This window comes from Labeo rohita, chromosome 18 (assembly GCF_022985175.1).
Source record: "Labeo rohita strain BAU-BD-2019 chromosome 18, IGBB_LRoh.1.0, whole genome shotgun sequence".
Taxonomy (NCBI): Eukaryota; Metazoa; Chordata; class Actinopteri; order Cypriniformes; family Cyprinidae; genus Labeo; species Labeo rohita.
This window is the reverse complement of record NC_066886.1, coordinates 33,237,860-33,309,948: the sequence shown is the minus strand read 5'-3', so window position 1 is coordinate 33,309,948 and position 72,089 is coordinate 33,237,860. Positions and strand designations below refer to the sequence as shown.

The window sequence follows — 72,089 nt, the reverse complement described above, 5'->3', positions numbered from 1 at the left end:
GAACCAGCCCTATTCACTTTCATTATATAGAACAGAGCTGCAGTAAATGATGATGTCATGAATATTATTTTTAGGTGAATTACATCAACGCACATTAAAAAAATGGAATCAATATTGACCTTATGAAGCGACTATTTCTAATTACACATGAAGTGATAATGTTGAACAGATCAGAATGTTCAAATGTCCACACCCTTAACATCCCACACCAAGAAAACACAGATCATCACTTGTTATCACCTTCATTTATGGGTGTGCAGTGCTGCTAGAACCTGGAATGGCATTACGTCATGTTTGATTGGGCGTGAAGACAGGTGTTTTCCTATCTGAGGGTTATTTCCATGATGGCCCATTGATGTTAAGAGATGAGCCAGTAGGAGAAGATGAAAATCATTGGAGGAACTTCTCTGTGACTGATGGCCGCTTCAGACAGAGATCTGATCTGTCTGATCCTCACAATACAGATGGTATGTAGGCCAACTCCGCTTCCCTTTGTACCTTTGTTCCTGTCTTTCAGTCTGTTTCTGCTCTACTCATTCTTATTTTTCTTCATCAGGATCATCGCTGTGGTATTTGTGATGCAGGCATACATGCACAATCTCTAACATCAGTTGAAGATTCTACATCATTTCATTATTTCAGATTTTTTAATGCTTCACTGACCAGCAGAAGAAACTAACCAGTTTTAAATTCCTGTCGCGCTGATGGGAAACGTTATAACACATGCATTACAATCTGCCTCGCTGTTATTAAACTATGCTATTCTATGACATTACGTCCATATTTTATTTACACCATTTACTTTTATGAGTTTTAATGAGAAACCACAAGTAATAGGTGAATAAAGACTGACAATCAATCAGCATGTTGTCACATTTCACTACCATTCTTTTGAGGAAAATAACAAAAACAAAATGAAACAGAGACATTTTTGTACTAGACAGGTGTCAAATTAATGTGGATAATGTGGATAGTCTGAACCACACAGGGATTTACACAGAGAAAGTCAAAAAGCGTCAGCTACTTTTGGAAACATATAATCAGACTAAAATATCTGAATATCATTGCTTTAGATCAGGGGTGTCAAACCTGTCCCGGAGGCACCCCTGCCCTCCTCATCTAACACACCTGATTCAAATCATCAGCCCATTAGTAGAGACTGCAAGACTTGATATGGGTGAGTCTAAAAAGGGAAACATAAAATGTGCAGGGCATGTACAGGTTTGAAAACCACTGCTTTGGATAATAAACTATCAAACTAAGCATCATCAGAACACTGACGCATTTCTCAGAACTTAAGTCACTTTTCAGAAGCATTTTTTCAGCTGGTGTTTTGGTGATGTTTAGTGAATATATTGTTTCTGCAACACAGTTTCATTGTAATTTGTTACTGTTTTACATTTTGGCTAATTGATGACATTTTTTATGATATATCTCTACAATCTCAATTGCGTTTTCATTCAGTCTGCTTAAGCCCCACTGATGGTTATATTTAGAACTAGACCTTCATGGGCACATTCTACATTTCACACTGTGTATACAAAATCACCATGTAAAAAAAAGCTACTTTTTCTCATGAGATTGGGTTTGTTTCCCTTAAATTCTCACAGGTGTTCTGGCAGAGTAACTACTGGGTTGTTCATTAAATTAACCATCAGCATGATCCACTATTAACATGATCACGTCTCCAAATACAGAATGAGAGTCCAAACAGCTAATAAGATCAACACAACAATTCACAAATAATCCACACCACTCCAGTCCAATTAACTTGAGACAAGTCTTAGTCTTGAGACAACAAAAGAAACAAATCCATCATTAAGGCTTTTTAACCATCACTTCTGGCACCCATTCACTGCTCCGATGAAGAAACAAACTCATCTATATCTTTGATGGCCTGAGGATGAGTGTAATTTTTCAGTAAATTTTCTTTTTTGGTGAACCATCACCTTAAATTTGGAACTCAATGTAACTTCTGAAGATTTACAAATGCCCTGTCTGTTTTTGCCAATATTTATTCGTTTTAAACTCGTGTTATAAGCAGTCTCCTCCGCTTTAAGGACAGATTTTAACAATGTACTGTACCTTTTACAATCTCATGGGTTCTATTAAATGGATAGCTCATGGTAACCGATTGAGTTAGATGTCTGTTACATCCTGTGTTTGCTGACATCTTCAGAATAAGCAGTTCCTATTGGCTGAAGGCAGCTGTTGTCATGCTCTGGGTTCCTCACTAGAGGGCGCAAAACCTTCATTTATAATAAGGGTATGACACTTTGATTCCAGTTGTCTTTGTTTACTGATATAATAGTTTTATAATAATTTGTTTTGTAAAAAGCCCAGACCAGTGAACTCAGGGTGTGAACGTGGTAAACGGCACAAACCCTGTGGTATTCAGACACACGCATATGACATTTAGCACATGCAGGAGCTGTGTGTGGGGGTGTGTGTGTTGCGTGGTTTGTGTGCGTGTCTCTGTCACAGCCTGTGTCTATGAATGAAAGCTGAGAGGCTCTGTTTTAGACACGTTCGACACTCATTGACTCTGCGGAAGAGCTGTTCCCATGTGTTTGGGAAAGCTGATGGACTAAACATAGCTCCTGCCCTTACATGTTAAGGAAAGTGAGATGATTTACTCGTGCCAGTAACTGATAGTGAATGACTGAGTGCATGACACATTTCTATCGGCCAGCTCATACTGATATTAATATCCACACGGGGATCAGCGCTGCGGGAGCTTTCACCTGATTAAAATCAAACTTCACAATAACCACAATGAAGTACAATAAACAAATGTTCATGTTTTCAAGATGTAAAATACAGTGCCCAACAAAATACATCTGGTCTGGTGTTAAAATAAGGTTTATTGTAGTATAAAGGCATTTTATTGCATATTGCATACTTACTGTACCAAATAATAAATGTACATGAAACACGAAGAATGTGATGAAAAAGATAGAAGGAACACATCTAGTTGCAAATGTGGAAAATCCAACAGTTTATTACAGTTTAGGGGTCATTTATGTCTGACTGCAAAATGCAGCTACTGACCAATAACTAACAGTCACTAATCACTAGTGTTGGGGAGGAACTAGTTACATGTAACAGAATTATGTAATTTAATTACAAAATAAATGTAGCTGTAATTAGTTACAGTTACTGAGAAAAAAGCTGAATTAAGTTAGTTACTTTTGAAAATTTTAATGATTACAAAGGGGGTTACACCTACATTTTCACACACACACACACACACACACGTTTGTTTTTGTGAATTGTGGGGACTTTCCATAGAATTCTATAGTTTTTATACTGACCAAACGATATTGTCTATCCCCTAACCCAACCCTAACCCTAAACCTAGCCCTCACAGAAAACATGTTTGCATCGTTACACTTTCAGATAAACATCATTTACTATTTTTAATAATTTGCGGTCCCCACAATGTCAAAAATTTCAGGTTTTTACTATCCTTGTGGGGACATTATTTGCCTATTTGAGTTTATGCATATACTTTATTTTTTAAGGTTAATTGTTTTTTTCCAAGGCATTGTTGGATGCCAGTGTTTCCTGTCATAACTATGCAAACGTTTGATTTTTAAACCAGTATCATAGCTATTAAACTATTTCTTGTTATGAATTTAAATCTGTATTTAACCTCAGAATGATCTCAAACACTTAACCTCTTAAGAGGTGTTAAGTCTGAATTTGCTTTAAATTAAATTACGACAAATTATGATGCTTTAAATTACGGATGCTTTGCATTTGGTTAGCTAATAAAATATTAAAACTCAATTCAATATTATGTGTACAATTTCTTAGTTCTGTAATCCTGGTATCGTGGACTCGCTCTGTTTTTTAATACAACTGCAGCTGCTACCATTTTGTTTTGTAAACTGTAATGGATTATAAGATAACCAACAAACAAGTACTGTAAGTACTAGTACTTAATTAATAATGTGATGAAATGTTGTGTAATAGAAGTGATCTGACTGCACTGTATCCCTTAAATGTCTGTATAATTTGAATTTGCTGCTTGCTAACAACTGATTTCTTCATGGAAAATTTGCGTACAAATATTTCAACTCAGATCAGTGTTTTGTGTCTAATTATTTACTTTTGTGGCAAGCCGCTGTGTAATAAGTGGGATAATGTACATCCAGCCAGTTGTTATCGCAAATGAAAATGTATATTATCCCTTAGTTATTATAATCTCAATTCAAGTGATGAAGGATTTTGTAATCAGTGTCGAGTGCTACTGTAAGGTTAATTCTGCCTGATTGAAATGTTTTAAAATAACTTACATTTGAAAATATTAGAAATTTAGAAAAGTAATCAAAAAGTAATCAATTGTAATAAGTTACATTACATTAAAAGTTACACTACTTATTACATTTTTGTAATCTGTAACCTATTACATTTCCAAAGTAACCTTCCTAACACTGATCACTAATAATAGTGCATGTTATATTTTAGAATCAAAAGCTAATTGATTCAAGGTGAAATGAGGAAGGAACTCATCTGAAATACGATCAGTCGAGTAGAGTTAGCATACTGAATAGAGTTGCTACGAGGTGACTTTTCACAGCAGCTGAGGTGGAAGGAATGTGAGTTTATCACCTCTCCATGAATTCATACTGACCACACACTCATACTGGGATTCTCTGGTTATGTTCAGAATAGCATGCTCCATACTAGTCTAGAATTTCTGCAATACTATTTGATATGCACAGTGCACAGTATGCAAACTGTATGAATGGAACTGTACACAAGCAGAGCAGTTGAAATGTATTATAGTATGCACGGGTATATTTATAGCAATAGCCATCAATACATTGTATCCAAGTTACTGATTTTTCTTTTATGCCAAAAATCATTAGGATATTAAGTAAAGATCATGTTCCATAAAGATATTTTGTAAATTGCCTACCGTAAATATTTTAAAATTAGTAATATGCATTGCACAGAACTTGATTTGGACAACTTTAAAGGCGATTTTCTCAATATTTATTTATTTTTTTGCACCATCAGGTTCCATATTTTTAAATAGTTGTATCTCAGACAAATATTGTGAGTTGAAAGCTTATTTATTCAGATTTTCATTTTCAAAAAAATGGACCCTTATTACTGGTTTTGTGGTCCTGGGTCACATTTGTCCACAATAAATGTTTCAAACATTCATGTTGCATCTCATAACATACACTGTAACACAGCAATTTTGTGCTTTTAACTACACAATTCTGTGTAAACATGACTTAACTTTGGTGAAGTTGAGTCAAAAAATTGACGGGTGACACTTTATTTAATAGTGACCTTGTAATTAATAAAATAAAAACCTATTCCCTATACTAGGTACTTAATTGTATAATTACACTGTAACAAGGACACTTTAAAATAAACAATCAAGATTAAGAATATGTAGCTAGACTATCTTAAGGTGTTTCTGGTATAGTGCAATTATACATTAAAGTACAAAGTGACTGGCTGCAACTTGCATGTAATTACGGATAATTTACTGTTCCTAGACAACAGTAAGCACTTGTAATGTGAACTCACACTAAAAATGAAAGGTCAAGTGGAGTTCAGTGAGCTATTGCACATTTTCGTGAATGCATGTATCATCCTGGCATTCTATGCATGTCTAACATTTGCATATTGTCCATGGTATACAAATAGTATATCTATATACTGCAGAAATAATAAGAGTGGTGTTTTAGAGTGATATTCTAACATATGAGATAATGAAGTAATATCAGCTACAGTTTTAACACTGCCTTTTGAACCCATTATTTGATTGTACTGCCAAAATCATTTTTAGACATTTCTATGTAAAAACAGACTTTAATGTAAAGCATTTGTACGTAAAAAGACATGTTTTTATGTAATAAGCTGGAGCCACGTAGGCAGTGCTGTGACAGTGGAACAGCGCCTCGGGCAAACTGAGTTCAAGTCCTGGTTCATTGCTCTTTCCTGATCCATCTCACTTCCTGTCTCTCCTCTACTGTCTACTCAAATAAAGATAATACAAGCCCAAAAAATAACTTTCAAGAAAATAACAACTTTTACTTCTGAGATTATAACTGGATGTCACTTACTCTGTCAAGCACACAGTGTGACCATTTCAGTCATTTAAGGCAGTGTTAAACGTAAAACGCTAGTGTTGCATTATGAACATAATCTCATACATTTTAGTATAGATTTACTAATGTTTAGGCCTTTTAAATACTAATACTAATACTGTGTATTAAATACTCTCATGCTAGCTGTCCATGTCAAATGGCTCTATGATATCTGCAGTTAAACTGCCTCACCAGAAGAGGGCGCCATCACTAGAGTTCTATGGAGAAACTGATGACTTTCACCTGGTGTTGAAGACAGTTTTTGATAATCTCACTAATGTCTTTGTGAAGTGTTGCTTGCACCTACTGAACTGCATCTGTGAGTGTTTCATCTTTTGTCGTCTTTACTGGGCTTGGTTATTGCCCTGCCTTTAGATTTTGTTTGCCTTCCAGGTTTACTTGTCATGTGTTTGATGTCATTTTGTACATTCACTGATTATATAACTTAAACTCAACAGTTCAGACAGATTCCTAACACTTTTATAGAGTAGCTAAACTATACAGACACATAAGTAATTGTCACATTTGAGATTTGGGTTTACATGGGTAATGTGACAAATTGACTTATTAGTGGCCTATGGAAATTATGTAAATTCTTTGATATTCTTACATTATTGTTGTTGTTGATTTTGTGTTATAATTTTTTCACTTTTTATTTTTTTATATGATTAAGATTCTCAGCACCAAAAAAGTCAGATTTTCTGAATTCTTAATAATTTTACAATAATTGCAATAATTGCTAATGGATTTGTTTGTTTGTTCAAAGAAGTCTCTTATGCTCACCAAAGCTGCATTATTTTAGTCAAAATACAATCAAAACAGTATGGAAGCCCGTTTCTGCCACTGAATAAAAAATAAAAAATGTAATTGCGACTTTTTATCACGCAGTTATAAACTCACAGAGTTATAAAGTCCAGATCTGAGGAGGAAAAAAAACACTTATATGTTCACAGATTTGCAAGTTTATGTCTCACAATTCTGACTTCATTTCTCAGAATTATGAGTTTATATCTTGGAATTCTGACTTTATGTCATCCAATTGCACCTTTATTTCTCAGAATATTAAAAATATTATTATTCACAGTTATTTAAGATAAAGATACTTTCAGTGGTAACTGGCTATTTTGGCCCCTCAAAAAATGAATAAAAAATATATATTATATTATATTATATTATATTATATTATAATGTTCACCAAACATCTAGAATAATGAGGTGATTCTAAACTGTAAAAATATTATTATTCACAGTTATTTAAATGAACTAGTTTTGTTATGATGATTTGTTATGAATATATTTTCAAACATAATTTATTCCTGTTTATAATTTACATTTCTTCTTATTATTAATGTTTTTTTAATGGAAAATGTAACACTAACATTCATTTATTTAAATTATACTTTTATTCAGCTAGGATGCATTAAATTGATTAAAAGTTCACAGCGTGATACCGCAACCAATTACTTTTGAGTCCCGGATAAACAGTGCAATCCTCAGACCACAAACTATTGTCCCACATCGTAAGTGGGTCACTACTGTGCTTTTCGGCAGAACCCCATGTGTGCCGTCAGATGGTTCTGTTTAGGAGCTCCGCACACGGCGCTTACACACGGCTGAAAGATGAACTGCTCGACTGGTGCAACTTTACTCTGTTCTGATACTGGGATCTGCTCAGTCTATCTTTGACCTTGTGCTTCTTGTCTGCAAGAGTTTTGATGCATTAAAAAACTCTCCAGTGTCTGAATAATTTGTTGCTTCCACTTTCACCAACCACAAAACATTTTAGTATGTTATACCTTTTTAAATAATCTTAAGAAATCGTCCCTCCTATGTTGCTACAACCAGGTACAAAAAAATAATTTCTAGTGATTTTGTGATGTGAATCACGTGTGTCTAAATGATCTGACTCAACACAATCATTCATTCATGAACTGGCCACTGCTACTTCTCACTTAGACACAGTCATGAGCGTTAGGGCGGATACTATTCACAGTCCAGTTACTCACAATCTGAATAAAGATATTTATCCATTTAATGTAATTATTGTAGTAGTCACATTTATTGTTCCTCATAGAGCAAGAGTGACAGACAAATGTGAGGTGTGTATGGGAGCGTCTCTGTATGCGTAAAGCTTTGGTGGATCTGATGTTCTTTGATTTCTGAGAAAGATCTGTGAGTCATCTTAGTAACTTCACAGCCAACAGGTGCTCTAAATGCTGAATTACCTGTTTAACAAGGCCTGCCATCTCTTGAGGTTACTCAGAGACTATTTCATACCCAACCGTAAAGTCTTTCCTCATTATGTTTCTACGAGCGGATGGAAACAGCAGACCTCTTGAGTCCGATCCAAGATTTTATAGAGCCTTCTGGAAAATGTGTCTATTTCGAAGAACAGGGCCACACTAAATTCACAGTACTTTAAAATACTCTTTAACAGCACAACAGAACAGAGCCACGGAGAGAGAAAGCTGTCTATTAAGCAAAAACAAAGACAAGTATAGATAAGGGCCTTATGCATATCACATTAATAGTCTTTGTTGTGGTATGAAGTACTATTAGAAAACAATGATCTTCTGATCTTGTCCTTCATTTCATGTACTTTCCATGACATTCAGTGTTTCTCTGTTTCATGTCATTGCCGAGTGCTTCATCAAGAGCAAACAAAGGATCATATTGCGTCAATAGTGCCACTCAACATGGTGCTTCAGTTTCAATGTCTGTTAACATTGAACAACAACACTTCACTGAGGTTATGCACACACGCTGGACACAGAGAATATTATGTAAAGCCTGTAGGGCAGAGCGGGGATATTTGTTTATTCGCTCACAAAATATTTTGCCTCAAACAAGCTAAAAACATGTACCTAAGCAAAAATAAAATTGAGTGACTTTTTGGTTTTTATTTTTTAAGTTTCACTCTGTTTCACCACAAGCATATTTTTGCTCCACCAACTAAACAGTTTCAAACTAAGCTAAAGCACAATGAAGCATTGCATTGCCAAGCAACACAGTAGCCATGTGTCATTAAATGAATTAATCAAATTTGTTGAACAAATTGGTTGAGTGAATGATTCAGTGACTACATCCTTTAAAGGGGTCATCGGATGCTAAGTTGACTTTTTCATGTTGTTTGAACATTAATGTGTGTTGTCAGTGTATGTACAAATCTACCCTATAATGATAAAAATCCATGCAGTGGTTTTTCTCAGATGCCTGTCGTTGTGGCGTCACACCCACAGAGGCCACTCCCACGATAGTTGATTGACATGAGCGTCTTACCTCAGACCCGCCCTAAATCAGCTGTAACAGTCCGACCTCCATTGTTTCGATCACAAAGTTAGACAAGAATATCTCAGATTGAGCGATTGAGGTGTTGTGTTGCTGGATGTAATAATGAACGTAGTGGTCGTCATTTACTCCCGACATCTGAGCCGCTGAAGATGCAGTGGATTACGTTTGTTTGTGAAGGGAATGAACCTCCCGATCTACATATATCCGTTCGTGATCCAGCTTCACTTACAGCAGAAATGAGTATAAGGGTTTTTTATGAATCTCTGCAATCACCTTTCCTAATAACGTGCTAGTTAGGAAGTTTCACAGCTAAACGCACTACATGCGGCTAAAGTAAACAATCTCTCAGAGCAGCAGAGAGAAGAGAGGGGCGGGGCTAGCAGAGCTCATTTGCATTTAAAGGAACAATCCATCAGAATGGGATGATTTTTGCAGAGCTGATTTTGACAAGGTAAAAAGGGTGTTGTTTTACACAACCACTGAGAATTTTTAACCAAAGTATATTATAGACTTTTCATTAAGACCCTAAAGAATCATATCAGCTTATGGAAAATTGACATCCGATGACCCTTTTGGCAATAGCTAAGCAAATACTGAATTGCTACAATACTAATTTCTCACTAGCTGAAATCTAAAGTCAAAAACACATTTTGGCACAAACTGGCATATGCAACTCCACCAACTGCAATTATCACATGCTATTTTATTTCTTATCTCAACTGTCATAAAATCAAATGCACAGGGACAATGGGATATCAAAGAAATGAAGGCACAGTTTGTATATCTATGCCAGGTGTCCAATCCTGCTCCTGGAGGGCCAATGACCTGAATTTAGGTCTGACTTGCCCCATATTACACATTGTAAATATGAGTTTCGTAATCGGAAATTGAATGTGAACAGCCTCTCCAGTCATATTTACTTCTTGGAATTTCTGAGATGGGCAGGCCATAAACTCAAAACATGGTGGTGGGGGCAACAACTGCTTCTGTTGTTGCTATTCTTTATTAAAGCAAAAAGCCCCAAGAAGCTGTGGTTTACAGTGAATTTATAACAGCTAAGGGGTGTTGTTACACTGTAAAAAATAAATAGTTGAGAAAATTGTAAAAAGTAAGACTTTTGAGTTCTCTCAACAATAGTTTTTTAGTTTTTCTCAGTAAAGATACTTTGTTTAACCAACATAAATTTGTTTGTTCATACAACGCTGACTGTATTATTTTGCTAATAAAAACGTCTTGTCACAACAACTGAAACAATTACTGTCATTGAGGTAATGTATTTTTTTATGTATCATTTTTTTTTTTTTTTTTACAAACGACAAACAGTAAATTGTTATAAAAACCTTAATGGATAACTTAGTCTAATATATAGACAACATGGTCTTTGTTTGTAAAACATCTTACAAGATGAAGATATCCAGCAAACAGACATAAGTGGCTAAACAAACTCTAGACCTCAAAACTAAACACACAAACCTCAAGAATGGTTGCAATCAACAAATGTTAAAAAGATGATGTGAATACATCACAGTGCAACAAATAACTAACAATAATGACAAAACAACAACAAAAAGTTTAAATGAAGTCTGCATAATTTATTCATGCTGCAATCCATTCTGGGAACTCACAAAGCCTTAACATTTAAACAATAAAAACCTGACTAGTTGGGTCAACATTTGAGGCTATTTTGTTGGTCTGACAAGAGTTTTATGTTGTTTAAAAAAAAAGAGCATTTTTTTAGTATTTGAGACTCAAAATGTTTCGTAAACTGGAAAATATGCATTTCCATTTTTTACGGTGTAGGCACGACCCCCTTAGCTGTTATAAATTCACTGTAAACCACAGGGCTTATTGCTTTTCTAAAACAGTTATTCCATATATGTAGTAAGGTTTCACAAAATAAAATAAATAAAGTGTAATGATATTAATAAAAACATTATTTTCCGCCAATGTAGTTCCTCAGAAACCGTTGTGGTTGCAACAAAGTGTTGCTGAGCACAAACAGAAACAAAGGTGTGTGTTTGTAGAGTAATTTACAACAGCTTAGAATGCGGCTCAACCAATCAGAATCAAGGATCGGAACTATCCGTTTTATAGACATTTTTCCTGAACGCAGAAGTCACGTCTGACTCTTAACCGGAAGGATGCTTTGCTTTTTTTCGGTCTCCAGTGTTTCTAATCAAATTAGCGTATATTCCAAGCTGATAATCTAATGTTAAACCTATTAAAATGTTTTTAAAAAGCACATGGCTCCATAGCGCCATCACTCTGCAATGTCGCAATTGCCGTCATTTGTCAGTGCCTCACTCCTCAAAGTTTAATGAGTGTGTACATGACACAAAGCTGCCGATGTTAGCTACATTAAAAACAGATGGGCACTATTTGAATGAGTTCCTAAGGAGAACAGAACAGAAGAGCATCCAATCGGAAGTTAGAATTCTTAATGGTGGCGCTCATCGTTTTCTCAGGAAAAAGGTCTACATTGCTAAAGCAGTGCATATTGATAGGATATATGTGAACAATTATTGAAGCATATTTTATGTTTTAGAAACAGTGAATTAAGTATGTATTTGACTGAAATTCCAGAAACATCAGCAAACTATCTTCTATTAACAAATGGGATGCTACATTTTATTCTTTCCGACAGCAAAGCACTTGAATGCGACGAGCTCGTAATCACGACTTCATAAGTGGAACACAGGACTTTCCGACAGCACACGAAGGCAGCACGAGTGACTGGGATTTTTCAGTGACAACATCTTTCACTTTCAGATTTCAGACGCAGCCAGTGGTGTGACCTGCAGAAATGGAACAATCTTCAGTTGATAAAAATCTTCACTGAAAACTGAAAAACTAATGCACAGACCAAGCATTTACAGTTCTACTCACTATCCTGCAGAGTTTAGCCTCAGTCTTGATTAAACACACCTGGACTCTTCAAGGTGACAGACTTTCCAGGACACACACACACGAATATATGCATGATTAGCATTTTGCATGGTCAATGGCAGACTTTCAGTGTCAGGGCAACAGTTCAACAAAAATAAGCTAATATTTGGATTTAAGTCGTAGAGAAAATATTGTCTGTTCCTGTTCTAAGCAAAACCATGTTGTACCACTCTGCACACTGTGGTGTTTTGGTCCTGAATGAATTTGCATTTTTTTAATCAATAATTTACTGACCCATTCATAAAAATGGTTTCTTACTTTGTTTTTGAATGAATCAGCTGTTTTGAACGAATCGATTGAATAAATGACTCAAGGGCTCTTAAGACAGTGGCTTGCTGCCACCTGCTGGCAATTTTAGTCTCACATTTAAAAGTGTCATTCTATTTTTTCTATCATTTCATAATTCCGTGTTCCAAATTTTATATTTAAAACATTCATTTCATAATAATTTTTATGCAATTTGTAAGTGCAGTCTAAATGCATGCATATGTGTAGGCTAAAGAGCCCTATGTGTTTAACTATACTTGTTCTTTAATAAAAAATAACCCACTTAACCTATATAACCTTTAAACATTTTATTTGAAGGACGTCTGGGCTAAGCCCCGGATATCCACTCTCCCTAGAACCGGTCACTTGCCGACGGATTTTTGTAATCAGTTGATCAAATCAGACTATAAAGCAACACAATTCAGCAAAAATGTGGGCCAGGGAATAAAAACCCAGGAACACTTTGTTATAAAGCAGCATGGATTAGAACATCTCCTCTGTACACGATGATCCAACAAGCGTTCACGTTGAAATATCAGGTTTATTAATAGCACATTTTGGGGTAGTTTGATTTCAAAACCAGCTGAGAATCTAAAAATACTTTATATGACACCCATAAACCACCGTGACGCTCTCCAGATGCTACTTTTAAGCCACGATAGCCTCGCATGCTAGAAGTTCTTGCGTTTCGTGGGTTCTGTGAGTATTTGGCGGTATGTAATGCTTCCTGCCGCACACAATGCAGTAATTGGCACGCTGTGAAAACGAATGTCTGTGACCTTGAGTAAAACAAGTGCTGCATTAAGCTTCTGTCAGCTGACTACCTTCAAAAGCAGCTTATCCTTTTGTTCCCTCGGCTCGACAGCCATTATTTTTATCCTAACGCCGTCTGACAGTTTGACTGCGATTGTCAGTGAAGGGTCACTCCGCTCGTGTGTGAATGACACAAACCTGGTTTGGATGTGACACACACAGTAAAGCATACTCTCACGCGGGCTCGGATCACCGGAGGTCACAGCCGAGAGCAGCAAAGTCCTGTTGGTTTGCTGTAATGGATCTCTTTCAGTCATGGGAAACAGAAGCAAGTGGCGCTTCAGTCACTATTCACAACCTGTTGATGACTGTAGCAAAGCATGGGAAACGCTAATGGAGAGAGAGTCTTGAAGAATGTGGTGTGGGAAATATAGTAATGTTATTGTTTCTTTAACTGGACTTAAGAATCTGAGCAAACCCTTAAATATAAATATGAAACTTTGGTATGTAACTCGTCCAGCACAGTTTGTATAATACACATGAATGATATCTGACATTATACAGTTTGACAGATAAGGCAGTGCTATTACTTTTCAAAGCGACTAGAGCTTTTGCCAATAAAATGGATTTGTAACCTAGCAACCACCCAGAAGATGTTAGCTACATGCTAAAAACCATTCAGAACCGATTAGCAACTACATATCAGCACCATCAAATCATGTAGGCAAATGCACAGCCAAGCAACACTTGCTACTGCAGCGTTTTAATGCCATGCAGTGTTGTAGTCGAGACTCTGAGGCTATTAGCATTAGTTCAAAATTCCAATTTATTGCTCAGATCCTATTTTATGTATGGCTGTTCACATAATCATTTTTAAATGTGTCAATATCAGATTCCAGTGTGAACAAATGACGGTGCTGAACTGACACGCATTGCACAAATGAATGACAAGACGGCATGAAGCACGTTTCACATATGTCATCAGGGATGCACTGGGACAAAATTTTAGGCCGGGAAATGTCACACTCATCCAGGTCATCCCAAATTTCGAAACCACATATACATATATATATATATATAGTAAAGCCATCATCATCATCACATACAAAAGCTTAAATCGGCTGAGGCCACACAAAATTATTAAAGGTTATCTCTTGAACTTCCAGTTTCCTTTTTAGTCTCTTCATTATCCCTGACACCTTTCTGTCTCTCATGTGTGTGTTTACTCTTTTCACAAATTTTCCTGTCACTTTTTTTCATCAACACATCTCCACCTCATTGAAAAACAACCACCTCATTGTAATTCGTTTGCACATAGTATAGGCCATGTATTATTGTTTTAGCTTGACTAAATTTCAAAATTAGTACAATAATACATCTTGAATATATCTTTATAGAAAATCTTAAAACTGAACATGTTTTTGCATTATCATGGGTCGTGTTTTGTCCTAAGAGTCATTAACCACTGTATTATTAGGCCTATGGTAAACGTACAGTAACCATGTTCTTTTGACAGATTGATTACCATTTGTATAACCAGAGTGTTACTACAAATACCATGGTGAAACTAGCCTATATAGTGTAGCCATTAAGTTTCATAAGTGTTGTGTTGTTGTCTGCCTTAGCTCCCTCTGAACCTGTTTTAAAACGATGTGAAAATTTCCTCTTTTAAATACTACTACTCTTTACAATTGTAACTATGTTTATTTAACCAAGTGTAATTAAATGTTATTTTTGCAGTAATTGACTGCTCCTGCTAACATCTGCCAGCAGTTTAATGCTTAACTAAGTAAACAAAGGCAAAACTACAATAATCTATTTACAGATGTGACTGACCTGCATTTAAGTTCTGAACAGGACAGCTTTGCCTCTCTGCTCCGCCTGGGCACTTCCGCTCCACTCTCGAGTCTTGCACATGGTCTAGCGGACGCGCGTAGCGTTGCTAGTCAAGACTAACCGATTCATGATTTATTATAGTTTTATTATTGAATGGCGAATTCCAAAATAATCACTTTAGTATATTCGACAGGCAACAAAAACCATAACAACAATTAAAAAATAAATAAATAAATAAAAAATCGAAGGGCAGCAGGCCAAATTGGCTGCCAGGCCACCGGGAAGTGTCCCGGTGCTCCCGAAGGCCAGTCCGCCCCTGTATGTCATATATACGGAAGTAAACATGGAGGCCACTGAAGTAAGTGTTTACGCATTTATTCATAAGCTGATGATGTGAATTCATAAGCAGGTGATAAGGAAGAGGAAGATGAGGAGAAAGAGAGCAAGTTTTTGAAAATTTTACAGTAACCCATTAAATTTAGCTTGTGTAAATCTGTCTCTGTACATTGTAAAACAACACCTCTGTTTCTGGCTACATCAGTGTTGGTGAAATTACTTTTAAAAGTAATGCATTACAATATTGCTTTACTAGTTATTTTTTGTGAAAAGTACTGCATTACGTTATTTTTACGTTACTTTTTGTCACCTTTGCTGGGCTTGCTTATTTATTTTTAATAACAGAAAACCCAAAAGTTATTTTTTGGCAACCTTAAAGGCCATTTTACACCAAAAGTGAAATTAGCTATTTGAAAAAGTATGTCAGAGTATTTTCCTGTAAATTTAAAAGTAGTGTGTTACTTTACTAGTTACTTGAAAAAAGTAATCTGATTACGTAACTTATGTTGGTTGTAACGTGTTACCCCCAACACTGGTCTACACCCGCAACTGTCTGTGACTGTCATATTCACTGAGTGATCAAAGAGCTACTGGTATGTAAAATCTTTGACTTGAACCCTGTCAGTGCAGAATTATTATCTAGAGTGAAAAGTAAAAGTGGCATGAATTCCATTTTGACTGTTCAGACTGTTTTACGTTGCCATCTGATTCAGATTCAGTCCCCCATATGAAAGTGGCCCAAATCAGAATCAAAAAGATCAGATTCCATGTGGTTTGTGCTGTTTAAACTCATGAAACTAAACAATCTGATTCACATATAAACAAAAAAATCCCTGCAGCGTGAACGCAGCCTAGAAGAGGATTGAATCAGACTCGAGACTGAGTCTACATGCTTCTGAGTATGTGACAAGATAAAAACCATGGTCTTGGACCCAGATTCATATTTGTTATAAACACAGGAGCATGTTGGACTGGGTCTTGACTGTTGACTCAACCCTCTTTTTTTTGCTCTATAGGTCTCTGGTGCTACATTAAAATAGGACTTCTTCAAGAATAAAGTGAAGATTTTTAGAATACAGTTTAAAAGATATAAACGCAATGTACATTATACATGTTACTTGAGGGAAAATAAAATACTGCATGCTGCATTTATATTCTGTTAAGCAAACTGATTGTAGATAGTGTCCATTATTAAATTTCATTATCACTGCCATGTTAAGCATTTTAGAAGAATGTCTCCGAGTACCAAGAATGTATTCTTGATACATTTTGACTTTAATCCCATAGCACTGTGACTTAGTTGTAATTTTGATTTTATTCTTCTAATACAACTACTTGATTCTTGGACTAGGACAGCCAACCCTGCTCCTGGAGGGCCGCTTTTCTAGCAGATGTCAGTTTTAACCCTTCTCCATCACTTTAAGACTTTAATCTGCTGGTTTAGGTGTGTTTGATTAGATTTGGAGCTAAACCCTCCTAGAACAAGGCTGACTAACCCTGCTCTAGACCAGTACTTCTGGCTCCAGATTTGAGGTGCACTGCTCTAGACTTATTCTCTTATTCACTTTTTTTATTGTAAAGTGGCACTAAAATGTCATTGCAACTCAAGTCTACTGTGTTAATGTAAACTGTTTTTTCCTAAACACCTGGGCTTACAGTAGTATGTTCTGAGGGCATGGAAACCCGTCTCTCCACGGACTGGAATTCAGGTCAACATCTTTAAAGGATCCAAGCTGAAGAAACCAGCTGATTAATGTGTGTCTAGAGGAACTTAACTCCCTCCAGGCAGTGTGGACATGGTAACCACACACATATTGTGGCTGATGTTCCTAAGGAACCGGGCAAAAGGATGCAAGGGGCCCTATTATCCTGAAACTCACAGCTGGGCTGCACTTTGGCTCTGGGGTCTGGTGGGAATCATCTCCATTTGGATCTTACATGCAGCTCAAATTTTGTGTGCGCATATTGATTTGATTTTAGCTTATTAGTTTGTTACATTCTCAGATGGTGTGACGGTGAACTTCTCATGCACCAAAAGTGCATAAGGCCTGATTCTACCTTGATTCTAAGGGTTCCCTAGTGGGCAAAGTCAGCAGAGCCCAGGTCTGAGTCTTTACAATATTATGTTCTTGTCTCTGCTCTGTTTTTCTCCAGAAGTTATTAATGATAAAATGTCTTTGTACTCTTTTAAATTAACCTCATAACCCTTTCACACGTGCGCTTGCTATTGTGGGCGTCTTGTTGTTGTTGCAGTCTCTGCTATTTTGTTGTTTTTCCATCTCTTTAGTTTCATTTTCTACTATCTAAAACCGGCTACAGATTGAATCAGCTCACTGGACGACTTTCACACTCAGACAACCCAGTACAAGCTGGCTGCATTTTTCTTTTCGGCTTTTTTGATCTGGCAGACATGCCAGAAACCCAACTTTAAAAAAAGCTAAAAAATTAAAAAAGGGTAAAAATTTCATCCAGTGTCTCCTTAAGACCATAACTGCTGTTATGACATTGTGCAAATTACAGGCTTCTTAGTGAGATTGTGTTTCATCCCCTGACCAAGGGTGACCCCATCAGTGAACCCAGGGTCACAAGATCTCAGCCTGGCATCACAGCAGACTCTGAAAACATCTGTTGCTATGGATGGTCAACAAACACTTCAAAAGCAATTCATAAAACTGATAACCTGTCATATAATTTGCATCAGGGCCGTTTATTGAAGGAACATTAAATGTGATCCTGTCTGTGACATAAGTGGAAATTTGTTTGCAACAATCTAATTGTCAGAAATCCATTTAGTTACAGGAAGACAAAGTTTTCAAATTTGTTTTCACTGGTTCATTTTAAAGGGTCTCTGTCTACTTTAAACAACTCAGACTTCAAAATTTGCATTTAGTATGCACTGGGCATAATAAAATGAATAACAGAGTTCAGCTTCACAGCATCATTCATAGTAGGTTAAGTCTTAATATTTATTACCTAGAATTGTTTCCATTTTGCTTCATGTCCTAATGTATAAGAGAAAACTTTTTGAGATACTAGAAAGGAATACATCTTCAAGATGTGATGGCATCATTAGAATAAGCTGATGAAACATTCCACAAACCTGCAGCAAATAACAATGAACTACCAAAGGGAAACCCCTTTTCTGAACTTCAAGATGTTTACAATTTGTGTATTTTCCAACTCAAAAAAACAGACAAGATGACTGATACATTTGCTGGCCATTTTATTGATGTTATTTTACAGTGGAACCAATAATAACAGAATGAAACCAGCATTTAAAGGCAAAAATAAAAAAAAAAAAAAAAATTCTTTTAAGTGTTCTACATGCTATATCTGAGCCTAATTCAATCATGCTCGCTTGGAAAAAATATCTTTTTAATAAAAACATACAATTAAAATAAAATTAATGACTTACATTTTACTTTTACCATTAACTTCATTTTAAATGTACCTTCCATTGGTTTTCTTCCATGCACAATTCCTAACAATATGTATGTATATATATATATATATATATATATATATATATATATAAAAAAAAAAAAGGAAAAAAAATTAAGACTTTTAGGCGCATAAAATGCCATAAAGCAGTATTATTCCACTCGTACAAAGCACCTACAAGTTTAAAAAAAAAAAAAATCCTTATGGTGAATCCTTATGAAAACAAAACAAATGGATAAACTTGGGAGAACGTCATGAATTTCTGTACAACTCAAACAGATGAGTGATCATTCACGGCTAAACAAACACAGAGCGTCAAAACAGACCAGAATGGAAGTCCAATGCCTCACATTGAAAAATTACAATGTTCTTAAAATAAATATCTCACATCTGCTAAAAATAAATAATGATCTGAACACTTCACTATGGCAAATGCAAAATGAAAAATAGAAATCACTGTGCACTACATCGTTGCGAGGGCAAGTGTTTCTTTAAAGCACTACAGTTGGGAGACAGAACCTTCTGCTGTTACCTTGAGGTAGATAACGCCTTTACGAACCTACAGTCGACGCGTCGCAAACCTACGGTTAACGCTTGCTGTGCTGGCATCACGTTTGAGGAAGTTTACAGTATGGACAAAATCACAAAAGGCCTTGCTTTTAAATGGAAATGAGGTGGAGGAAGTCAAATAAATACATTAGCCTTAATTAAAAACAACAGGAAGAGAAAGGCCAAGACGCACTGCTTGTGTCAGTCCTATCAGTTGGCTGTCAGTCAGAAGGTCACATTATGATGTCAGTGGAGGCGTCTCCCACACGGTTAGTGCATTTTCCCCACCCTCTTTTTCTCGATTCCTTTGCTTGAGTAAACCGTCTATTTCGCTACTTAACAGTCGTTCCTCTGTCTTTCCCCAATATGTATATTCTGAATCTACAGTACACTGTGTGCAAATGTCATGGCGTTAGTTTCTTTTCATATATGTATATATTTATAATATCAGAGTTGAAACTGAAAATCAGAGGGCAAAAATGTATTTCATGTGTAGGAACACAGTCCAGCACTTTGGATGAATTTACGAACTGAATTAACTTACATCTAATCCACAGATTTAAAAAAAAAAAAAAAAAAAAAATAAAAAAAAAGAACAAAGGAAAGAAAAGAAACAAGCTTCCTTAAAAGTAACCATATGTAAAAAGATAAAAAATGATTCAAGTACAGAAATACAGAACTCTATAAAAAATAAGCTGGACTCTGCTTGAACGGGGTGGATGCTTTAATTCAAATGCTTTAAAATGCTGCTGTAGGTTTTATGGGCGATTTGCGGGGAGCGTTTCACAGCAGAGGGCGTTAACGTGGCCTGGATGGACTTCAGGGGAATGTCAGCCGCTCCCTCGAATCTCGGAATGGCCAGAGACTCCAGCTGCATGTTAAAGACGATCTCGCCGCCGCAGGATATGAAGTCATCCTCCGGCGCCGACTCGTCGACGGGTTCGGGGATCTCGGACTCCGCCTCCTCGCGCTTGTTGAAGAGGCGGTCCAAGTAGCTGCTCTGGCAGCTGCTGTTTTCCTTCTGGAGCTGCTCGTCTTTGCGGACGTCCCAGCAAGCCTCGTCGATCAGGCTGCTCTCGGTAGCGTCGCTGTCCGTGAAACTCTCCCAAGGACAGGGCGCTCGGACGCCGAGCTGCGCCAGGTTGACCAGACACTTCTCTTCCTTCTCTTGACTGATGGACTTGGACATGGAGCCGCAAGGGGCGCGGGCGTCCAGCTGGGAAACGGAGGTGTTTAGCTCGTTCAGGAGGTCGACGTCGCCCGATTCTGGCTGAAGGCTCATTTTGATGGTGCTGGCGATAAACGAGTCGAAGTCGAAGCCCTGGTTGTGGTTCTGGTGTTTCTCCTGCTCGCGATCCTTCTCAGCCACGCAGTGGTTCTGAGACGCCTCCTGCAGGGCGATCTGCGCCTTGACCAGTCCGTTCTTCTCGCACTTGGTCTTGCCTTTCTTGTCGATCTTCTCTTTGCTCTGCTGCTCCTTCCAGTTGGACAGGTCAATGATGAGTTTGGGCTCATAGTAGTGGTTCACCTCACTGTCCCTCCAGATCAAATTGTCCAGGTAGGATGGGGACACAGCTTTGTAGTTGCAAGTGTAGCTGCACTCCTGGTCGCAGTACTTGTTCTCGTGGTGGTCTTCCTGCTGCCACGAGCGCTCTGGCGGGAGGTCGAATGACGGATCCTCTAGGAACTTCTCACAGTCCCCATCCATGTATTTCCTTGGATCGATCTGGACCTCCTCCTCATCTGTGACGTCCGACATGGCTCGAGGATCACGCTGCACGTCTTCCAGTTCGTGGGTGCTGTGCAGATGCCAGTCTTGATCAGAAAACTGACTTTCATGGTACCTACAGGATGAAGGAAAAAAGGAAAATGATTATGGCATTGGCAAAAGGGGCTCTTTCTGAAACTAGGCCCCTATGACGGAATCGCGGAATCCAGCCATAAAAACAGAATTTACAGTTTAACGCGGAATGTCACAGAGTTTGGATGAATGAATCAAAAGTAGGTCATGACACTTCAATCAAATCACGATATGGACTAATATTTGGAAAATTAAGCCATAAAACGACTATTTAAATATGAATTCTGCGTGTCCGTGTTAATGAATGGCACAGATGTGCTGTTTTGTTTACTAAATGAGGACATAAATACATGAACAACATCCAGAGTCACTTTGTGAGCATTTTACCGTTTCGACTGATTAAAACTATTGTCATATCATATGCACACAAATTTAAAGTTATTTACGGCAACCCGTCAAAATAAAAGTTCATCTTAACATTACTATTGTTCAGCAGAAAGTACATAATACTACTACTAAAATGATTTATACCTTATTTTTTTAAGGAACAATCATTTATTTTTTTTCAATTTTTTAAAATTGTAATAGTAAATACCCTTTATATATATATTAAAAAAAAAAAAAAAAAAAAAAACAGAATTTAAGAAAAATAAACATTTTAATAAGATATAAGGTGGGCAAAAAAAAATAAAATAAAAATAAATAAATAAAATTTATAGGTCCCCAACATTTAATTTGTTAAGCTTTTAATAAACTTATGTTTATGTTTCATGATTTTAATTAATATGATAAAATAAAAAAAAAATAATTTAACCATTAAAATGAGTCCAGAAAAAGTTAAAACTGAAAAAACTGAATTTGGGGAAAAAACGAAAAAAAACGAAACAAGAAACAATTTTGAAAAAAATACAACGGATTTCATAGGGCCCTATGAAAGTCATGACCAATGCAGGTATTTCTCCATTAGGTGTAAGCTCACCGGTCCCAGTTGTAGATGTGACTGTGACTCTCATCCATGAGCAAGATGTCATCCACCTCATCCTCAATGTGGAAGGGGTGCAGGGACACTGGTTCGTCCAAAGGGAATGAGTAATCGCTCATGTATGGGTGAGCAAGAGCCTCTTCCGCTGTAAGACGGTCCATGGGGTTAAACGTCAGGATTTTCTCCAGGAAATCCAAGGCTACAGTGAACAATAATACATGAGATTGAGATGGATTCCGATGGATTGCTCTAAGAGACTATGGTACGCATATTTCCAGGAAAGGAAGAGTCTCTGAACTGAAGTTTCTATGAATTGCATGCGTTCTGTGAATACACTTAAGCAACTAACCTTCAGGGCTGACACCAGGCAGTAACTTGGCGAGCGGCGTGTGTGGTTCTGACATGTCGTTCTTAATAAAGACAGGGATTACACTTTGGAGCTCCAGTCTGTCTTCTTCATGGACTACTGGAATGGATTCCAGAATCAGCTGCATCTGTTCCAGCTCATGAGCTCCTGCGCCCACACAAATGTTGGATTCAGAAAAACTGTGTCAAGGTAAATGCACTGCCAATATTTGGCACAAGAGATATTTGTGTATTTAATGAAACTGGTCTAGTTAGAGTGCATGTTTGAGTTTGGTTAATATCAATCTTAGGGTTTCAACACCATTTAAGTAATGAATTTCCATGACTTTTCCAGTTTGTCAGGATTACTGAATAAGCACTTGTAAAAGAGACTAAACTCACACAGAAGTTTATAGGCAATGAAATATATTGGAACAGAGCACAACTAAAAACATTTAATCTCAGTGTAGACATTACAATGACCTTTCATGATTTTATTAAATTTCAATACGTTTCTGGGCCCGGAAATCAATTAAAATTCAGATGTTTTAATGGCAGTGGCAACCCTTTAAACCAGCTGTGTCTAAACTTGCATCCACTAAAATGTATAAAACAAAAACAACACTTCTGACCTAGTTTCTAAACATCTGAGTTCACAAAAAGAGCTTTGCACTTTTACTGCTACAAAAGGGAATACAAAACCTGTCCTACTTTATTATAATACACTGAGAAAAGGAAATGACCTTCAGCTACCTGATTACTGTGTGTGCAAGATAAGATAAAATGTGGGAGAATAAAACGTAGACAAACTGCTATAACACAAGATTATAGGACCCATTTAGAGACACACACACACACCTGCAAAGAGTGTTTTTCCAGTGAGCATTTCAGCAAAGATGCACCCAGCGGCCCACATGTCAATGGCTTTGGTGTAGTTATTTGGGGAAAGGAGCAGACGAGGAGAACGATACCATTTAGTGACCAGTCCCTCAGACAGATGTCCCTATGGGAGAGAGAGAACATTTCTTATAACCAATGTCAGAGTTTCAGACAAAGATCCTTGGAAACAACACTGCAGTTACAAAACATTCTACAAAGGCTTGTAGAAATTGTAATTCACACACACATTAAATGACATAACACCCCTATTGCTTGAGCAGTTAATAATTCACGTTCCACGTCGCATCTCGTTCATTGACGAGCTCATGCACCATACGGCATGACTAGAGGTAGGGACACACCATACCCGTGGTCGTCTTGTGGGTAAATAATGAAAGAAACAGACCACCAACATATCTAGCTTAGGGTACCTTTAATTGTAGTATGGAGGTTTGTTACTGCCATAGTATCCCTGCGATGTACAACAAAAGCATGGTCTAAATGATAATCAGACAGGCAATCACTAAAGGATGACATATGGACAGACAGACAGACCAAAATGGATAAGAAGTTCCTCTGCACAAAGAAGGATGATAATCCGTCTCGTGCCTGACACAACAGCATACAGAAAAGTCAGTGACATCAACCTGCACATATGGGTCAGCGTTCATACTAAACACCCTCACACAAACTCAGTGTGCCCATCCAGGGGCCCAAAACAAACAAAGTCTAGTGAGGTTGGAATTTTCCCCACAGTTCAGTGTGAGGACTATTTTTGACTCCATGGTCGTGTTGATTTTTAGGGCATGTGTCAAGCTGGTAAAGCCAGATTACAGCAGACCATATGTTCACAATTGGCTATTAAAAATCCTTCTCTGGACCAACAAATACGAGCAGAGCCTCACAGACTAAGAAATCATTTCACACCATCACGACCTGACCTCAGTGTCCTTTCACTTCCTCTTAAAACAGCACAGATGCCTGGAAGAACAACAACTTAAAAGATTACAAAACCATCGTCATAGTCATAGTTTCTGCGTAAAAGGTCTTGCGCAGGGTTACATAATGCAATGCGAGCAGATTACCTGGAAGTAGATTACCAACATTCAGATCACATTATACTCAAGGACTCAAAGAAAAAAAAATAAATAAATAAATAAAAAATAAAATAAAGATAGATACCAGACCTAGCCCAATCAGAACAGAAAACCAAACACCTGTAAAGCCAAACCTAGTTTTTACATTGTTTAGACAATGTGGATCTGTGCTTCCCTGAAGGTGTTCCTTATTGGCTTTAAGTGATTAAAGCGTGGCACATAAGTATAAATTAATATACATTTTAATATTAATAAGCATTTATCAATATAAGGAAAAAGAGTTCTGTCTGCAGTTTTTGCCATTTCCTACAAACCAATCAGGAACAGCACGTGTTCATTCAAATACTGACGAGAGCAGTTTTTAAAGGTTAGTAAAACACAAACGGTGCGTAAGTGATTCTCGAGGAGGAGTCAAACTGAACCAGTCATGACACATTTTTTAGGCAACTCATTTGAATGTTAAATAAATCCACCCTCGCTGGTGGCGTGAGGTGTCAGATGACTCATGCAGACTGTGAGAGGGGTTTCCAATCCAACCAGCAGGAGGTTCAAATGTCAGACAGAACTGACAGATTCCAACACAGCTCATATTTATTGCCGTTTGCTAAGCCTACAGCTTATAATTAGGGGACTCAACTCATCCTGCACCATTTGAAATATGGACATGACACTTCACACACCTTGAGAAGGGGAAAAAAAAAAAAAAAAAAAAAAATTTTTTTTTTTTTTCCACAAAAAGAATTAGCGCCTCCTTTGATATTTCCTATGAGAAAGCAAAGTGTGTATTTAAATACAAACAACTGTTCAATATCAGTTCTAAGGTCAACAGAGGCCATAAAAGTGGGTCATGGTCTGGTGTAGGAGTCAAGTTTCAGAGCTTCTCTGTGAAATGAGTCAATGTGAGAAAGGCAGCTGAGAAGAGTGAGAAACACTGCAGGCCCAATTTATGCTTCTAAAAGTCCCCTGTGTACCAAAAACAGTGTCTCTTCTCACAGCGCATTTAACACGCACATGCGCACAACTAACAAAGGAGCCACTTTGCAGCTCGACAGGGGGAAAAACAGCCTCTGGTAACTTGACAAAAACTCCAAAACCTCAAACGGCTGCAGAGATGAGGCAGAACAAGCCTGAACCCAATGACACACGCCAACATCAAAAGCAAGATTTAGAAGGAAGACCGGAATCCGGGGAGCTCAGCCAAAGACAAAGAGAGAAAGAGAGAAGAGAGAAGGGGGAAGGGAAGATGGAAGGGAAGTAGGGGGTTGATCCGCTCCGCACGTGAATTCCAGACATTCCTCAGACTGGGTCGGATTTCTAGGGCAGAGCAGCTCAAGATAAAAAGACCCTCTGAAAACAAGCAGCTGCCCTTCAACACACACAATCCCTCTCACGATAAGTTATTTTTTTCCTCTTAGGTCTACTAACCAAGCATGGGGTTTTTTGCATCAAAAACAAACAGAACCTAGCTTTACATGACTTTCCGTCTTCTGTTTTGCCCTTCGAATTGAGCTGGCTACAAGACTTGTACTACATGTAAATGAGCGCTGTTCTTAAATAATCAATACGGAATACTTTATGCAATTGTGTATGAGATAATGGGTTTCATTAAATACCAAAATGCAATGAAACAATAAGTTAAATAACTACAAATGCTTAGAAACTCAAGCCACACTCTATTAAAACCAACAGTTGAGTCTCCTGTACGCTTCACGTGATGAATACTATTTGCATGACAAACAGAATTGCCGTCCATGTAAAGCGCTCCAAATTAGTGACTCAAGAAGTTCCGTTACAGCTGCCAGCTTAATATTGAAGTCTATCAAAACAGTGAGAAAATATTCGCCTTTCTTCATAAAAAGTTGGAAGAAGAAGACTAAACAAAATGACCTTTAAAATAATACAATAAAGCACCATTGTTCCATACACAAGGCACGATCTGTATATTCCAGTCACGGGTGAATAATTACCTCTCCAGGTCTGAGAAACCTCGTTCAAACATTGCCTAATTACACTTTCTCTAGCCCTGACTAGTACTGCCATGTTCCAAACAATGATTTTTCAGCCAGAGAGCCTTAGCTTATGTTTAGTGCTTAAACAGCCTGTCTAAATTATAGCTTGAAGCTAGATCATATTTAGCCCTTGAAAACTGACCCCATTTTCATGGAAACAAGCCCCGTTTTACTGGATGCAGGCCATTTTAAAGACTTGCTTTATTGGATTTCCACTCACACATTTTGATCACAGATTTTATAGGACTATCCTAGCCATACAATAGTTTTGTTGGATAAAGAGAATGCGATTCTCAGAAAAGTTTCCCCCACATTTGACATCAATGACAATTAGTCACGATACAAGCAACTTCAAACTTGATTACTGTGTCATCTTTTGCATTCAATGAAAGAAAATCATACAAGTTCGCAACAACTATTCCTTTAGAAAAATCTAATAAAAATCAAGATATTCTAGGGAACGCAATAGAAAAGCAGACACATTGGCAACCAAAAAAAATAAAAAAATAAATAATGAATGCAAACGACAGTGAAATGGCAGAGGTTTGCCTCCCACAAACCTGCATAAACCACCTCTGAAGTGCTGACTGCAGAAAAGGGTCATTTCACAGAGACGTCACACACACACACACACACGTCCTCCATCTATCAATGCACAAAACTGCTTAAACAGGTCAGCAAAAGTGAGCACACAGCAGTTTGACAATAGTCTGCAGCAAAGAGAGAGAAGGGGAAAAAGAAAAATAAAGTGAGGAAAGGACAGAAGCAAATTAACTTAAAGGTTAGTTTGCAAAATCATAATTTTTATGGTGAATTAGCTATCATGTTTACATAAACATGAACTTAAGTTACGTAAACTTGTCATTTGAATTTGGTGGTACTCTGACGGTGGTATGAGCCATGTGGGTTTAATCAGAACTCTAGGATCATAATATCCTCAGTTCCCTTATATCTGCACGTGTCTAAATATTATTTATGAGCACTATGAGAAACAGACAGACAAGTTAAGCTACCAAAGATATCTGCATTTCTAGAGTTAAAACAGCAGACAGATTAGTTACAAGATTACAACACAAGGAACATAAATCATTAGCAGATGGCTAAAATCCTAAGAGTTTCATGACCCACATCCTGAAATTCACTGTGCTTTTGTGAATGAAGATTAATGAGCTGGTTAAATTACAGTGCAAGTTTAATAAAAAACAAACTTAAATGGCAAGCCTCCACAAGAAAACAGTGGGAGAAGAACATGCATGTGTTAAACGCGTGTTCGGAATATGCGGATTGCATTTATATGGGATACTACGATTGTGATTTTTTACAGAAACAAAAATTTAAGTTTCATTCAACAACCCTGAAAATTAATTTAGCCTAATAATAAATGAATCCGATGCATTTAATAAGCAACACTCAAACCAACCATTTAAACTGTACAAATAAAAGCCTTTTAATGATATAGCCTATACATAATTATGTTTTGACTCCAAGACATTGCTGAAATACTATTTAACCATGATTGCACTAACTCGTTTCCATATCAGAATCACTCTGAATAACTTTCCACATTTTCATCTTTTTATACCCATGTAAACATGGTCAGTGAGTCTGATTTCTCAAACTTTCCATTCTCAAACTTGAGCAAGTTGTCACAAGTCAGTAAAGCAGCTGACTCCATAATTACAGGACCAGAGCCCAATATCGTCGCTCAATTTTCCTGTTCCTTGTAGAACAAACCCAGACCAGAAGTGTACGTGCGGGGGAGCGACAGCAGCTATTCATAGACCTGAAGCAGGAACAGCTCTCTCTCTCTAAAAGGCTCCGAAGGAGGCGTCGGAGTACATGTGTGTGAGAGGAGATCTGGCTGGCATACAGATCATGTGAGCCCACAGAAAAGAAACTATTACAAACGAGAGACACGTGTACGCTTGGATTCAGCCACATCCCCCGTCATCAGCCAGTGAAATCTTTCCACAACACACTTGAAAAACCACACGCAACTGAACAGTTCAAGCAAAGGAACCGAGACACCGTCTTACTGAAACGTATTCAGATTTCCCATTCAGGATATGAAGAAACACAGGGTATTCAACTCCCGATTCAAAAAGGAACAGCTGTGTCGTTCTTTCATAACGTTTCTGGAGTGTCCCTGTTGACTTCCCTTCAAAACACATGAGAAACACACAACCAGATATGCAGAAACCGTACTGTATGTTAACGTACAGGAAAGAGTGTCACAGAAACTGCGACACGTCGAATCAGTGAATGGAATGAAAGCTCATTCATAGCTCAGCCAAACAAGCCGCCATCTGGATGAAACAGACTTCAAATACTGAAAGAGATAAATGAGAGGAAAAAAAAACAAAACAAATACCTTATGGGAATAGTGGGGGTCCATGATGCGGGCGAGTCCAAAGTCCCCGATTTTCAGTACCAAGTCCTCAGTGTTGACGAAGAGGTTGGCAGGCTTCAGGTCTCGGTGAAGCACGTTTGCCGAGTGGATGTATTTGAGTCCTCGCAGCAGTTGGTACATGAACAGCCGTGCGTGATCCTCGGACAACAAGCCCTGTTCCAGTACTTTACAGAGGTCGGTTTCCATGTACTCCTGTACGATGTACACGGAGTTCACCTCGGTCAGAGAGCTCACATCTTCCGTGAGCCTCCGGCCACTGGGCCCAAGCGTTTCGAACACCTTCACGATGTTGTCGTGATCGAGCCTGCGGATGATCTTGATTTCGCGCAGCGCGTGTTTGACGCTCTGAGGGTCGGTTAAGACGATCTTTTTCACGGCGACCCTCTTGTCACAATCGGTGTCGACGGCGGAAAAGACCAGTCCGTTGCCCCCGTAGCCCAGAGGCTTTAGGTCCATGTAGCGAGGGCCCAGATCAAAGCCGTGAATGTTCATAAGGCTTTCGAACTTCTCTGCCATTTTACGGACTAGGAGAGCAGCAGATATTGTAGCAGGAAGGATTTCTGATTTAACTGATATGCAGGCGATTTTGAGCTAACTAGAGCTGATTGAGAAAGGCAAACCTAAGTTAACAACAGAAAAAAAATGAGACAAACACTCAAGACTCGAACGTTTTCCCCGAAGGACTGTTACAGCGTATTCTGAGAGAGGCTTGGATCTGATTCGGATATGTCGCCCAGATATGTTGTCATCATCCACGACGCTTTCAGCAGCTTTTTACGTAGCTTCTGGGAGATTTTTCTTTTTACTTCAATGTTTAATTGGGCGAAATGGAATGAATTTGGAGGCCAATCAAATATCTCTGAACGTAACTGAAATAATTAAAGTCACTACTTATAAAACCATCATCACAGTGCAGAAATTTTCAGTGTTTGACTGGCCCTGAGCAGCAGCATTACTAACGGTCCAAGTAAATGGTGGTAAATCTACTTTTTTTTTTTCCGTTTCCGGTTTGAAACCCAAAAGGGTTGATGATCTCAGCGAGACAATTCCTTCTCAATGATCAGGCGGCTCCAGCTCACCGCAGTCGCAATCAAAACTATCCTCCATTTTACACTGGGATACCCTGCAAAAGAGCAGAAAAACAACCGATTAGCAATGTACCGCATGTCAAAAGTTTTCAACTATGAGCACTTTTTCCTCTTTTCTATGGAGAAGACGTTGAAAATTTAATGAATTTGAGTGGCGTTCAGATCACTAAAGAAAACCTAACGCGATAATCGCTCGAACATGCTCATTTAAAAAGGCAGGACCACAAGTACACAAAAGTATACCGAGCACCCCTTATTCAGATCTGAACTTTCAGAATGAAATCGCTCGCACAGTTAGGACAGCCCTCTTAGGCAAAGCTTCCTGTTTGTGTGATCGTTCATGCACCCCATCTATGACGCGTCTACGCTATCTGATGTCATGGGTTCCCGTTTCTGCTCCTCAGACTGTAAAAGACACCACAATGATCGTAACCCACATGTAATGGATTAACAGGGGCCCCAGCCTGTGTCTATAGGCACAAAGGTTCAGGCTGATTCAGCCACGTTGCAGTGGTGTGTGAGGGAAATGATGGCCGACCGGCTGCCAACCATTTTGTTAACTGAAGGAGGGAGCCAGCAAACACTGAATCAGCCCTAAAGTGACATTAAACCAACACCTATAAGTCATATTTAAACAATGATTAAGTAAAAGTGTGTGAACTAATAAACACAAACCAACTTGATGTTTTGAATCTACCACAAACTCCATTAAACATAACAATGACGACGTTTAATGTTACATTCAACACCCAACAAGTAAATCTATTAAGATTTTGTTTAAATAACCACAGCAATTAAATAATAATTCATTATTAAAGTGAACAATGTGAGAAACTGAAAAACAAAACACAATAACGAGGCAAAGTAATAAACTATTGTGTTGTACATACGTTGATTGTTTTTACAGCAGTCTTGTAAAGTTTATAGTTAATCGGAATGTGTTTTTATGGTTTTATTGGTTATTTTCAGTCCTCCATTTTGCTGTCAGGCTACATGCTAATGCTAAAACCAAACCGGCTCGGAGTCTAAACACTATTTCAATTCAAAAACCATGAAAAAGGAATACAGTAAAAACTGTAGAAGCCAAAAACATAAAAACACTATAAAACTGACGTTAAAATGAGCCGAACAATAAACAGCGGCAGGATTCACATAAACACCAATTCACCCTAAAACCATATTTTAAGTAGATTAATAAACGGACTAGTTGTGAAATACAACTGTTAATATGTCATACTAACGTCTTACATACGAGAAAACAGTGTCTTCTGAAGATTTAAGGGTTAAATCTTGATGTTTTAAGGCGCTTCAACGCATTACCTGAACAAAGAAGGTTATTGTGCCGCGGCTGATCATCGCGCCGCCCTCAGTCGTTCAAATAAACCCTTTAACCGACTCAAATAGCCATATTTACATCCCGGATACGCTCATATATGAAGCAAAGACATAAAACATGTACTTACTCTTCTCATGGGTGTCATGTATATTTTATTCCTAACCGTTTTTGGTCAGGTCTGTGTGCGCTGCCCGAGCGCTCCCCTCGCTAACTGCCGTGTGAAGCTCTTGTGTTGAAGCGCCGTGAATAAGCGCTGCTGCGCATGCGCGTTGCGCGTTTCTATTTCTATCCTTCTGAAACCCTATGAAGCGTTACTACGCATGGGCATTGAAAGTTCTTTGCACTCCTCCCGCTTCTTTTATTGCTATGGAAACCGCGCCGTATTCAAACTTAATTCAAACACATTAAATAGAAATTCACTGAGGGCCAGAGTACTAACGAAATTAGTACAATGCGCATGAAATGCTGAAATCAATAAATCATAAGGTAATTAAACAATTACATTTACCAACAGCACATAAAAATACAACAATTTAAACACTTCCCAATATTCCTTATATATTCCTTATATACTATAGTAGTCAACATTTGAAGTGGATCAAAAAAAGTTGTCCCAAGACAAGAACGGGGGCTGTTTTGGTTTTAGGACAACTTTGATGAACTACTATAGTTTCAATGTTTTTTAATTTTTGAGCATAATATATTTGCACAATCCTTTTAAAAATATTGGAAAACAAGTCAGCTAAACAAAATCATTGTTATATTGTATAAGCTTACACACTTAAAGTTAAACCTTAAGATAACTTATTAATAATAATAATAATAATAATATGCCTTATTATTATTATTATTATTATTATTATTATTATTATTATTATTACATTTGGGGTTATTTCTGTCCACTCATGCATTAAATGGAATTACAAAAATAATGTGATCAGACAGGTTTCACTAATTCATCACACTCACTAAAACAACCAAACACATTCGGTATTTCTCAAAATGAATAAAAACAGTGAAACTGAAACTCCTGAATAGAATATGACTCAACCTGCAATAATTAAATATGTTAAATAATACAAATATCCTTTATGTATTTAATCCTGTTTTCTTTGCTGCTGACCTTCCAGGATCCATTTCAACCACACAAATAAACATAAATTATTTGTGAAGCACATTTAATTATCATCGCTGAAGATTGTTGTTCTCCAAACTGAATTTACTTTTTTTCAGCCTGAGGTAAATTCATCTCACTTTTATGTTTGCTAAATTATATATTTTTTTATATTAAACGCAACAAGCAAGCTGTCCCCAGACTTTAAAAATAGGCGTAACACAAAAGTTACGTAACGCATTACTTTCCATAAAAAGTAACGTAGTTTGTTCTTTTTTAGGGAGTAATGAGAAATTGTAACGCATCACTTTTAAAAGTAACGTTCCCCAACACTGCTGTAGCTACAGTTAGCCTGTCACAAGTGACAAGTGGCAGAGTGTCATATTATGAAATTCATTTGTTTTAGTTGTTTTTTCAGAGCTGTTAAATTCCAGAAGCTGACTTTCACGTGTCATTGACGATTAAGCAGGATCGTTCTGTTCTGTCCAGGTCGGTTTAGTTTTTTTTAACATCCTGTAATACGTCGTTGCTGCTGACACCGGATCTGCCGGTAGGGGCAGGCTGCTTCAGATCTCAGTGTTCCCATCATTCAAGATTTACTGCCATTAAAGCTACTGCCCTAACAGTTCAGGGTCTGTGGTGATGTAATTAGTTTGCGATATACGTAGAACTTTTTTAGAACAGGGTTTACCTTGTTAATTTATTTATTTGTCCTATGTTCTGTACGCATGTGCAGTTTATCCATCCTCACTTATCTTTTCACAATTTCGACAACATCATCATCTAAACTCCCACTGACCATTTTAATAGTAGCCTAACAACAACAACAACAACAACAACAACAACAACAACATCCTTCATATGCTCTTATCCGATGTACAATCAGCATGTTCTGATCCAGCTCTACTCACTGCATTTGGGTCGATAGTGTCTCCCTCCCTGTTCCGTCTCGTTTTTTTTCCAGAAAGCACGTTACGCTTATAATCCGAGAGTCTTCATATGGCTATGAGCAGAGGTCTGACCGCAGGACGCATAATGATGCTGCAACATCGCCGCAGACGAGCTGTCCAAAATCCATGATGCTCACAAGCCTCCAGGCTGATACGCAAACGAACACGGTTGAAACACTTTAAATGTAGCTAAACTGAGCTGCAGGAGGCGGAACAGAATAACCAGGACTGCGTGTCCTGCGCCAGTGCTGAATGAATGGATGGATGCGGCGCAGCATCAGCAGCAGACGCGCGCATGTGAATCCCCATGTGCTCGCGTCTGTGCCGCACTACGACTGCGCTTGAGAGGAACACCACAGCACTGCCATGTGTGAGCCCTACTCATCATTTCATATATTCCTAAATCCCAACAGAAATGCATAGCCTAATTTTAGATTACGGTCACTATCATTTAATTTAATCATATATTTTTTTATTATTTAGTATTTTTTTATGGTCGCTATTTATTTGGTAATAATCTTGTGCAGTATTTCAAGTCCTCAGCTCTTAAGGACATTATTCTCAAAAATTTGCCACCCGTCATTTATAGTTAACTAAAGTTTGTTTTTTTTTTTTTGCCTTTATTGCGACAGGACAGATCAGAATTGACAGGAAGTGAAGTGGGAGAGAGAGGGGTGGGTGGGATCGGGGAAGGTCCTCGAATCGGGATTCGAACACGGGACGCCCGGAGCGCAACTACGCTGTATGTCGGCGTGCTGCCCACAAGGCGCCTAAATCGGTGCCGAGATAAATATAATTTTTAAAGTATATTTGTTATAGATAAAAAAAATAAATAAAATAAAACAAAACAAAACATTTTAATAATAATAATATTTTAAAATATTAAAACATATTTTTGTTCAGTTTAATTTGAACTACTAAAATAACTAAATGAATAAAAATAAATAATAAAACACACACACACACACACACACACACACACATATGGAAAAAAAAAAAAAATGTGCTTTTCACAAGTTTATGATTGCAAAAAAATATATATCCGTTTCAACATTTATGGATCAACAGTTTTTGTGTGAAAATAAATCATACAAGTTGGTAAGGGGGCCCTTTTACCCCACACAAAGTCACACAGTACTGATATAAATACTTTAGCTAAAATAATATATATTTTTAAATAATGTCTAAGTTAATACTTCTTAATAATAAGTTAAAACAATCACTTTAGCAAAGTTTGCACTATTTTCTGCTTATTTTGATAAATAAAATAATTATTTTTTGTTCAATAAATATACTGCCATTAAAATATGTTAATATAAAACATATATTTTAAAATACAGAAACAAAATCATTTTAAAACATGTAAAGATTGTGAAAGCACTGAAGGAGATCCCTTAACTAAATATTGATTTACACTAGTAACAACAAATGATATTTTATTATATGATATGATTAATAGCATGTTTTTAAATATGATGGTTTCATTCTAAACATGGTGATGATCTCTAAGACGGACACTTAACATAATATATATAAACATTGCTTGAGTGCTCTATATGGTCACAGTATGGAAAAGATAAATATGGACATTTTGCAAGATGGCAATTTTCTGCAGGGTAAAATATTCCATAGTGTCATATGGTCCAAGATATATTAATTAAAAAATTGGCATTTATGTTTGGTTGATGTGGAAATTTAAACGATGGCGTGTCTGCCACACGTTGTACTCCCATTGCTGTCTGATTTTATGATATGATGTTTCCACATTATAATTATATTATGTGCCTGTACGAGTGTGCCAAATGTCTACAAACTATTCAAACGTGGAAATATTAAGAGGTTACCCATCTCGGTAGCAATGTTGTGTAACCAGTAGACGTATAGTGTTCCCCCTTATTAAAACTTAATGATGGAAGAGTTTCACATAGCCCGGTTTCACACCAAACTTCTTACAGGTCAGCCACTCTAGAAGTCCAAATCAACCCACACAACACATGCGTGACATATGCAAATCTGTGTGATTGTAGAAGAATTAATTTGAATAAAGATAAAAATAAACAACGCCTAGTGGTGTGATAATGTGGACTTTGTGTCTACCTGCAGCATGTGGAAGGAGAACAGAAGGTGTTGTGTAACAGCCGAGGTGTGTCATTCCCTCACACACGTCAAACATCAAAGTTTATGACCCTCTCTGTCACCACAACATCTTAAACAAACAAACGCTCATAACCCACTTCCACAAGCTAACATTTATAAAATGACGACATTTGGTAGAATTCATACGTGAGGTTTTCCCTTGTCATCTGTGGATACTACCATGCAAAATGTGAACTTATCCTTATATGTGACCCTGGACCACAAAACCAGTCATAAGTAGCACGGATATATTTGTAGCAATAGCCAACAATACATTGTGCGGGTCAAAGTTATAGATTTTTCTTTTATGCCAAAAATTATTAGGATAAAGATCCTGTTCCATGAAGATATTGTGTAAATTTACTACCATAAATATATCAAAACTCAATTTTTGGTTAGTAATATGCATTGCTAAGAACTTTATTTGGACAACTTTAAAGGCGATTTTCTCAATATTTAGGTTTTTTTGCACCATCAGATTTCAGATTTTCAAATAGTTGAATCTTGACCACAAACCACACATCAATGGAAAGCTTATTTATTTAACTTTCAGATTAACTTTTCAGAAAATTGACCCTTATGATTGGTTTTGTGGTCCAGGGTCACATATTAAGCTTTAATTATTTCATTTGATAAGTAATCATAGGTATTAGTTTTGGTCATATTTTGATGAGTATATATATATAAAAAAAAACATTAACAGTATTAAACTCCATTTGTGCCAGGGACATCAATCTTAAAAATCTTAATCTAAAAAAAAAAAATAAGTGTTTAACTTTTTATGATTTTTGTCTGATCCTCCACATTAAAATCCTGAAAGACCGTATTTATTACAATTATACATTTTATGAATTATACAGTTATCTCAAGTTTAGTCAAGTCAATTTATATAGTGCTTTTCATAATACGCAATGCTTCCAAGCAGCTTTAGAGAAAATCATAATGTTAATGTTTAAAACATCTTAATACCTTCACACCTTAGTTAGATTTGTAGATTAGATCTTTGCGATAATATACTTTACGCTCTGCAACGATACAAGCAATCAACCGGTTATAAAATATGCTAAGATATTACCCTATGAGAGAATATTGCATGTATGCAGTCAACGTTGGTCATCCTTATGTACTCAGTTAAGGATGAGATTTGCTGTATAGTGTATATGTGACCCTGGACCACAAAACCAGTCATAAGGGTCAATTTTTTGAAACTGAGATTTATACATCATCTCAAATTTAATAAATACATTTTTCTTTGATGTGTGGTTTGTTAGGATTTGGACGAGATACAACTATTTGAAAATCCGGAATCTGAGGGTGCAAAAAAAATCTAAATTTTAAGAAAATCGCCTTTAAAGTTGTCCGAATTAAGTTCTTAGCAATGCAAATTACTAATCAAAAAATTAAGTTGTGATATATTTACAGTAGGAAATTTACAAAATATCTTCATGGAACATGATCTTTACTTAATATCCTAATGATTTTTGGCATAAAAGAAAAAATGATCATTTTGACCCATACAATGTTTGTTGGCTATTGCTACAAATATACCTGTGCTGCTTAAGACTGTCTTTTTTGGTCTAGGGTCACAATATGGCTTACATCAGTGTATTGTATGTACAGTATGCAGGTTAGGTTATATATCTAACTTTATATATAGAGCTGTGTGATAGTGCAGTTTACATTTCGCAATGATATAGATGTCGCAGCCTAGATCTGAACACAACACCTAACTAAATGTCTGGTGTTTTGAACATTTACACATCATTTAACATGCTTTTTTATGCAAAACACCTTCCAGTACAGGAGTTCCCTTAGGGGAAATCATGTGTTGCTGATCAAGGGCACAATGGCCAGTCACTCTGTAGTTCCTGGGTCACGGCTGGTCAACCTGCAACCACAGTGCAAGCCGCCCCATCATTAACCAGCAGGCTACCACTACAACCATCAGACTTCATTACATGCATGGCAAGTGATTTATCTTAGTTGTCACAGATGTCACTAAGAAACTACTGATCAAAACAATAAAGCTGTGGAGGAATGTTCCATGATCTATAGTTTACATAATCCAGTGAGCCGGTTATTACGGTCCAATGAGCCTCCTACACCCTCTCACGACTCTCCTTGCTGGACGCCTGTGTGCCACACTCTGTCGACTGTTTGTGAGCACATGCTGTCTAGAGTTTTTTTGGGGGGGAATCAGTGTTCTTCATACTAAGCAGTTGATGTTTGAGTCCTATAATGACATTAGCATGTACTCAGGACCACAACTTTTCACTTTATGGTTTTCGGGTGAAGCTGTGCAGGTTCAGGGGTCCCTGATGCACGTCTGCTTATGAGAGTTTTGAAGTTTTGCTATGCACGAGTGAGCCATGCCAGGACCTTCCTGTCACTCCTAAATCCTGTGTGCACCGTTTCTGGGACCCTTCCCAGCCTGTCATCATAAATCCCCCTGAAACGCTCAGAGTCTGTATTACATGTTCTCAAAGAGAGAAAGGAGAGGACACTAGGAGAAAGGTCTCTTAAACTTAGTCAGCGGTCTTATAAGAGTCACCTTATTAGTACGTGTTACAAATAAAGCAGCAAAGCTCAAACAAGTGAGGTCAGGTAAGAAACAGGTAACTTACCATGGCTGAATTCATCCAACAATAGCTGGGAATGCATTTTCAAGTCAGTAATCCATGGAAAAGTGTCGATGAAGTGTGAAAAAGTATCCGAAAAGACAGTATCCAATACGGAGAGGTTAAAAGCGGGTCGACAGAGACGGCCACGGGGTGTCCAGAGCGGTAGTGGTGTGGAAGAACACTCATCTGTTTCTGGATTCGGGCTCCATAGTGGGCTGTTATAGGCTGGGAGAGAAGGGGTGGAGTTTCTTCTCTGTATGGTTCTGTTAGTCAGCGCCAACTCTAGTCCTATTACAGGTCACTCTCTCTCTCTCATGCTCAACTCCTTCAGTCTCTCCCTATTTCTCTCACTTTCTACCAATTTTTCTTTCTGTCATTTAAACTACTTGGGTGTTCTGTGCACATAAACAAACTAAGATGATTATAATTTCCTTTTTATAGACAGCAGCAGGCTAACTGCTGTTTGAGCTAGAGAAGAATGAAATATAAGGGGAAATTACATATCTTCTGTAGTACAACGTGACTGTTCACAATAAGACATTATTTCAGCTGACTGTGCTGTTCTTAAGCATAAGGGTTCAGGCTAACTACTAATTTAACAGACACACCTTTCAATAGTTTCATTTTGCATGACATGACTGATGCACATAACAATTAGTCTGACAAAGTGCACTTGTATTGTAATCAATTTGCTATTCCAATGAGGATTTTGGCTTAAGTCTTCTTATTTTTTTATCCACTTCATTCCAACCACCTGTCATAAAAACACAGATTTTTATGATTCAATCAATTCCCACGGTGTCCCAAGCTAATATTAGTTGTTAAAGCTGGATTGTGAATTTAGTTTGAGTTTATGATAAATTATATAGTGTAGTGACTTGAAGGATCTTAAGTTAATAAAATATATAAATATTTAAAATTATTATTAGGCTGTTAAAAAGTAAGTGTTATTCAACATTTAGAATTTTTAGCAATTTCTAGCAACATTTAAAACTGGTAATTGCAAAGACTGGTACCTGCCATACAAAGGGAAGGAGTGGGAACTCGTTTTAAACACTGCCAAAAAATAAATAAATAAATATATATATATATATATTTTTTTTAAGAAAAATGCAATTGATGCAATGGATTACGTTTGTTTGTGAAGGGAATGGGTCTCCCAATCTACATAAATGCGTCTGTGTTCGAACAAATCATTCGTGATCCAGCTTCACTTACAGCAGAAGTGAGTATAAGGTTTTTTTTTAATGAATCTCTGCAGTCACCTTTCCTAATAACGTGCTAGTTGGCAGGTTTCGTTAAATGCAGCTAAAGTAAACAGGCTCGTCTTTCCGCAGAGAAAAGAGAGGGGCTGGGCAAGCAGAGCTCATTTGCATTTAAAGGAACAATCCATAAGAATGCAATCATTTTGCAGAGCTCATTTTGACAAGGTAAAAAGGGTGTTGTTTTACACAACCATTGAGAATTTTTAACCAAAGTATATTACAGACTTTTCATTAAGACCCTAAAGAATCAAATCAACTTGTGGAAAATGGACATCCGATGACCCCTTTAAATTAAGATGCATTTACTAGATAAGCTAAATGACATTTTGTCTTGTTTTAAGCAAAATGCACTTAATTTAGTTTTTTTTTCCCTCTGAAAACAAGTAAAATTATCTGCCAGTGGGGTAAGTTAAAGCAATAAGCCCCAAGAAGCCGTGGTTAACAGTGAATTTTAAAACAGCTAAGTGGCGTTGTTAGGCAAAATGCGAAGCGGATTGCCTCAAACGCACTTAGCTGTTATAAATTCACTGTACACCACGGCTTAACAGGTCTTATTTGATGGTTTGACGGTTTTCAGACTGAAACAGATTGAAATTTAAAGTACTTTTAAAGCTAAAAGCTTGAAGGCTAATTTGTCAGATAGATAGATATAGATATCGTTAGATGACAGATAGAGAGATAGATAGCATATTAGTATGTTGCTAGCATGATTAACATGTTACTAGCAAATTGCTAGCATCATTAGGAAGTTATTAGCATGTTACTAGCATGATTAGCATGTTGCTAGCATGCTTCTAGCATAATTAACATATTACTAAGAAGGCGGGGCTTCGCAGCCATAATGAGCGTTGCGTTTTTCCCCACTCAAAACTATACAAATGACAAACATGGTGAAAAAACAGCATATGCTGGTAGGTATGTTTTGATGCTGGTTTAAGCGGGTCCTTAGCTGGTTTATGCTGGTCATGTTGCTGGTCAAGGACAACAGCTTCGAACATGGCTCAACCAATCAGAATCAAGGACCAGAACTTTCCGTTTTATAAAAAATATTCTTAAAATCAGAGTGTTTTACTTACCCCAGTAGCAGATAATTGTACTTATTTTAAGCCATCTGCACTTAATTTAGGTTTTTTTATTTTCCCCCCTGGAAACAAGACTAAATACCTTATGTCATTTTGCTTATCGGTTATGTCATCTAGTAAATGCGTCTTCATTTAAGAATCTTTAGATATTTTGACTAGAAACAAGACAAAAATACTAAATAAGATAGATAAGCCTTTTTTGCAGTGAAGATACTCAAGGTAGTAATTCCTTGGAGTATACAACGGTATAGTCATTCAGTGCCATATAAACGTTAATGCACTGTACAATGGTCCCACTACGATATGTTTTTGTGAGGTTTCAGCTCTGTTGCTGCTATTTTGTTAAGCATGGGGTCTGTATTTCCACAGAGGGGACTCTGAACGTCTGCCACACTCTGGATGTTTACAGGAGAGAAATACTTGGGTGTGATAAAGTTACAGGTTATATGCGGGGGGTTGTGTGTCATTGTGTGTCATGTTGCAGAAATCCATCTCTTTTCCTCTCTCTACCCATCGCTAATCATCTGTCTATTTTTCTCTCCGTTCCTGTCGTGCCGTGAGCTCTGCATGCGTGTGTTTTGTGTGTCCATGAGGTCAACATTTCCACCAACAGATGCTTGGATCAAGGGTGTGATGTTATCAAAATAAAAGGCTCTAAACAGTTGGCAGCGGGCCTGTGACATGCGTGTCTATTAGTCTTATTACCATCTGGATTTCTGTATTCTGTTTCTAGGGGCACTGAAGGTCCAGGCACTGTCAACCTGTTTACGTGCCCAGATGACGCATAAAAACAAGTCATCTTGGCTCATAAGGACATACATTTCGTATTGGGGAAGCTGCTAGTTTGCCGTGTTACAAGCTATGTGTAATTTAAAGCACAGTGATTTAACTAAACTAAACTGCTTATTTGCAGTATGTAGATAGATATGCCACAAGCTAATAATAAAAGTAGCAACACTGACGTTATATAACCAGTGATATAAAAAAATCATTACATTTGCAATTCCATTTGCTAATGCAAGGGTTTTAGAAATGAACACAACGTTAGCAGAATGCTTTCCATATGGGCCCACCAAAACATAGTAACAGCCTTACAAATATTTACCACAGAAACTATCACATCTGCCAAAGTAACACAGATACAATATTCTATGAAAAAAACTGTGGTGACTCATTATTAAAATTGAGGTATTAGTAGCTACTGTTATCAAAAAATTAGAAATTAATCAAAATGACATGGTGCATGCAGATCTTATATTAATTGTTTTTTGTTTTTTTTTAACATAAACTATACATTTTTAAAGGGGAAGGACATGAGGGTGAGTAAGCACTTTGTGTAGCTGTTATGCATTGGCATCAGAAATAGGTTGCCCTTTCGGGACCCTGATGATGACATCGGTGAATCATTCATTCGCAGAGGCTGCATCAGTTTGGTCTGTACCGGCCTGCACCAGCCCCTCGTTACAATTTTGACAGCTGTCGGTGATCTTGTCTAAATCATTAGGGATCAGAGAACACAAAGCTTTCAGCAGTGAATGAATCTTTAACTCCAAAGACGTGGAGTAAGTGCACGTATTCATGTTCCTCTCCTTCTCAGAAAGAAAGGTCATAACAACATCCCATACTCTAATATGCTGATAGCCTCAAGGTCATAAGGATTAGAGTTTTAGTCTTAAAGTGTTTGCGTCTATCTTTCAAAGCATGCCGCTGCTGCTGATAATGAATGACACATCACAGGTTTGGATGAGCACAGACTTTGACTGATTGATAGGTCCCCAAGAAACAGAGAGAACTTCTTCGAATGTAAGTGTTTTGGCGTATTTTTACTTCTCATCAGCTAGAACAAAGGTCACACACACACTGAGTTCACTTCATTTCAATATGCTCAGATTTGCATGATGCGTGTAGCAGATCAGCATTGTGCTTTCACACCAACAGAATAATTTTTTCTTTAATGAAAAAAAAAGATTAATAAGAACTTTTGGGTCACATGTCTTGGTTCAGATGTCTTGGAAGTTCTCTTCTGTGAAGGGCAAATGACAGATCAGCTGAAAGTAGAACTGTGTCGCCTGTTGTGCATTTTCAAAACAATATTAAAATTAATTTGAAACAAATCAACATCTGAATTATCCTGGAATGAATATGATTTTATTTCAGGCTGTAGATGTGATTTCACTCATAGTGTAAATAGGCCATTTATCTGCCATTCATTAAGATTTTTAGTTTAGCTTTTGGTGAAAAAGTGCAGGAGCTTTCTTAAAACAGCAAGCTCCAATCTGATTGGCTGGCTTTACTCAGTTTCTGAGACTTAAAGGAGTACACTTTAAAAAACAATTTGCTGAGTCAACTTAAAATAATTTGTAACCTGGCTGCTAAGTTCAGTTAACTCAAAAAAAATTTGTTCAACTTGAAATGTTCAATTATACTAAGTGACAACTTAGATATTTGAGTTGACTCAACTTAAAATTTTAAGGCAGCTGGGTTACTTACCCATCTGTTAAGTTTAGCAAACACAAATATCTAAGTTGTTACTTAGCACAACTTAACATTTCATTGACTAAACTTATTTTAGTTGACTGAACTTAAAATTTTAAGGCAGCAGGGTAACAAATTATTTTAAGCTGACTCAACAAATTGTTTTTTATTTTTTACGGTGTAGTTCACTTCAAAAACAAAAATTTGCAGACAATGTACTCACCCCGTTGTCATCCAAGATGTTCATGTCTTTCTTTCTTCAGTCGTAAAGAAATTATGTTTTTTTGATGAAAAATATGTAAGGAATGTTCCCCAAATGTAGTTTAAATGCAGCTTCAAAGGGCTCTAAACGATCCCAGCCGAGGAAGAAGGGTCTTATCTAGCGAAACGATTGGTCATTTGCTAAAAAAATGTACAATTTATATATTTTTTAACCTTAAACGCTCATCTTGTCTAGCTCTGCGTGAACTCTGTGTAATCCGGGTCAATACAGGTAGGGTATGTCAGAAAACTCCCATCTCATTTTCTCCTCCAACTTTAAAATCATCCTACATCGCTGCAGAAGTACCGACCCAGTGTTTACAAAGTGAATGTGTAAAGAAGGTCAAAGCCCTTTACAAAAAAGGTAAAACAGCGATGTAGGACGATCTTGAATTTGGAGGAGAAAATGAGGTGGGAGTTTTTAGACATACCCTAACCGTATTGACCCGGATTACACAGAGTTCAAGCAGAGCTAGACAAATGAGCATTTGAGGTTAAAAAGTATATAAATTGCAATTTTTTTCAGAAAATAACCGATTATTATGTAGATAAGACCCTTATTCGTCGTTTTTAAGCTGCTTTTAAACTGCATTTTGGAAGTTCGAATCAGAGAAGTCCACTTTATGGAGAGAAATCCTAAAATGTTTTCCCCAAAAAGCATAATTTCTTTACGACTGAAGAAAGACATGAATATTTTGGAAATTTTTGTTCTGGAAAGGAACTACTCCTTTAAGATGTACAAGTTTAAACCATAATTTGTAAAGTCGCGATGAAACAGACGTAGTGACAGATCTTTTGTTCTGTATTGTAGACTTGGTCCTCTGCATTGGACTTTGTGATGCAAACATTGCCAAAGTCCCTTTCAAAGATTGTCAGTTCACTCACCAGGCATATTTGCAAATGCAGCTGCAATGACACAATGACTACCAATTTTCAGAGTTTAGTTTGAGCCCTTAGTAACAAAGACATCATTTAGCATGCTTTAGATTTCACTTCATTCTCAGAGTTAGGTTTGATTTGAACATTTATGAAAAAAGCTGTTGACATTTGACATACCAGTCAGACAGTCTTTTAATCTCCAAGTGGATGGTTCTTCACCAGAATCCTAAGTGGACCAGATTCTTATGCTGACGTTCTAAAGCCTGACTTTGCAAGAATCGAGGATGATTGTGTAAGGGCAGGTTTGGGTCAGGGATTAGCTGTCTGAGCCTATAATATTGATGGTGACACTCTAGTAAGGACAGGTCTGAGGTCAGAGGTAGACGGCTCTTTCAGTTCAGATAGGAACTGGGGCCAGTGAATTGTGTGAAATACTTGTTGGCTGGATACTGGGTTACGTGATATAACACTGTTCTACTGTCTGTCTTGCCCGGGGACAGACATCACTGTCACAACATGTCCTTGTGTGCATTAGACTGCAGTCGAGTGCAGTTTGGGATACAACAGAATCTGGGTTTTCTGTGATGTAACTGGATTTGCACTCGCTAACCATGCAATTTATAAACAGGAATTAAGCAAGGGGACCAATAGAGGTAGCCAGTCCGGCTCCTTTAGCCTTTGGACAATCCCCTTTCAGAGAGAGAATGCTTGGCAGTCATGCCTGGGGAGGCTTTATCTTCTTCTGTTCCCTTTGGATGCCTGATTTGGTTGTTTGTTGTGAGTGTTCACTATTCCAGACAGCACTGCCATGTGATGCTGACACACCATAAGCTAGCAGCACATGCACTTCTGAACCAACACTGCCTATTGCTGTAATCATTTTAATTTAACCTTGGTATGCTATCAGTGTGACAGATGAGAACTGTCCAGTGTTTTAGATGTTTTTCTTTTTGTGCTTTAATAATTTGATTTGGTCTAGCTGCTGTTTCATTGTAGGGTTTGGACATTGTAAAGTCATCAGTATTCAGTTGAGCATATGTCAGTTGAGTGTTTTGCACTAGTCAGACCACGTTGTTGATGTATTTTTACATCTTCATCCTACCTGAGAATTCCAATACGCAAATATTTTTATAATGACATGGCCATCTGGAATGAAGAAGGGGAACACCAACTGCTCAACATGGTTCAAAATAGGAAGCAAGTGCTGCTTTGTTTATAGTTTGTATATCTGCAGTTCTAGTTTCTGTTTCCCTATTGAATGACAAATGTAGACTACTGCCACCAGCTGGTATAGACAGTGGTATAGACTCTCAGAACATATGTGTTGGTTGGTCATTGGCCATTGGTTATAGTGTTTGTGGTGTGTTCAGGTGCAGCATTTAGGCAACATAAAGCCAAGAACACAGTTGACTTTTATTGCCTTTATAATGTTGGTTTGGTGGGTCACAGGCTTACGACCCGCAGGCTGAAGAGGCTTCTCTTGGTATCTTAGGGCTTTGTGATGGAGGGTCTCAGTATCACTACTTTTTAGGTTGCCATAGAATTTAATGCCTTTTATTTTTTAAACTAAATACAGTGTGTGCAGTGCTAATTCTGCATTGCAGACATTATTTTGAGATTTTCATTGTACACATACGGTGCTGCTTGAAAGTTTGTGAACGCTTTAGAATTTTCTACATTTTTGCATAAATATAACACAAAACATCATCAGATTTTCACAGAAGTTATGAAAGTTGACAAACAAAAAAACTTTGTCATTTATTTATTGAGAAACATGATCCAGTGTTTTTTGCAAGTTGCAAAAGTATGTGAATCTTTGCTTTTAGGATCTGTCGTGACCCCTTTTTGAAGCAATAACCGCAGGTCACATATTTTGTAACCGCTGATCAGTCTTGCACAACAGCTTGTAGGAACTTTAGCCCATACAGAAACACTTGAGAAACCCTGTGATATTGGTGGGTTTCCTTCTATGAACTGCTTGCTTCAGGTCCTTCCACAACATTTCAATTGGATTAAGGTCTGGACTTTGATTCGGGCATTCCAAATTATTAACCTTGTTCTTCTTTAAACATTTTCTGGTATAATGACTTGTTTGCTTGCGATCATTGTCTTGCTGCATGACCCATTTTCTTCTAAGATTAAGTTCTGGGACAGATGTCCTGACATTTTCCTTTAGAATTTGCTGGTATAATTCAGAATTCATTGTTCCATCAATGACGGCAAGCCATTCTGGCAAAGCTGCAGCAAATGCAGCAAACCAGGCCCAAACCATGATACTACCACCACCAAGTTTAATGGATGGAATAAGGTTCTTATGCTGGAATAATGTGTTTTCTTTTTCAAAACATAACACTTCTCATTTAAACCAAAAAAGTTTTATTTTGGTCTCATCCATCAACAAAACATTTCTCCAGTAGCCCTCTGACTGGTACACATGATCTTTAGCAAACTGCAGGCCAACAGCAGTATTTTTTATTTTTATTTTTTTGGGAGAATTGTGGCTTTCTCCTTGCAACTCTGCCATTCATACCATGGTTGTTCATTGTTCTCCTGATGATGGACTCATGAACATTAATATTATCAATGTGAGAAAGGCCTTTATGTGCTTAAAAGTTACCCTGAGGATCTTTGCAACATTGCAGACTATTGCACGTCTTGCTTTGGAGTGATCTTTGTTGGTCAACCACTCCTAGGGAGGGTAATAGTGGTCTTGAATTTCCCTTATTTGTAAATAATCTGTCTGACTGTGGATTTGTGGAGTCCAAACTCTTTAGAGATGGTTTTGTAACCTTTTTTAGCTGGATGAGCAACAACAACTCTTTATCTGAGGTTCTCAGAGATCTATCTTGTTCATGCCATGATTCACTTCCAAAAACATGATCAGACTTTAATAGATTCCTGTTCTTTAATTTCTTTAACAGAGCATACACTGGCACCCGACAGTCATCCTATTGAATGATAACACATCTGAACTCTAATTTCACCTTAAAATTAACTGCTAATCCTAGAGATTCTCACAAATATTTAACAACTGGAGCATTTTTCTCAATGAATAAATGACAAACTATATATTTTCATCTCATTTGTTTGATTGGGTTCACTTTGTCAACTTTCAGGACTTGTGTGAAAATCTGATTAAATTTATGGTTATATTTATGCAGAAATATAAAAAATTCTAAAGGGTTCATAAAATTTTAGGCGCCACTGTACGTACATGCAGAATTCTGAATGCAGACTCTCTGCTGGGTGTTTGCCCCATTTATTGCACTCTTGGTAAGTCAGTAGACCTCAAATCCATTGAGCGTGATGTGTTCTAGAACCGATTTAATTATTTAAACCAGATTACTTATTTTAACTTGATTATTATTTTTAACAGTCTTGCCTGTGTTTCTCTTTTCCTTTGTCGCTGATGTTTATACTGAGGTAGTTTTGAGTGGGTTCCACAGACATTTGGTCTAATTTTAAGTTGGCAACTGTGTCTTTTTCAGAATATGATTATTTACTCTTTTTGGTGTTAACTGTCAGAGGGTAGTCTAGATGCTGCTGTAAACCGTCTGTTGTGGGCGACAGCGGCACCAGATCATCTTCAAACAGGAGACATTTGACTTCTGTGTCTGGTAGAGCAAGAGCAGGTGCTGCAGACTGTTCCAGAGCCCTCATTAGTTCATTGATGTGTATATTGAACAGCGTGGGACTCGAGCCATAGCCCTGTCTCACTCCATGACTCTGAGAGAGGAAATCTGTTTGTCACCAATTTAACTGCAAATTTGTTGTTTGTGTACATTGATTGGACCATGTCATATGGTTTTCCTTTAATGCCGCAGTCAACTGAAGTAAAAGTTCTTCATGCCAACAAATCATGACTAGATTCTACTTGCTTTGGTTGATTTGCTTGTCAGTTATGGTATGAAGTGAGAATAGAACATCTGATGTGCAGTAGTTTGGCATTTACTCATGACATTTTTGTGAGTGAGAAAGTGGAGGAGTCTGCTGTTTACGCAACACAGTGTTGTGAAAAAGTTTACCTTGATTATTGTTTACACAAAAGCTATACCACGGTCACTTCTGGGGTTGGATTTGTTTCCGTTGTTATGAACTGCAATGAGGCCCTGGTTCCAGATGTTGAGAAATACACTTGCAAGTTTTAGAATGGCCAATTTAAAAGTGTAGTCTGTTTGTGTGATCATTTCATTTAGGATCCTGTCAATACCACATGCTTGTTGTGATTTTACGATTAGTATTTTGTCTCTCTATTTAGTCTTTCATAGGTGATTCCAAAAGATGTAGTTTGTTGTACTCATATGGGTTAGAGTGTGATATTTCGTTTATACAACAGTTTAAATAAGTGTGTAAATAAGAAATACTTCCTTTCCCCATGAATCTCAGTTTGACAGTTGAACAGCTGAGCCCAAGCCTCTGTTTCCAAAATGTCACTTTACAACTAGTAACGAAGGAATGTTGAGTTGCTCCATTGAAAGCTTATTGTATTACTGCTTTAAAATCTCACTGTATTATGTAGAGCATTATGAGAAAGAGATGGACTGGCTGAGTGTGATTACCTGCATCTGATACAGCATTCATTCTTCAGATCAATCTCATTTTCACAACAAAACATTAGTTTGAATGCCTGCTGAGGAAAGCGATATCTTAGTCGTACTTTCCTTTCATCTGTTAAGGGTATTTTCCAATGACAGTGCTGTTCAGTGCATTTGTTGGCTGCGTCAAACTGTTGTTGAAAGTAAAAATGTTACTTGCTGTTGTTTACAACAGCATTTCAGTGTCTTTCAATATAAGAGTCTTTACTGGTGACTCACTTATAAAAACAGTCTCTTGTTGCCATCTAATGGCGGAACAGTGAAGCTAAAATCACCCTAACACACACCCCGTTTCCCAATATTATAGTATTATTAAATACTACTATTACTTATATAAAATATTATTTATTGAATAATAATATTTAACAAACAACAACAGGCATCATAGAAGTTGCTAGGCAATTTAGTCAAAAGAACATCAGACAGCGCTCTGAAATACAGCACTGAAGTTACAGATATAACGTGATGAGATTTTGTTTGCTCTGGAACAAATAATAGATTAATGAGAGGAAAGACTGTGTGTTATATTTACCCAAAACAAATGATATCTCATGTTTAACCACTACAGAGACATTAGAGCCAGTGGTAAATTCCTGAAGATCTGGCCGCTGACGCTCTGGAGCTCACATCCCTGAAAACATTGAAGCAAATTTTCAAACAGATCTTTATTACCAAACTGTATATTTTAACTATAAACAAGTACATTCTTGCCTAAATAAATTAAAATTCTAGTAGATTTGGGTGCCACCATGACACTCACTGTGAGAAATAGCACAAGTGGAGTGATACAAATAGTGAAACGTTTTTTGGAGTTCTGTTATCACTCTAATATTGCATTCTTATCAGCCAATCAGATTTGAGAGCCAGAAAGAATTGTTGTATAAACAGAGTTTATTATCAAGCTATACAGACAGAAAAAGAAGAATTATGAAAGAGTTTTAAAGGGGTCCTATTATGCTCTTTTACAAAGTCTTGATTTTGTTTTGGGGGTGTACTAGAACATGCTCTCATGCTTGGTGGTTCAAAAAATGCATTATTTTTCACATAATTTACTTTATTACAATATCTTTCTCCCCAGCCTGGCACAAAAGGCTCTATTAGTTCCGGGTTTAATGAAGGCCCGCCTTCCGAAAAACGAAATGTGTTGTGATTGGTTATCTGTCCCAATGCGTTGTGATTGGCAAACAGCTTAGACGGTGTTTCAGTACTGCCACGCCCCTTACCAAAGCAGCAAGTTCCGTGTACAACTGTTAGAGCAAGCTAGATTAAAGTGATTCTTCCGTTTTAAATACGGATATTTTTCTTACAAAAATGCATCGATTCGCTACAGGAGGCCTTTATTGACCCCTCCAGAGCCGCGTGAGGCACTTTTTATTATGGATGGAGGCACTTTATTGGACTTGTTTTGGACTGATGAGGAGAAACACCCGTCTATGCCGTTCTAAAGCTTGGGAGTGGCAGGATAAATTTTAATATAACTCAGATTGCATTCGTCTGGAAGAAGGACGTCATATACACCTAGGATGCATGGAGGGTGAGTAAATAATACACTACAGTAGTGTTGGGTCCAATCGTCAGCCTGCGAGATCACCAATACATGATATTATCATGCTAATTTATTTATTTATTTACATTCTTAGTTTCATTGCCCGAAACCAGCTCCAGCATAATACTAAAATCAGCCTAATGTTTTTAATATGACTTAATTTGTATTTAACATGACAATTGAATAAAAACATTGTAAGTTACTAATTATAATGCTTACATTTCCTTAGTTATTCAAAAAGCAGCAACAGAAAACAAGCAAAGAACATCATCACTGATTAGCCTAGCCTAGTCTAGTGCTAGTTTATGCATTTAAGAAAAAAAAAAACACTTGCGTTATAAGTAAAGCTAAATACACCGTATGATGAATCAATCTCTTACCACACACTGCACACGTTTGTGGCGCGGCTCCGACACGGTCACCAGAGATGATCGCGGTCACTGTAGCCAATGCTTGTGTTTACATCAGCTGCATCTCCGTTTGTGTTTCGACTCCCTATACTGCACACTCTGACACGACCACCTGAGCAAATCGCAGCACATCTAGTCAATGCTTGTGCTTATACAGGCCACTCTACGGCTCGTTGAAGCATCCTAGAAGTGGGTCTCTGTGCTGCATTGCTAAAGTTAGGCTAATCCCACACCTCGTCCCTACACCCCCCCCCAACCATTAGAATTTCAGTAGGCGGGATTTATATTAATGATATTATAATGGGCCGTGTTGTGACGTCATAACATCCGGAAAACAAACGCTGTAGTCCAAAGGAGCCGTTCATTGTAGTTCTTGAAAAGGAAATTTAAAAAAAACAAAATATCTTTGGAGTGGACTTTGAGATTTGTAACTTTGTAGATCTTTTTTATGCCCAAACATACAAACCACACACTGACTACAATTCAAAAAGTGAAAAACCATAATAGGACCCGTTTAAGTTACATGATTTTCGTCAAAGTGGTGTGATGACAGACACATCCTCACAGGATGAGGACTGATAAAACATGATGCTCTGAGAAGAGAGGAAGACCTCTGAACATAAGCCTCTATAGCCTTCTGTCGGCACACACATCTAGATAATCATTACCTCCTCATAAAATGGCTTTACCTGACTGCAGAGTGCTAGAAATCAGCCAAGTACATCCAAATGTTGTTTATGGTCTGAGACTGAACACATTATTAATTTTGTAAATGTATTTTGTCTGAAGCTTTGTAAAAGATAGTTTTCCAGTGTTGTTTTTATACAGAAGTAGTGTTTGAGTTTCAAGAGCAGCTTCTCTTTTTTAGCTCTAAACCTCTATGTAAGTGTGTGTCTATATGTAAATGTGATGCTTGCAGCATTGCTGTGGTTACCACACCAAAGCGCCTGTTGGTGGGCCGGTTACATAATTCTCTCTCTTTATCACTGGCAGGACAGCACTGCTCTTTTACCCAGCGTCCATGCTCTGTCCTTCATCTTTTAGAACTGTTTTACTGCCAATACAATCACACTGCAGGGAAACAAACTCTAGTAATACTGATTATATAGAGTGGTTTGCTGGCTAAGGACTTGGACTAATATTGCTCATCTGTTTCTAAAAACCAAGATTTCAGTGTTTGTGTGCCATAAAAAAATATTTAGTCTTACTTAAAATCAAACTTATCTCATGCGCTACGAAAAAGAGCAGATTATGAATAGGAAAAATGTCCTCTGGGAAGTCTCAATTGGTAATCTTATTTTAGTTTAACTTAGTCTATTCTTAACACGTCCATTAGTTATTCACAAACAAAACGTTTCACTTAGCTAATGCGTAACATTGCCTTAGGTGCTGTTAGAACAGTGCAGACTGGAATGAACCCAGTGGGCTGTGCAGTAAACACTGCCGCCACGTCTGTCTGCCATCCATTAAAGGAATGTTTTACTGCCCTGAACAATATGTGACTGGGTCATAGCCTGGTATTTAGAGCCATCTATGGAGTGCCTGGTGTGTATCAATAGGTTGTATGGATTTGGATTCTTTACGCCACATTGCCCAGGACAGATGGGAACAAGCAAAGTAGTAATAGATTAAACCAATAAGCAACGTGTGGAAATCGGCCTAGAACAGTGTGTTCGTTCTTTTGTAATTGTCTTTTATGCTGTAATGCAAAACAAAGCATGCATATGCGTTCAGAGTCACTGTTGTTGGGATGAGCAGTTTGAACCTAGTAAATCTGGCAGCTATTTAATATTTTAGGCTCATGGAATGTTCCATGTGTAAGTGTTATAATCTGGTCCCCAGTGTATCTACCAACACAGAAAATATGAAAAAGTTTTGGTAAGCCATTCTCTGCAAGCATGTAAATTTTTTGGTTGTTGTTGTTCTTTTCACAGGCAACAACAACGTAGAAGTTTTTTAACTAACACCATGGTGAAAGTTTGAGCAAAGCATTTCTACTATTCTGTCGCTGGCTGCACAGGCAAGCACAGAACACTATTTAGAGTCCCAGCCTCAGAGGAGACAAGACTGCTACCACACAGATCTAATATAAACATACCATTTCTTTCCCAGCTGTTTACCTTCATAGACATTACAGACTATTTTTTATAAATCCTGTGTGATGTTTTTAACATAAACTTGTGTATTTGACATCTTAAGCGCAATAAGACATGAAAGAGAGTTAGTTTAGTACTCACATGCGCGTGACAGACACTTTCTGTATGTGTGCTTTGGATGTGTACACTTAGAAAACTCTATATCAGAAGTAAAAAAAAAAGCATGGTTTTGTTGGTGGCAATAGCCTTGTGGACAGTGCGCTGACACATGGTGCAGTTGCACCTTGGGTGTCCCGAGTTCGAATCCTGCCTTGTGGATCTTTCTCGATCCCTCTCTCCCACTCACTTCCTGTCTCATCTCCACTGTTCTATCAAAGAAAAATGGACCCCACACACCCAAAAAAAGCATGATTTCGATAGACATAATATTCTAAAAAAAAAACAGATGTTTTTTAGCAGATTATCTGAGGTATGAGCTGTAAAGGCACACCCCTATTCTGGAAAAGGGGGCGGGGAGCAGCAGCTCATTTGCATTTAAATGCACATGCACTAAAACAGCTTTTTTCCACTTCCACTCAAAATGATATAATAAATGATCTGTGGGCTATTTTGAGCTGAAACTTCACAGACACAATTTGGGGACACCTGAGACTTATATAAGAGGGGTATAATAGGTTTCTGTTAAGAATATAGGTCAGAGAGGGCTAGATTATGGTTAGCTTCATGTAGTCTATACATAAGTGTAAGATTAAATTTCACTGAAGCCTGTTCCAAATCCAGCACTGGGCTTTATAAAACACATCCATTTCCATGTTCTCTATTCCAAACTGCTCCAATCAAAATTATATTTTGTGATTTTTTTTTATTCTAACAGTTAAAAGTATTTAAAGGGGTCATCAGATGTAAAGTTCACTTTTACATGTTGTTTGAACATTAATGTGTGTTGGCAGTGTATGTACAAATCTACTCTATAATGATAACAATCCATGCAGTGATTTTTAATTAATCTGTAAAAATAATATCCCCTTTTTCAAATCAAGCCATTCTCAGATGTCACACCGACAGAGGCCACTCCCACAATAGTTGATTGACATGAGCTCTTACCTTAGACCAGCTGTCACAGTCCAGTAACTTTCCTTGTTTTGATGCCGAAGCAGGGATGAAAGTTAGACAAGAATATCTCCGATTGAGTGATTGAGGTGTTGTGTTGCTGGATGTAATAATGAACATAGTAGTCGTCATTTACTCCCGACATCTGAGCCGCTGAAGATGCAGTGGATTACATTCGTTCGTGAAGGAAATGCGGCTCCCGATCTACGTATATCCGTCTATGTTCGCGCAAATCATTTGTGATCCAGAGTATAAGGGGTTATTTATGAATCTTTGCAATCAGTTAGGAAGTTTAGTGGCTAAACGCGGCTACATGCGGCTAAAGTAAACAGGCTCGTCACTCCACAGAGAGAAGAGAGGGGTGGGGCAAGCAGAACTCATTTGCATTTAAAGGAACAATCCCTCAGAATGAGATGATTTTTGCAGAGCTCATTTTGACAAGGTAAAAAAGGGTGTTGTTTTACACCAGTGAGAATTTTTAACCAAAGTATATTACAGACTTTTCATTAAGACCCTAAAGAATCATATCAACTTGTGGAAAATGGGCATCCGATGACCCCTTTAAGAACTACTGACTACAACCGCCACTGATTAATGAAGTTCAGCACAAGATTGATTCTGTTCTATTGATTCTATTGATTCTGTGAAACTGTAGATGGAGCAGCCTGATAGGTCCTTTACATTAGCAATCTCATCATTTACTACATGTCACAATCTGACTGGCCTCTGGTAATTCCGCAACCAGTGAGATTTTTTTCAAAATGTAAAAAGTCTGTTTCAGAGTTCGTTGTAAATCAGTCCTGCAGTGTGCTATTAAGGCGTGAATCCCTCCACCTCCTCCAGCTCCACCTGTCTAGATCTGCTCCGGGATTTATGCATGTCTATTCATGCAGCAGCAGCAGCCTATCCTAAATGCTCATAGCAACATGTCTGTGTATTTATTTGCAGTACCAAGTTTATACTTACTCTGCAGCAGCAGCAATAGCAGATATAGCCTGAAACCGGATGAATTAATATATGCATACGCCTTCCAAATAAAGGTATACTCCTTTATGAACCACATTAAACCAAGTGGCATCATGCTCTACAGGCTGTTCTCACTCTACTCAGTTTTTCATCTTGGCCTGTTTCACTGCTGCTGTACCTCTAAATCCACTACATCTTCATATGTTACCTTGAGCACATACCAGATGCTGCAGTCACACTTGTATTTAGCCTGTAGAGGTCCTTTGATGTCATGTGTCTACACCAGTCTTTCCAAGCATCTGTTAGAAGTAAACTGTCTGAACAGCTGACTCACAAATCAGATATGGCTATATGGATTTGCTTTATATGAATCAGCTCTGCACTCATTACACTACATGACTTAAGCCCCGACTTGTAGTTGGGGTGAGCCACATGCCACAAGTCAAATTCACTCATCTCAACCCCAGGCCTCGTCCATAGAATCCACTCACGTTGACTCACACAAGACTGCATCCAAATGTACTTTTGGCTTGTTTTTTCATGACACAGCAGGCACAGCAACTAGTACCATCGCAAGCGTTCACACAATACAATGTTATATAAAAAACAAGACTTTAAAAATGACTGTCCAATTGGAAAATTTAGAAAAGAACACACGTGCAAGAACTCTTTAACATGCATGTAGGTATCAGGTGTAAATGGCCATCTGTTTCGACTGGTTATGCAAAAGGCCTTGTTTATTCACTGATTTGATGCAGCACTTCAGTAGTGTTTCAGTTCAGCATGTGTTGTGTAATCTCAGCTACCTGCTGAGAGTACCTATCCCGGTAATTGCCATTTACGTCATGTGTGCAATAAATAGTAAAAAAGCACTTAGACAGGAAAGTGTAAAAGAAAGAAAGCTCGATACACTGAAACGACTGAACTTTGACCAGCTTTGGAAATGCAAGCTCTCTTGAAGTAGGCTGTGATTTCACAGCATGGGTCTGAATATGTGTGTGTCATGTGCCTGCTGTGCTTGATTGTTTTCTCACTTTCAGCCTTTTGGGGTGCAGAAACCTCAAATAATTATTAGAATTCATTTCCCTCTCTCTTGCACTGTCATTTTTCATTTATTTCATCTCTGTGACTTTATGATGGTCCTATGCTGTCCTGAAGGTCTTTCCGGATGTTTTCTTTCACATAACAAACAGATTCACTAGGTCATTTGCTTTTTTTGTTTTCTGCTTTTTACAATTTACTTCATGTGGTGATGTGAGCATCATGTAGTGATAGAAACAGTGTTGCAGTTCACATGCTTGTGACAGAGTGTTAAGATCTTTTCCTAGAAGCATCAACATGTCTAGGCCAAATAGTATTCTACTGATTGACATGTTGACACAACGATGTCTCTCACAATCCATCTGGAATCTTACAGTCTACCTCGTCCTTGTCAGCCACAAGGGAAATTTTGCTATTCACAAACCACTAAAACATCTCTCTGGTAACCGGTAACATTTTAACCTTAATGTTCTGGAGGAGTCTGTAAAACTTTATTTATGTTTGGATGCTATAAAGTGTTTGAATGGCGCTTTCTCAGAGTAGAAGTTTGGACAAACGTTTTAGTATGTAATATTGTTGCTCTGCTCACTGTTTACAGTTTACAGTTAATTCATATTAAACCACCATCTCATAAACCAGTCCCATTTTATCATGAGATCATGTTGGAATTCTCTGAACTATCTAAACCTTGGGAATAACCGCTTAGATCAGCCGTTAAGGTTTGTTTGGTGCTGGTTTAACTAGTGAACCATCATAGCAGTTTTTATAGCAAATTTTCTTTGGTGAAAGCAGTCAAGCAAGGAAGTCAGTCTCCTTTAACCAGTCAAGAAGCCTGATGGAATGTGTTGTGTACAGGCAAAATTTCCTTTTCCACTTTGATTAATGGAAAAAATGCATTTGTGTGGGACGCTGAATTACTTCTTGCCTGATTTGAATATGACTAGCTCAAAGTTACAGCAATCCTGATTACTGTGCTAGATTACACAATAATATCCACTCCTAAACTGCATCTCTCTCTTGCTCTTGGCCATGGGGCCTGTGCCATTACTGTCATAAATGAACTGATCAATAATGGGTAAACAGGACATGGAATGTAATCTATTTTTAGCTGCTCATGAATTAGACTTCATCCTGCTCTTGTCATGTCCATCAGCTGAACTACAGAAACCTGAACCCATGTAACAAGGACACAAACCTTAAAATATATCCTACTGGCCATGAAACTCTATTTCATAACATGCATTAGTTTTTTTTTAAAGTCTCTTCTGCTGATTCTGCTGACCAAGGCTGCATTTATTTGATCAAAAACACAGTTAAAACTGTACTATTGTGAAATATTATTACACTGTTTTCTATGTGAATCTATGTTAAAATGTGATTGATTTCTGTGATTACTCAGTCTTCAGTGTCACATGATTCTTCAGAAATCATTCTAATATGCTGATTTACTGCTCAACAAACTTTTCTGATTATTATCAATGTTGAAAACAGTTTAATATATATTTTTAATTGTTTAATATTTTTTTTAAAAACTGTGATGCATTTTTCAGGATTTGTTCTTGAACAGAACATTTATTTATTTGATTTCATTTGATTTGTTTTCCCTGATATTTCCCTTCTTTGCTGAAAAGTTGTCGTTCATTATTGATTTTTACAATGTACCTAAAAAGTTTTGGTAACACTTTACAATACGGGTGCACAAATATGCATTCATTCATGCTTAATTAATGCACAGATAATCACATGAATTTACACTATTAGTTAAAAAAAAATAAGTTATTAGGGAATTAATACATTATGACACATTTAACTAATAGTTTATTGATTACTTAATCTATGAATCTATAGAATGTTAATTTGTTGCTGATGAAGTAATTATTAATAAATGGTTTAGTTCTCTGATTATCTCTGCATTAGTTAAGCATGAATTAATGCATATTTGTGTACCCGTATTGTAAAGTGTTACCAAAAGTTTTCTTTCTTTATTTGTCAAAGCAGTTTTTTCCTTGCATTTAATGCCTAATGTTATTTTTGAAGCCACGCATGTAACATGAATGCAAGTGAAGACAAACGCACTTGTTTTCCTATGCGTTTAACATTAAGCTGCAGGTATAAGCTGGTTGTATCACTCCAGATGATCTGAGGTTGACTGTTTTATATGTGATGTAACAGTGTATACAGATGCTGTTCTAGCTCTCATATGAAACTGTTTATGTAATAACCTAGAATAACATTTCTCCTGATTCGCACAGATTGTAATCATTCAAAGAAATGGCCAGGACGGGGCCGTTAGGTGACCTCTATCAGAGGCTGTTTTCAGCAACAACACTCTTTGAAAAAGTTGCATAACTCATCACTAAACTTTAGACTTGTGGGTGTAATGACGTCACCTGAAGCACACTTCTAAGAAACTTCTGATCGTTTTATATTGTTGCACAGCATGACGTCCAAAATGGTATTATGGGCATAATAACCTTCTGATTTTGCAATACAAGCATATTGTTATCCATAAGAAAAGGTTAACACTTGTTGACGAGAATATTGCAAATCTCCGGCCACAAAAGAGTGCAGTAAAAGCAGTTTTCATATCAAAGAGGGCTGTTTGGATATGTGGCCCATTTTAAAATCTCTTGGGATCGCTCCTGTATGACAGTATAAGAGAGGCAGAGAATCAAAGGATATCACTTGATAGTTGCAGGTTGCTTTTTAAGCATCTGAAGTTTATTCTCAGGATGACAGACAAGGAACATTGCAAAAGTGTCGTAGGCCCTGAGGTCTCAAAAAGATCAGAAGCCAGTTTGATGTTTTATTTGGTACCACCACACAGATTGTTAAAACAGGCAAGTAATGTGTCTGGCTTCTGAGAAGAGGCTTGGAAGAGAAGGCCAAGTAGGCTGTAGATAATAAGACCCAGTCTAATGGGGTTAGTGATAGTCACAATGTGAAATTTAAAGAATGGATAGTCAGTTCTGGAAACGGAAACATGCAGAATTTCCCTTAACGGTCCTTGACAGTCCTGGGGAGTTTGAGAAGAAAAGTACCCTGAAGATAGTTCTTCATTGTTATACAGATTTCAGCTAAAGTGAGGATGTGGGCAGACATCATTTTGGCATCAGCTGAGACAAACACATGACACATGAGTTGGTACTTGTGTTTACACATGTTTAACTTGAGTTTATGCTGTTTTATTGATTGATTGATTAATTTATTTAGTTATTTATTTGCAGTAATGGGAATAATGGCATTATAAATAAATACAGTATCGAGTAATCAAACTAATTACTGTTTCCCCCGGTACAACGCTGTTACCGTTACTGACAATGAAATGTGGCCTTACTATAATTTATTACAACTTACTACTTATTTTTCAGTTCATCTGAATGGATGTGCAGTGTACCTGTATTTGACGAACCGTAAACTCTAGTGTGAAGGCACACGACTACCCGTTACTTCATCTCACACAAGCAAAGAAAGATACAGAGCGAGAGAGTCAGAGACCATAAGAACTGATGTGCTACATGTAAACAATATTCTTTGTTGTATTTTCCTGTCAAAATAACGGAGTTCCTATGGAATTCTTCAGTTTTTAACTGCCCGTTTCTCCGGAACTAGGTGGAACTAACGCGCAAACAGCAATCTCATTGGCGTTCACCTATTATCATCCCTATTTTGATTTCAGCAAATCAGTTCAAGCGAACGCAGACAATGTGATTAATATTCATGAACCCAGCAGCTCATTAATCCTTAGTGCATTTTATATTGTTATTAGTAGTAGAATTCGTAGTAGTTTTGTTATCTTATCAGTATAAATGATAAACAATATCTTAAGCACCATCACCAGTCCTAAGTTCAGTCAACGTGACAAATGCATACATGGTTATTCTAATTACTAATGTTTAATGCTAAATTATTATAATATCATATTATAATGCTTGACTGATTGATGCTAAGTGTACTTTCAGATATTTAAAAAACTATAGATATTTAATATTAGTCTGGTGAATAAACAAAAAAACATTTACTAGTCAATGGCGATTCTGTTGCCAAGGTGTCCGTAGAAGGTTGATAATATTTACTATATATATATATATATATATATATATATATATTTTTTTTTTTTTTTTATTTGATAGGTGTCTCTCACATTGTCCCACAGCAACATTAAAATACATTATAGTAGATTGGTGTACAATGTTTTATAATAATAATTTATTCTATTTATTGTCAATTTAATTCACTTAACATATTTAATATTGGGGGTATCCAAGTTATTTGACATATCTGAGCATTTTTAAACACAATAGTTACTTTCTCTAGTAATTAGTTACTTTTATAATGATGTAACTCAGTTACTAACTTAGTTACTATTTGTAAGAAGTGACTAGTAACTATAACTAATTACTTTTTTAAAGTAACATGTCCAACAATGTTTATTTGTTGAGATTCATATACTTCTTATATTGTTTAAGGATTATTTAAAGATCCAAAATGTTCTGAAACTGAGAATATAAAGTCTGGTGGAATTCAAAAATATTTGCTTTGGTCTCCGGCTTTAAAACCCCTGTGCTTTTAATTAGAACTTTTGTTTCTGATAGTGTTCTGTGTTTAGCAGCTTCCAGCTGACCTTATAAGCCTACTGTATCATATTTGATACACAAGTTTCTAAGGCCTCTAACTTGTCAACATGATTGGAACATTGTTAAACAAAAAGTTTCGTCTTTTCAGCAAGCCACGTAAGTTTGTGACGCTGTTTGCGAATGTTCGTTTGAACTATGGTTTTGGGAAACACCGAATCGTTGAGCTATTTATATTCTCCAACATCATGAGCCATGCTATGAAACATGATACTCAACAAAAACATGGATTTTTAAAATCTATTTTTTATATGTCATGTTGTTAATGTAATAAAATTACCAGTTTAAATGGATGAACTGAAGAGAAGTAAAGATTGGGAGTGCACACTCCCTATGCACACAAAAAGTAAGGAAATCAACCAGAATCCCTCTCAGATTTGAAGGGGAAAAAAGCAGAGATGCTGTAAGTGATTCCCTCACTGTTCCTTCAGAGACAGACAGAGGATGATGACACCAGCTGACAAATCAGTGAGTCAGTGATGTTGTGTCTCGCATGTGCAAAAGTCATGGAGCTCGAAAATCAGAGACAGAAACTGCTGGAGGCCTGAGCTGTGTCAGTCAGACATGAGCACATGTGTTGTATAAGTCAGTGCCTCTGAAAGAAGATTTGCTGACTTCAGCCAAAATTATAAATAAATACATTTATTGCTAATGAAGATTTAGATTTATAACTATTAAAGATAATAAAGATCATTGTGCCCAAAAACATAATAATTGTCTTTTTTATGATAATTTTCATTTTAACAGTGCCTATAAAACTATGTAAACATACTGGTCACATGTGAAATGAGTAACAGTGCTTTGCCGCGTCTGTTTGTAAGCTGTGGGTTTGCTGTCGTGTCAAATATAGCTTTTAAGTTTTCCATACTTGTCTTTCCAGCCTCGTGTCTTGAGACAGACTTATAAACAATCCTTCAGCCTTTTGTTTCCAACACTGGGATCCTCCTTTTCTGGTGTGGTTATGAAAAAAGTGTTTATGTGGCTGAATGAGTTTGCTGAGGGTGAGATGACTTTAAGACTTAGTAATAATGGAAATCACAGGATGAGAGTTTGAGTTTCCCTTACCAAAAAGTAGTATACTTCAAGTTTATTTTACTAAGATTACTTAAGTAAAGTTCAAGTATATTTTAGTATACTTATGTAGTACGTATACAAATATCAGTGTACTAGTAGTATACTTGTAAGTGTACTATTTAAATGCTCCTTGGGACTAAATTGGCCCACTTTCTAGTATATGAAAGTATATATTAGAGTACAAGTATAACAGTAGTAAACTGTGAGTACACAACTAGTTTACATCAAAGTTTGTACTGCAACTGTACTAAAAGTGAACTTATAGGTATACTGATAGTTTACTAATTAAATACTTGTAGTAGCTCTTTTTACACTATGAAGTATAGTCTCAGTAAACTACTAGTTTAGCAGTTTTATACTGCAAGTATACTTGTAAGTTTTCTTTAAGTAAACCTTACATCGTACTATGTCCCTATCTAGGTATTGATTTGTATATATTTTGTTATATGAATATCTGAACATACAAAACATCAAAAGAAAGATCAGGGCATCTGCTTAGAAACAAAAACATTTTATTCTAGCGTCATGAATTCTTTTTTTAAACCCTTGAATGTGAGTAAGTTTCATGAATCAAATATAAAAAATCTGAAAAACAAAAAGCTGAAAAAGACTATGAATTGGATTCAGAATGATATAATCAAAACATAGATGGATTTGATCAACACCCCAAAGCTTGACAGTCATTATTACCTCTTCATGGGTCGACATTTTATTCCACAACGTTACTCAGTTTTGATGCTGTTTTATGTCTGATGGTCGTGTTAGATTACATGTGGAAGCATCTGTTGTTTCAGTTTCTTCTTCACTTGTGTTTTTTTGGGAATTCTGTACAGTAGATGTGTAATAGCGCCCCCTACCGTATAACAATGAAAACATGGAAGTATAGCTTAAATATATTTAGACTTTTTGTAAGTATAAGTCAAGTATAATTAAATGTCATTTTAAGTATATTTCTGAGAAGAACATAAAAGGTAGACTAAAAGTATACTTTTCTGTTTTTAGTTTAAAAGAAGTATACTAATAGCACACTTAAAGGAGAAGTCCGCTTCCAGAACAACAATTCACAAATAATTTACTCACCCCCTTGTAATCCAAGATGTTCATGTCTTCCTGTCTTCAGTCATAAAGAAATTATGGTTTTTGAGGAAAACATTGGTGCCCTGATTTTGAACTTCCAAAATGTAGTTTAAATGCAGCTTCAAAGGCTCTAAATGATCCCAGCCGAGGAAGAAGGGTCTTATATAGCTTATCAGTCATTTTTTTCAGAAAATAACATTTTTTATACTTTTTAAGCACAAAAGCTTGTGTAGCACAGGCTCTGGGATGCACGTTCACGACAGTACATACTATTGAATCACGTCAAAAGATTACGTGGAACTACAGAGCAAACACACAAAGACTAAAGAAGTGCAAGTAAGTCAAACGCTGTTTACAAACAAAAAGGTACAACGATGTCCTCCTCTCAAGTTGTAGGAGAAAATAAGATGGAGTTTTTCGCCATACTCAGTACACAGACGATGAACTTAGACGTGATTCGTAGTAGTGATGGGAAGTTCGGATCATTTTACCGACTCGGACCTTTGAGTCGTTCAGCAAAATGAACTAATCTTTTTTAGAGTCATTTTGTTCATTTTAGCAAAATATAATTAAAATGTTGCGTGTTACTTCCCTAACACATCTACTGCTTACACAAACGTTGATCACACTACAAACAAGACAAAACTATAATGCTGTAAGAAACAGAAAAGATTCATTCATTGTTTACCTGGGTCTTTAGTCTATGATTAGCTCACCTCACCTCTTATCTGACAAGTTTTACGGTTTGAGTCATTCATTCAATACGTGACAGCTCTATAAGATGAACGAACGACTCGAAAAACTCAAAGACTCGAAACAGGTGAACTAATTCCAGTACAGAACCTAATAGGATGTTGCGCATGCGCGACTGAACGAATCACTCCCCGAGACGACTCGTTCTTCCTGAGTCACATTAAAGATTCATTCAAAACGAACGAATCGTTCAAGAACGACCCATCACTAATTTATAGCATCATGGACGCGCATCCCAGAGCCTGTGCTACACCAGCTTTTGTGCTTAAAAAGTATACACATTTTTATTTCTGGAAAAAAAATGTCAGATCGTTTCGCTACATAAGACCCTTCTTCCTCGGCTGGGATCATTTAGAGCCTTTGAAGCTGCATTTAAACAACATTTTACTTCTCCTTTAAATAGACTTTTTTTTATAAGGGTTAAGATTTTTGAGATGAAACCAAAAAACTAAGTGTTATTTAGAGGTTTGAATTTGTAAAACAAATTCGTAAAAATAAATAAGTTAATTATGATTCAGTTGATTATAATAACTAACAGGCAACTTCATGTGGAGAATTTGGATGGGATTTTAATCACTGAGCAACCGTGGTCATAAATATAAAGGTATTATAATAATAATAACAATTCTGGGAATTTACAGGGTTTCATGTTTTCATCATATTTAACTAATGCAAATTTAAAATATCGTGTAAAACATTTTCTTATGCACATTTTATTGAATTTATGCACATCTTGGCGTTTCCACCAGTGTATTTTATGTGATATCCCAAAATTCACATAAAAATAGGTGCATTGTAAGTAAAATCTTAGCTTATTTACTTTTTTGGCACTTTTTTGTCATTGAATTCATTCAAAATCAATTTTGAAAATGTTTTCACCGTGCAAACGTTCTTTTACAGATGGCACCTTCAAAACTAGCTATCATCCAAATAGTAGGTTTCACAAACACAGAATGTAATTTGCTCCGTAAGATTAAGCAATGTTGTGTAAGTAAACACAGATGGGTTCAGATCAGATGGGATTAAAATAACAAAATACGTCTGTGAAACACAAATGTATCTGCCCTCCTCAGGTAAAACCAGTCCCATCTGAATAGGGCCTAACAACCATCTCCTGTTAATTCATAAGAACAAACAAACAGACCTTACTTTTTCTCCTGCTTTTCTCTCGAGGTCAGCCGAATTGGTCTTTTGGGTTTGTGTGTGTCCTGTCCCATGTGTTTTTTATACGTATGTTCAGCGTAAGGCCTGTTGGAATAATGAGCGCGCGTTTAAGTGTTCTGTGTAGAGTCTGCTGGGATGAAGAGTGTGTGTGTGTGTGATCAGGTGTTCTGTACACAGGGGCCTCCTCCGTACCCTGAGACATTCTTCCCACGCTCTGTGTTTAACTGTCTGCCTCTGTCTTTCTCTTTCTGTCTCTGTCTCGGATACATCTGTGGGCAGCGAAGCAAGATTTTTCTCACCCACTTGAGAAACATACCAATCTTTTACATAACAAATGAAACAAATGCACACTTCAGTTGCGTGCAGGATGTTGTTGCGTGATGTTTGGAAAAGTCAACATGAAATGGCATGCGCAACTCATTTTACTTTAGTTACATGACATATTTTCAATCCAAAAAAAAAAAAAGTAAGGTGGAATGTTTATCAGGAATTGATTGGCTAGTAAAAGGGGAGGGGCTAGATAATACACTTGGTTAAAAACAATGGAAAGCTCTGACATTCTGACAGCATTACAATCATTTGATTTTATAGATTTTTCAGCACTGAAACATGCACAATTAAAAAAAAACTGTATTAACCCTGTAAAACCTGACAGAAATAATAGTCAGATTTTTTTTTTTTTTTCAGATGAAAAAGTTTATTAAACCTTTAGTTGAAAAGTTTGCATATGTGTTTATGCTTTATCATATTTGATATACCAGCCTTTTATGATTATGAAATAACAAGATATAAAGATCATACTCAAGGAGAGGAAAAACACGTCAGTATTAGTCAAAATATTAATATTAATCAAAAAATATAATTTGGTGCAGATTCTGTTATTTATATGGCCAAAAAGTAAGACCTTTAAGGTTTTCATAACAGTATAACAGACAACTTATATAAAATGCATGTAAATATCAGTTGTTGTTATTTATCTTTCCCAATAATATGTCTTGGTAAGATGACATTGACATGCTTACCCTTACCAAAAAGTAATATACTTCAAGTTTATTTTATTAAGTATACTTAAGTAAAGTTCAAGTCTATTTTTAAGTATACTTTATGTAGTAAGTATACAAATATCAGTGTGCTAGTAGTATACTTGTAAGTGTTCTATTTCAATACAAAGTATAGTCTCAGTAAACTAGTTTAGTAGTTTTAAACTGCAAGTATACTCAAGTTTTCTTTAAGTAAACTTTATATCATACTTTAAGTATACTACTATGTCCCTATTTACGTATTTATTTGTATATATTTTGTCATATGAATATCTGAACATGCAAAACATTATGAATAACTTAGTCTATATGCAGACAACGTTGTCTTTGTCTGTAAAGCAATTTGCAAGATTAAGATATCCAGGAAATGGATATAAGTGGTTGAAAAGAATCTAGGCCTCAAAACTAGATACACAGCCCTCAAGAACGGTGGCAATCAGCAAATATGAAAAAGTTGAGATCTTTACGTCACAGTGCAACAAATAACTAACAATAATGACAAAACAACAACAGTTGGCAAACAGCAAAACAATAACCCTTTTACAGTAACTGGATAATTTATTCATGCTGCAATGCATGCTGGGAACTTACAAAACCTTAAAATTTCAACAATATGAAATTCTTTGTTCAAACGTCTGTGTTTGACTAGTTGGGACAACATTTGCGGTAATTTTGTTGCCCTGACAAGGGTTTTAATATAGTTTCAAGAAGACTGAAAGTATACTTTCCTATTTTTAGTTTAAAAGAAGTATACTAATAGCACACCTGAATAAACTTCTTTTTGGTAAGGGTGTTTTTTTGATCAAAGCTCTGTATTTTTAATTTAAAAACATTTAACACAATGCAACACATTAATGACTGAGAAATGTACAAATAAATGTTCCTTAAAAGTCTGTTGCATCATATTTGATACTTAGATTTTAACATGATGTATGAATGATCAAGCAAACGTTGATGACCAAGGAAAAGTTGCATCAGTCCAGAAAATGTTCGTCTGGAACACTAACAATACTAACAATAAATAAAAATGCATTATGTTACATTATCATTAAAAATTTCAACTTGTTTATGTAATACAATACAGTGATGGTAACAGATGTATTGTGGTATGGAATGATTACCATATACAACATTATTTACATGGTACCCAAAGCAGCAAATATGCAAAGATACTATGGCACCATGTGCAAATCAGTCAGTCTTTGGCACCTTTTGTTGACTTAAAGGTTGAACAGCAGAAAGGTTCACCTTGTCACATTGTGAGTTTAGTTTCAGAAAATCAATACAAAATGACTGTTTTATTATGTTGTTGAGGCTTTATAAGGAGAGTGAAGAAACAAAAATAAACAATTGTAAACCCCCGACAGAATCAAACTCAGGTCACCCACACATGTACCACCCACCAATGTTGCATCTCTGACCTCCTGTTTAATTTATTTGTTGGCATTTTTCTGTATTTATCTCTGTTGGCATGTCTTTAAAAAACTGCAGTCTCTCTGTACCGTCTTGCACAGCTGTGTGTCTCTCACATTGAGTTTAGCTAATCTGACTCCAGCGGTATGTGACGAGGCTTGCATGCCAACATAAGAGGACGGGTTTCATATGTTTCATATGCATTATATACAGTGCATGCTTACAGGGACAGACTGGCTTGCAAGATAGCTAGCGGTTTGTATGGGTACATATGGTGTGCTGTTATCCAGTGTGGGCTGTAATGGGCCTGAGCTATAGTTTAGTCATGGTTCACTGCTGACCAGTTACATAAAACATAAAACAAGGAATTGTTATTTCAAGGAGTTTGATAGCAACATCAAAAATAACACTAGTAATACAAGTGCATACACACACGTTTGGACACCCAGTCACGCAACACACCCACTGAGAGCTTTCTTCAACATTACGAACTGTTGAAAAATCTACTGAGTCTAAGTCGATGTTACATATGTTCAGAATGGAACACTATCTTACAGCATATAGGATGCAGAATACACATACTACTTTGAAATATGTTGTAATGAACACAGCTAAATAAAAAATAAATAACTTTCAAATGGTAAAATATATTACCTAATGCACTGGAAAGGGCTAGAAAACTGCATATACATTTAGGAAGTTGGTCATCTGAGTGTTCAAACCATGCATACAAAAATCCTACAGTGCACTGTGTGCATGAACATGACAGAAAGGCCACTTGGAAATATAATCATTCAATTAATCATCACAGTTTTTATTGAAAACATTCTACACTGACTCTGATATGCCTCACTCTGAAATGGGCATGGATGTCAGTGCTTCCTCTGAAATGCATGTGTTATCAGGTCACCGACTGATATTGTATCATTTAGGAGCAGTGTGATCCATTTGCGGTGGAAAACTCAATAGAGGGGGATGGAGGCGAGCTATTTATTCAACCTGCTATCTATGAAGCAACATCAAAGAGAGAGAAAGGAAAGCAGAGAGACATAGAGAGAAAATGAGGCCTTTAAAAGCCTGCTTCTATTTATAGCTGCTCTGGTGTTTGCTTGGAAGGGTGCTCCATAAGGACAGACAGAGAGAGAGAGACAGATAATGAGGGGGCGACTAAATGGCAGATGGTGTGAATCTGAAATGGTAAGAGTGAAAAGCATTGAGGATAAAGGGTTGAACTGGGTAACAGCATTTGGTGTGTTAGCACATCCAACATTTCAGATTACATCTGGCTAAGTTCATAATATTTTTAATGAACACACTGTTAAACTTGTACCTGATGTAAGTCAAACGTTTTGCCTGTTGTAGAGAGGGAACTGCATTAAACTAAACCCAACTGACTTTTAAAACACAGCAGGCAAAAAAATTGTTCAGTCACAGTTACGAGTCCACTGCGGTATGAAGAGTGTTAAATTTAGCAGACCAGACCATTTGGAAAACATGAGTTAGAGTCTATCCACTTTACGTTTAATTGTCCTCAACACTAAACAGTAAGGCAGTAGTCCTGGAAACCACCATGTTATCATTTAGTTTTGTCTTCGGCTTTCCATTGTAGGAGCACATGGTCTCTCACCAGCCAACCCAATACTGCTGTGGATCCAGGTAGGTGGAACCACCTACTTTATTACCAGTATCTCCTCCTCAGCAGCTACATTACAACACTCTTCCACAGTTTATGCTTTTGCCTGATGAAGACTCAAGAATGTCTTTTGAAGGTCCTGATAAAAGACAGACCCCTTCCAGGTCTCTGATGTGTTGGTCTGCAGAATGGTTCGAAGAACCACATGAAGAACCACTTCTAAAATGTATGTACCTTCCGAGATTTTTTCATCTTTCTTTATTAGGCATATGATTGACTAGGTCTCAGGATGATGTCCGTCTTATGTAGGAATGTGATTGGTGCCCAATGCAATCCAAGCAGTGACCTGTTCATTCACAGAGTTCATTTAGGACAGTGGGTGCGTCTCAATCAGCTCTCTAGTTCAGTAGTCAGGGCACTGATCAGAGAGTTGGCCATTTTAAGGGCTGTCTCAATCGCAAAATCCTTCCAATCCACTGGAATGTTTGCTCCCTAAAAATTCCACAATTCACCACAAAAACTAGCTCTCTTATTGGAAATTATGTTATATTAACCACACCAGCCAACTCAATAAATATAATGACATACGACAGAAGATATGAATAAACAAACCATTGTTTTTTTTTCAGTATGAATACACATCACTAGACATTTTATGTTTTGCTGAAATGTTGTAAGGATATGAGTTGTAAAGTGTTGTAAAGTGAACAATGTGTTTAAAAAGCACAAAAAAAGTAATTTAAAAAAGTAGACCCTGCCTGTTGATGGTCCCGTCCAGATTTTTAGAGGCTTCAGTCCCGTCCGGAGACCTTCATTCTCCGATGTCCCTGCCAGATTTCCTGGTCTCATTTCCTCCACTGGTTTCGTCAGTTTTCTGGATTTGTAGGCCCCACTGGTGTCATCCAGTTCCTCGGTTCTGCCTTCGCTGCTAGCTCTGTGAGGTTTGTCAGACTCTGCCGCTGACTCTGCTCTGGCTCTGTGTTTACTTGTCTCCACCAAGGCCCATCTGCCCTAGGACTCCTCTGGGCTTCCCCATCCATCCAGAGAAACCTCGGTTGGTCGTCGCTCAGCTTCCACCACGGACTTCCGGGTCCCCGGCTGCGCCTCGACCCTCAACCCCTTCGGCTCCACCAGGCTCCTCCTTTCCTCCGGTTTCCCCAGCATCCTCGCTTATTCCATTGTTGCCCTCTGCAGAATTCCTGGTCTCTACCTCGATCATGAGAGCCAGTCACTCCACCTTGGGCTTCCAGGCCTTCAGTGTCACGTTGGTCTATCAACCTTTTTGCTCTGCTGGTTCCTCCACTCTCCTTCGTTCCACCTTCACTGATCAGCTTCCAAGTGCCACCCAGTCCTTCGGCCAAAGCTCCACACTGGTTACTCCCACCGTTGGCTTCATGGTGTTGGTCTTCTCCGACTCCTCCAGGTTCCAGGTCCTTAACCAGCACCACGCCCTCCACTGAAGCCTCCATTCTCTCTTCTCTGTTTGTCTACTTCTGTTACAAGACACGGTCGCCCCCTCCGAGAGGGAGCTAATGTCTAGAACTTGAAGCGTGTGTTTCAGTTTATGCCTGATGTACTTCTCAGATTCCGAAAGTTACACCTCATGATGAAGTCCCAAGCCAACCTTTAGACAACACCTTGCACAGCACCGTTTTGAAACCATCCATCTGCAGGTTACATTTGTGTGCAAGTGTTTCACAATCAGCAGCTTGTACAAGTGCAAGGTTTTCAGATTGAGAGATCCACTCAAGATTGGACAGTTCAGTGAAACAAAGATGATTCATCCCATTAGTGCTATTTATTACAATCCCTGGAGGGCCGTGGCTCACAGAATTTAGTTCAGACCATAATTAAACACATCAGAAACAGCTAATCACAGTCTTTTGGATTAATTTATTATTACAGGTAGTTGTGTTTATAATAAGGTTATAACTGAACTCTATAAGGTCGTGGCCCTTTAGCAACATTGCCGAGAGTTGTTCCTTCTGTGTAGACATATGATCATCCCAAATTAAATACTTAAGGGTCAGGCCATGTCATTTGTATTGTGCTCTAGATCCTAAATTGTGGCTTACAAACCTGACATTAGTGTGTCTTCCAGCAAGTAACCGTTGAGTCAACATGGTTGTGTGACCTAGATTAGTTAGTTTGGACATTCCAGTCATTTGGCCATATCTCTCCTTTCATAACCTCTTAGTCTGTGTAGGCATTTGGCAGTGACTAGTGGGCAAGTTGTATGTGCCCACTCTTACTATTCCTAGTGTTTGATCACCATCTCCAATATGAGGGAGAAGGATTAAATTCTTGAAAAGAACAAAATTTAAGTGACACAAGATCTGATGAACCTTAGGATTGGTGTCGAAAGTTCAAAGCAGAGAAAACAACCGAGATAATGTACGTAGAAGTGAAATGACAGGTGCATGCCTAGCTAAAGAGATAGCTCTTTGCTCAGGCGAGGTTTGACACTCATTCAGTACTGGCTCGCATTTCCACTTCCAAAGAGCAGAATCCTCAACGTCACCAACATTTGACCGGCTAAAAATGGCACCTTTCAAACTAGATCTGCCCTTGTTTGAAAGCAGCAAAGTTTCAGGGCTGGTTGGGAATCAGGATCCGGGCACCAGCCCAGAATTTATTTGAGTGGAAACGTGCAGCCTGGTTCCCAATTGGGCTCCAGCAACAGCCCTGGTGGAAAAGTGGTATGAGAGCATGTTTCCAAGTCCCAAACATTGCAATGAATGTGTAATCAAAGTCTAGGAGCCATAGGAAAGGGCTCTATAATTTTTTTGTGAATTGATAGGCCTTTGACCTTAATAAGTGACAGATAATTGCATAGATGTTTTAAGTACTAAGAAGCTAGACCATTTAGAGCTTTACTAATAGGTGACAGTAGTTATAACTGATATGGACTTGGTATCCCTGCTGAAGCTGGTTTAAGCTGGTCATGTGCTGGTCCTAAGCAAGTAGCTCCTGTTCAGGACCAGCTTATAACCCACTCATGACCATATTAAACCAGTTCATGACCAACTAAGGACCAGCTTAAACCAGGTCAAACCAGCTGCAGGCTTAAAAAAATACCTACCCTTAAGAAAAAAGAAGTTTATTTAAGTGTGCTATTAGTATACTTCTTTTAAACTAAAAATAGGAAAGTATACTTTCAGTTTACTTTCATGCACTTCTCAGAAAGATACTTAAAATGACATTTAAGTATACTGGACTTAGAAAAAGTCTAAATATATTTAAGCTATACTTGTGCTCTGAGAATCCGTGTT

General features: G+C 37.3%; 1 protein-coding gene across 3 annotated transcripts; it reads right to left on the bottom strand.

Annotated features, from left to right (window-relative positions):
• Window positions 1–18,751: 18,751 nt before the first annotated feature.
• Window positions 18,752–38,499, bottom strand: mapk6 (mitogen-activated protein kinase 6). 3 transcript variants are annotated; one of them, XM_051134661.1, is made up of 6 exons: window positions 38,307–38,499; window positions 29,020–30,181; window positions 23,522–23,666; window positions 22,668–22,832; window positions 22,316–22,517; window positions 18,752–21,379 (listed from the first exon to the last, which is right to left on the bottom strand). In XM_051134661.1, the coding sequence occupies exons 2-6, from the start codon at window positions 29,572–29,574 to the stop codon at window positions 20,260–20,262; spliced, it is 2,187 nt and encodes a 728-aa protein (XP_050990618.1). In that variant the 5' UTR covers window positions 29,575–30,181; window positions 38,307–38,499; the 3' UTR covers window positions 18,752–20,259. The 3 variants fall into 3 exon arrangements, with proteins under 3 accessions (XP_050990618.1, XP_050990619.1, XP_050990617.1); XM_051134662.1 differs by lacking the exon at window positions 38,307–38,499 and adding an exon at window positions 33,508–33,796; XM_051134660.1 differs by lacking the exon at window positions 38,307–38,499 and adding an exon at window positions 31,610–31,761.
• Between the last annotated feature and the right edge of the window lie 33,590 nt (window positions 38,500–72,089).

Bases quoted from the DNA above. Each gene is read 5' to 3' on its own strand.
- mapk6 (XM_051134661.1), bottom strand. From the start codon at position 29,574: ATGGCAGAGAAGTTCGAAAGCCTTATGAACATTCACGGCTTTGATCTG. The intron at 22,833-23,521 runs GTGTGTGTGTGT...GTGTGGGCGCAG, and splicing joins TGGAAAAACACTCTTTGCAG to GAGCTCATGAGCTGGAACAG. The intron at 21,380-22,315 runs GTGAGCTTACAC...TTCATCCTGTAG, and splicing joins CACATCTACAACTGGGACCG to GTACCATGAAAGTCAGTTTT.